At 39.8% G+C, this 72089-nt stretch overlaps 1 protein-coding gene and 2 long non-coding RNA genes across 3 annotated transcripts; 1 reads left to right on the top strand and 2 right to left on the bottom strand.

Annotated features, from left to right (window-relative positions):
• Positions 1–6891: 6891 nt before the first annotated feature.
• Positions 6892–7267, bottom strand: LOC120556581. The gene is made up of 3 exons (XR_005638868.1): positions 7203–7267; positions 7003–7110; positions 6892–6901 (listed from the first exon to the last, which is right to left on the bottom strand). It is a non-coding gene; the product is annotated as an uncharacterized LOC120556581 (long non-coding RNA).
• An 850-nt stretch (positions 7268–8117) lies between these two features.
• On the bottom strand, positions 8118–8700 carry LOC120555187. Its single transcript, XR_005638647.1, has 3 exons — positions 8626–8700; positions 8241–8302; positions 8118–8147 (listed from the first exon to the last, which is right to left on the bottom strand). It is a non-coding gene; the product is annotated as an uncharacterized LOC120555187 (long non-coding RNA).
• A 35443-nt stretch (positions 8701–44143) lies between these two features.
• loxl1 (lysyl oxidase-like 1) lies at positions 44144–62369 on the top strand. Its single transcript, XM_039795914.1, has 7 exons — positions 44144–45684; positions 49607–49715; positions 50802–50939; positions 55751–55907; positions 57147–57242; positions 57627–57742; positions 61130–62369. Exons 1-7 carry the CDS (start codon positions 44565–44567, stop codon positions 61134–61136), a joined length of 1743 nt encoding a protein of 580 aa, XP_039651848.1. The 5' UTR covers positions 44144–44564; the 3' UTR covers positions 61137–62369.
• The last annotated feature ends 9720 nt before the right edge of the window (positions 62370–72089 follow it).

Below are 72089 nucleotides of genomic sequence, written 5' to 3'. Positions count from 1 at the left end.
TCTTGTTTTAAAAGCCTCAATAGAACGGGCGCACTTTGTGTTTGGGATTACGGATATTGGCATCATTTAAACTAGCTAACGTTTTAAAAATATGTTCCACCCTTTGGTCTAGGAGCGGTCTGCAACATTATTATGGGCTGTGACACTTTTCAGCAGATCATACAGATGACTACTACCTGGCACATTCCCCTTATTTCCAACAACTTTTTCCCTTGATCTCGTCCAAGATATCTCGTCATTGTGTCGTGGGATAATGAATCCAATATGTATTCCGTGACTTCTTTGTTTCTCTTATAGGCATATGTTTCAACACTTCTGTTTCTTTTAAACATATTTTCTTCTTCATCTTTGAATCCTTTGAACTCAACTTCAGGCATTGATAATGTAATCTACACGCTTCGCTTCACTCCTGTTTTTATCATGACCAGGTACCTCTGTAGAATACTTGAATATCTTTTGGCTTTTCATATAACATCAATGTCCTGCTGTTCTCAATATATCACTCATGTCTCCCTTCACTTTGTACAGACTGTCGTGAGAGATACATTTGAGGAGTCCGGATGTTTGAGGATGCCGTAATGCTGCTAATTGATTTTGTGGAACCAAAACATTTTCTGAGTGTGTTCCAATCTCAACTCCTGTTGATAAGACTTGCTATGAATGGGATAGCAGCCCCCAGTAGAGGCAGTAGAAACCCTCCTGTTTGATTGATTCTTGTTTTTTAAATGTTTAACTTTTTATCAGCTATCAGTCTAATAACTTTCTTCTCTTTCTTTAACAGCTGTACTGAATACTAGACAACGGTATGACCTTTGTAAGACATTCAAAGATATTTCACAGAAGTCATATAAGTCTGACTAGCGTAGCTCAACAATGACCACCTCTCTCTCCCCGGTGATGCCTTAATGTATACGTCAACAATGTAAAATTCCTCTCCATCTCGGTTTGACATTATTACACCTTTTCTAGGAACGATACAACCTGCTTAGTGGGGATATCAGAGCGGTTCTGAGTCTTAAAATATCGGGGGTTGTGGTTTTATAATCTATCAATAGATAGCCAAAGGTGTAACTAGTTGTATCGTTAAAAGCCTCTAAAAAATATTTACTATTACACCGGGGAACATTTGGCGTAGCCAGTAAGCTTATCTGATGTTGATCTCTAGCATTTTGAAAATAATCATATAGTTTGTATTCAAACTGATTGTACGACTAGCTTTTTACCTTGAATAAACAGATTCTGCAATCTATGATATATACAACTAAACGCTTCTATGATGGACATACTGGGTGAAACTTTTGAACTTCCAAATTATCACTGGCTTGATTCATTAAATCGTCTATAATGAGCAAATTATTCTTAGTAGTAGGCAAGAGTGTTTCGTCGGAGAACGATTCCGGGAGACCTTGTACAAAGTTTATATTCAACGTTTTAAGTAATTGATCGTGATATTGGTTGCCAGCATGAATAGATGTATACAATGTTATCGATTTTTGTGAAATAACGCACCTACATGTTTTCAATAATGTCTTTGACAAAGTATGTTTTTCCACAATTAGAGGGATCCACTGATAACAAGGCTGAAGGGGTGTTGAAGCTACCATCAAATCCTGAAACATCCCTAGTAGCCATAAGGTACAGTTGTATAGTCTTGGAGCACGTGCCGCTTATTGTAAAACGACCTGTACTTTCCTGGTGAGTGTGTCGTTTTTTGAGATGGAACTTCGTTTTTGTCGCTGTTATTGTGAAGGCCGTGTGGTTAGATGGTTAGATGCTTCGCGGTCTTGCTTGGTCAGCTCAAAGGATTGAACAAGCCCAATTAACGATTCATGTGTAACCACTTTGGCATTTGTGGCAATTGAGGGTTACACCCTTGCATTTAACCTGTGTATTTCCTTTGAGCGGTCCTATAAGCTACGCATTTAGGACCCCCGAAACAAACTCCAGTTATATAATCTTCGTAGGAGCCCCACAGACTTGGGCTGCTATTTTAGTTCATCCGTTAAATCGCCAAGGTAAGGACCTAGAGGTGGGATCCACTCGCCGTCTTGCTTGTGAACAGAATGCTGTCGTTGTGTCAACATATAAAATACGTTCCTGCAGTTTATCCAACAAATCATATAGCTCCATGCGAGCATAGGCTGTGGTCATGGCCCCTATAAAACATTCACATCTTTACCTCTGGATGCGACTTCCTGTGTATCGCCATTGGACAATCGCTACTTCTGGTGAGATGAATGAGAACTGGCGAACATCAAAAGTGTCGCTGAACATGAGCTGTGTGAAGCGGGGATGGTTCGGTTATGAGCTCAGCAGTAGTCATGTTGCTACGCATGGCAAATTTGCCGCCAAAGACTATTCAGAAGCAATTTATTTGTATGCCTGACAGCTTTGTTAAAACATATCTTGGTCGGATCAAGACGAATGCCTTCGTGCATAATAGTCATCTATGTACTTTTGTTTTCGGTCTTCGTTTTGATATGCCCAGGGTATCCTGAAGCTTCGCTTACGTTTAAGAAATGTTTTAACATAGGCTTTGCGTTGATCAGTTTTTCTTGGGAAATGCCAAACCTCAGCAATGGAAACAATCTTATACCCCTTTCTCTATGGCTTTCTTGTAATTCAAACGTCACCCAAACGGCAGACAACCACCTCTCTTGATCGCTATGTGTGCATGGTGTTGTTTGATTCATCTGAACGGCACACGCCGCATTAGGGGAAGGTAAGCTTTACCGCTACAGTGGTAGGGCAACACAGGGTATACAGGCCTCTGTGGCGGTGCTACTGTACATTTCACAATGCCAAAGTATTTGTTTATGTCATCAAAAATCCTTGTGTATTATTTGGGGGTGTCCTATTGGATAATCTCTTTTAGACTGAACAGTTGGGTACAAACTTGTGAAATCATAGTATCTGATCTTTTCATCATTTTCTACCTTGTGGTACAGTTTCATTGCATTTGTGCGGCCTCCAAAGAGGGATTCTCGCGGATTGAGACGCCCTGGCTTTTCATATGTTAACATGAACTCCTTAACGTCTGGGTCATTGTCCACAGCCTGTCTCCAATCACATTCCCACATCACCACAACTTTCAGCTGATGCTTATTTTTTAGAGCAGACACTCTGTTATGGAACTCCGATAGCAGTTCACCCTGTGTTTTTTTTTTGTTTTTGGTGAGAGGATTGATTTCACCTGACGCATAGCACTTATCACAGCCGTGAAAGAAGCAGCCATTAAATTCATAACACGTGTTGTGTGTCTTCACAATAGCCATCTACAAAGAACTGACCAAATGACTCTTTCACCTCTGTTCAGAGCGCTGCTGTATGTCAAGGCCCTCTCTGTTCTGCAACATACTCAAGCCACTGTATTGAAACATCAGAACATGTCTTGTTTTGCCTCAAGGTAGGCCCCTTCGTATGTCAGAGCAACAGAATCTTTGGGGAGGAACAACGTTTAAATACACCCATACATGAGGACGCTAATGTAGCGTATGCAAACGTGGTCTAGGCCTGTGCACTCGTAAGGGAAGGCCTCTCTGTATATTTTGCATGCTTTAATCAAAACCGTTACATCGTTAACACAATAGCTGAGCAGCTCTTTTCGAAGTCAAAAGGTGTTGACCGCGGACCGTAACGTACCACTCCATGAAACGTTTTCTTAGAGGCGTCACTCATAGCATCATAAACATATAGAGCTGGTGCAGGATAAGGGACCAATATAATTCTCATTCTCTCTTGCTAAATTCGTGTGAAGAAGCCTTTGAGAAGATCGGAGAACCCCATGGCTGCCGGTGTTTTAGATAGAGCCATAGGGATAAACTGAACGAATCGATCCAACGTTGATTGAAAGTAGAATCGATCATCAGAAGCACCCTAGAACCGCGCAATAGTAATAGTTGGACAAAGTTTCTGACTCACCGGATACTCTAAAACTATATAACTGTCAAAACCTGATGCATTGTGTGCTATAAAAGTATAGCCTCTGTATTCTCTCCTGTCTGTAGTTCTTAATGAATGATGCGACACAGTTTGTTGTTTCGTAGCAGTTTTTTGACCGTCCCATATCCATAACGCATACAAAATTAGCTTCATGGCTTCCACATTGATAACGTGTTTCGAAATCGTAAAGATATACTTATCACTACTTTGCCGTATCGGGCTGTATATAGCAAGAGTGCGTAGTAGCCCCTAAAGGCTCTCTACAATGTAGGCATTTAGGTTTTTACAGCTGTGTGGATTTTTCGACAACCGCTATGTTATGTGCAGGACTACGCCAATATTTGATTTTATTGCAGGGTATAAGCCCGTGTTTCACGCCGGGTTTTTATGGTTTTCAAAACACTGTTGCGATTTTGCATATTATGCGCCCCAGCCTGTGCATTTAATGGTCTTGTCAGGTATACAATCAGTGTAACACACATTACAAAAGCCAACTACAAAGGTGCCCCAGAGGGTTCCTGGAGGTCTTGTAACACCCACTCGCGCAAACGTCGCGCCCCAAAAAGCCGTTTATTTCGATGAGATAATAATGTTCGTCATACAAATACAACCATGCTGTTTTCACATCTGGTTGGTCGCGCCGTAGCGTGAATCGTGGGTTTTTACATCCGCTACATGATGGAATATCACAATTTTCATTTTCAAATGTTTCTGAAATCTGTCAACATCAGAGAACGAAACCTTATGTGTGTAGTCAAAACCCAAATCACTATGCAGATGCTTAGCATAATTCATCTTCTCATCATGCGCCATCTGCTATTCACATAATGTGCCAGGCAGAGAGAAAAGCAGAGATTGTCGTTACCGAAGCGTTATTCTTGGGGTTATACAAAGCATTACCTTTTTCTGACAATATTTGATCGTAACCAATGCTTCCTTAGTTTTGACGTTCCCGACAACTCCCCGACATATTGCTGCGCTATTGTCACAATTAATTCTAAAGAGTCATCGGTCAGTGAATTATCGTTACTCTGCATCGGCTTGTAGCGACTTGCTCCAGAAATGTGTCTGTGTTATAGCCATCGCCTGAGTTCAACATTGTTTGGATAGGGACATCTACGGCTGGCCCCTTTACCTCAAACATTTAAAACGCTTGTCCTGTGTTGCATTGCCCAAAGCCCTCGCTATTAAATCTGTTAAGGTGGCTAACATACACCCTTTCAGGAACACTACCGATATCAGTCAAATCAATATTTCGGAGGTCGACATCTTGACGAAATTCAGCAGCATTAAAAGGGGGTATCTGTCTGGATGCTATTTCGATGTTACCTTAGAACGCCCCCGCCACCACACTCGCACACTACCCTGAGGATTTTCTGTGGGTGATGGAGGGGTACTATAAGCGCTTGTGGACGGTTGGGGACCGGGTCTGTTCATCTGTACAGGATCGCTTTGACGGGCTGAACACTCGGAAAAACATGCAGGTCTCTTATTACTCTGACTTATGTCTGGGGGTCTGTATTTGATGATTGTGTAGCGTCTGTATTGGACGGTGTATTGCTGGAATACACGTCTGAAGGACCATTATGTGACAACTGTTCAGGGACGGACTATCTAATTCTTGTGTTTTCTCACTGTTGTTTCCCAGCTTAGCACTAGGCATAGATTGGGCCCAGGCTTCGAATATTTTGGCATGTATAGCACACAAACGTGCAAAATCCTGAGGATTGCTTACTGCTCTTGTGTAATCGTCCTCGCATGGCCATTCTAGTTCCTCGTCACTACTATCGTCACACACACCTAAGGGTTCAGATTTTTTGGTTTTTTTGGGTGGCGGTGGCATTTTCTTTTTAATTTTTTTTTTTTTTTTATATTGTACACAGACTATAGCCTGTTTTTTTTACTGTGGGGGCATATTCATAGTCTTTTTAAGGCATACTATCATAGGTACAATCAGCGTATTGAGAGAGCTGACCTGATTGGCCAGCGTGGTGCCAAAACCTGTGACCAAATCAACCAAATGCGTGTTAGCTCTGACCTGGCTGGCCAGCGTTGTTCCGAAGTCTGTGACCAAACCAGTCAATTGTGTGTTAGCTGTTTGCAAGACATCTAATTTATTCATAAGAGCATCGTTTTGTTTTCGTAATTCGGCTAATTCTGATTGTATTTGTTTATAATTGCCATCTGACGCAGGTTGTTGAGGTGTAGTGTTGACACAATACTCAAAAAGCTCTTCACCCTGAAGCAATGTCACCTGCTCAGGACCTCCTAGTGCCCCACAGTGTTCAAACTGGTTGTAAGTATTATAATTAGGCACTGCTTGCTTATCAAGGAATGGAACGTTAACCTCTAATACATTTACAGGAGTGGTTACTGATGTATTCCCCTGTTACACCCTTTTTATCTGACACCGTTATGACAGAGGTGTGTGGTATACAGCTGACATGGTCGGATCCTTCCTCTGTGCTATAGATACAGTTAAAGAGGTATGCACCTACATTATATTCAGGGAACACCTGCAAAGATGCCTGACTCGATTGATGGGCTGTAAGTGGTGTCTCTGCTATTCCGGCGTCTTCAGACCCTTCTGCTGTAGCTAGCCGATTTGGTTGAGGGGGTGTAGGAGCTGCCGCTGTTAGTCCTGTGTCTTCAGACCCTTCTCCGGCTTCTACGGCATGGATTGTCTAGAGGTATAACAACATATTTTTCTGGTTAAATAAAGACACGCGCGCACACACACACACACACACACACACACACACACACACACACACACAACACACACGCCACACACAACACAGACACACACCTCATCAGATGTCTTTTGTAAAGGGGTGTCCTTTTGTCCCCCTCTCAATGGAGTCACTTGGGGTAGGGGTAGGGCTTTGGTGTACTATGTGTGAAATCACACTTAGACGCAACAAATGCAACGACTCTAAGTCTTCGGGCTCGTTACTTGCTAAAACAAAAGAAATGCCTTTTAACAATATATACATTTTATTTAAAAGCTTTTATAACACTATGTAAATATATTCTGCTAGATACAAAAGGGTTTCTCACCTCTGCAACTGTGTTAGGATCATAAGATACAGTGGCCGGGTAAGATGAGACCGGAACAAAGGAATGGTTGCGTCTTTTGGGCGGGAAGCCTTTCTGGTATGGCACAGGCTGTAATAAGCATTAGATTAGAAATTTTTTTTATTTATTTTTTTTATTTTTTAAATACAACACTCTATTTTCATGTTTTTCTTTCAATTCACCTCAATAGATCTCTTCTTAGATCCCTTCTTAGGCTTGTGTAGACATCCGTGTCTGCTCCATGGGGTGGCTGTGTGAAATCGTCCTCAGGCGTCAAATACAATGAAACTAAGTCTTCCGTAGCCTTTAGTTGCTAAAACAAAGGAAAGGTCTTTTGAACAACATATACATTTTATTTAAAAGCTTTTATAACACATGTAAATATATTCTGCTAGATACAAAGGGGTTTCTACCTCTGCAACTGTGTTAGGATCATAAGATACAGTGGCCTGGTAAGATGAAACCGGCACAAAGGAATGGTGCGTCTTTGGGCGGGGAGCCTTTCTGGTAATGGCTCAGTCTGTAATAAGCATTAGATTAGATGCATTAGATTATTTTTTTTTATACAACACAGCATTTTACCGTTTTTCTTTTTCAACTCACCTCAATAAATTGCTTCTTAGGCTTACGATGGTGAACGTTTTTAGGGGTAGCAGCTTTCACAGAGAGGTTTAGAGAAGCACACGGCCTTTTATCATGGTTGATTTCAGCCCTATGTGCTATCGGTAGTAGCCATCACCCTTACGGATCCTTTGTTCAGGAACGGATTGTCTAGACACAGAATATATATATATATATATATTAGAGGACTAGAAACACGGTGATAAATTAAATAGTAATAAATATTACAGCCTGAAAGAGATAAATAGCCCCATAAATACCTGTTTCCAACGTTCTTATTCCTTATTAGAAGGACCTTTTGTTTTATGTTCTGGTGTGTTGGGGTCTGTAGGATCGGGCTAGCACAGCTCTTTTTAAAAAAACAAAAATTAATGAAAACACAGTACTAAATCAATTAATGCTGTAGTGTATAATATATTTATAGGTTTTACCTTGTGGTATAAGTGTTTCATCAACTAACACAGCCACATTGTCCCGCTCTTTGTAAAATCACCTAATGACGCAAACTGCATTATACAACAAAAAAAAAACATTTTAAGTCACAAATGACTGAATGAATTAAACACCTTACAATAAGCTTTTTTTTAAAATTTACTCACCAAACGCAGCCATTTCTGTAGAAACGAATCCTCTTTTCTTCAGAGGTCTTTGTTGAGGAAGCCTGAGAAAACGAGGGAAAATTTTATTAGCTAGCACCTTACTACTAAAACTGCAGGTAAAAAGTGAGCGGTCAGCCTTGAAAACAAGGGGTTTTTAAACACCACAAACCATCCCCTTTATGACGATTTAACACCCACAACAATAGACCTCACATTTACAAGCTAACCACTGGGCTAACACGTGTTTTTTACTATCGTCATATGGTACAACCACGCCCGCTTACGAACACACGGTCAAAAGTTTTAGCTAATTCATGAATGACTGAATGAATTAAATATACCTTGAACATCCTTAAACACAAGAGGTGCTTTTAAATTTACTTACCACTAGTAGGTATTGCTGAAAAAACGAAACACCTGCGTTGCTTTCACCAAGAAGAATTAAAAAGTGAAACTCCAGAGTTTTTTTTTTTTTTTGATGAGGAAAAACGTAGTAGCTATCTAGCTAGCTACCAGACTAGCTAAAAAAAAGCATCTAAAAAGAGACAGCTAGCATGAAACAAAAGGCTAAACAGTGCACTGCTGAAAAAGGATCCTCTTTTTTTTCTCACAAAAAAAAAACAAAACTCACTGGTATTGATTGTGGAAAAACGTGGTAGTAAGCGACAGCTAGCTAGCAGAAAAGCTAAAAAATGTGCAGACCCCCAGGTAGTAATGCGACAGAGTGACCTCGCGTTGGTTGGTAGAGGCCTCGCCCATCCCAAGGCCACAAGACCCTTGTTGCAGGGAGGCACGCATCACGACATAACGACGTCATCACATCCGGCTAGATGCGGCGCAGCTCCGCGATTAGATGCACTAACATATTCGGACACTAGATGGCGCCGCGGGGTGCGGTAACCTTCGACCGCGAACGTTCACACATCCGCTAGATGCGTCGCTCGACGATTAGATGCACTAACATATTCGGCCACTAGATGGCGATCGCGAGTAACGACGTTCGACCGCGACGTCATCACGCACGCTCATATCATCAGTTGGCATGGCAGGTTTGCGTGTGCGTGTGAGATGACGTCACACATGCACGCGCAAAACCGCCATCTTTATACTACTCGCATCACATGAGTTAGTCCCCCCGACACAGCGTTTGTTCCTGGGGAGATGGATCTGTGTGTCCCGCCTCCTGTGCGCCATGGATGTCTGAGCCTCAGCAACTACAGACTCACAGACACTACTGCATTTTCCGTGTAACTTTCCGCGAGTAAGATATTTCATCTATGGGAAATACAGAGGATGACTGAAAGTATTTCCTAAGTGGATTTATCAATCATTTTCCGTCCTCATGTTTAACAGAGATTAAGTAGCCTGCGAATTAAACAGTTAACATTATCCACATAAATGATCGAACTTTAATGGAGTATCAGCGGATATAATATTTTTTTTTTTTCATAGACAACGTTACAGACGTATGCCAGTAACTGTAGTGGAAACTTTATTTTGTAATGTTTAGTGATTTTCGGCACTCAACAGTTTGCGTGACGGCCCGCACATTCTCACGTCAAGTAAATTTTTTATACATCACAAAGTGACCGTGAAAACCAGCGTACGCAAGCTTTTCGTGCGTACGCAATGTTTATACATGAGGCCCCTGTTGTTTCGGAGTAGGCTACAGAAATGATAGGTTTGTGTTATCTAAAAGAGTTTCAATGCCATGTCTCAATACTTAAAGGGATACTTCACCGATTTAGCATTCAGCTTTGTATCAGTAGAAACCCGATAGTATTTCTGAATGACCGTGCCTCCCTCCCTCATGTCCCCCTGAGACGAGAGATTTCTGCATTTGGGGCCTGGAAAAAATCTTCCGATGACGTAAAATGACGATTTTTGCGTCATTGGAAGATTTTTGGGCCAGAGGCAAAGGACTACAGCCAGTAGTAGGATCTACTTCCGTATGTTTTCAACACGCCCCACAGGGGTTGGACTGCCGAAGTCTGGCCGAGGTATTCCGAATGAAAACGACTGTCAGCCATCTTGAATCTTCGCTAAACAGGCTCTGGGTTTTCAGCAGAAAACATTTACAACAATTATCTGCATTCAAACTACCGGACGTGTGTACCACCGGGATACATCGGTACAGATCGGAGTATATGGAGGAAACGTTATTTATGTATGCAATACATTTATAATCCTCATATCAACGAAACTCCTGCTGTGTTTTTGTTGTTGTGGAAACATGCCTGAACAACAGTGTACCGGAACCGGGACTATCCAGCTACCAGGCTGCTCTCGTCGGCCCGTGGAGGTGGACTGGTGTAGAAATAAAATCCAACTAGCTACTGCTAACTGCTGGAGGAGCTTGTGACTGTTAAATGCCGACCATTCGACATTCCACGCTAATTCACGCCTGTGTTTATACTCTGTGTTTAGCTACACCAATGCTAGTATGCGTTAGCTGAACTTTACGGATCCTGCTTGCAAGTGTCCGCTCATTTAGACCACAAACTGGACTACATCCAACTTCAACGACACTCCCAACGTGAGTTCAGAGACTTTGTGTTTTTTTGTGGAAACATGCCTGAATAGTGTACCGGACTGTCCAGCTAACAGGCCTGCTAGCCCTCCGAGCTAGAGATGCTCTGTCGCCGGGTAAAAGAGGTGGGCTGTGTTAACACCGAGTGGTGCAGAAATGTGGTGATTTGTATCCATTTAACTGCTAACTGCTGGTGGAGTTTGTGACTGTTAAATGCCGACCATTCTACTTTACACACTAATTCACGGCTGTGTTTATGCTCGGTGTTTACAGCCCACCAAGCGCTAATGCTAGTATGTGTTAGCTGAACTTTACGGAGCCTATAAAGTGTGTGTACTAAATGTAGCCTGTTTCGTATGTCGTTTCTATATAATGTCGTTTTTATATATGTTAAATGTGTAACACCACTTGAGTCACGATGAAACGTTGTTTCGTGTATATGGTTGAAATGACAATAAAACACGCTTGAGTTGAGTTGAATGCCTCTGTCGGTCTGTCTGGGTCTGTCAAGCGGTAGGCGTGGCTTGGGAGTGGACTCAAAGCAACGAAGCAGGTGCATTCTGGGATTTGGTGTTTTTCATCCATATAAGACCAAAACACATTTTCTGGCTTTTCTCGGCCTAGAAGGCACCAATTTCAATTTTTTTTTCACATTTCTACTACATAAGTGACCCAATTTAAAGATATATTCAGCTTTCCAGCGGTGAAATATTCCTTTAAATGATTTCGGAAATGTGGATGAGGTCATTATAATTGGATGGCCGTCCATTTTCATTTGAGCCAGAGTATAGGCTATGGATGAAGTATACGGATAAAGAGTGGACGAGGGGAGGGGGGGGAGAGAGAGAGAGAGAGAGAGAGAGAGAGAGGGAGAGGCTGCAGTTGCGGAGTATTTTGTGCGGTCCATAGGCTAAACATCCATGGTTTTGTGTTATCTAAAAGATTTTCAATAAAAACAATGGTTCGTATTTGCTTATGTCTCACTGGCCTGTTGATTAGAGGGGGAAATCGTCTGACGTGGTGGCACAGCATTGTGTCTGAGGTATATCACTGGATACATCAAGACCACATATATCTAGCAGCAACAGGTCCCACTCCTGACTCCTGATTCTTTGGGCATATAGGGGCCTAGTACTACGGTGGCCGGGAAGTGCAATGCAACATTACAAAGAATGAAACACTTTTACATTTTGGAAAACAAATTTACATTTTGGAAAACAAAATAACATTTTAGAAAACAAATTTACATTTTGGAAAATAAAATAACATTTTAGAAAACAAATTTACATTTTGGAAAACAAAATAACATTTTAGAAAACAAATTTATATTTTGGAAAACAAAATGACATTTTCGAAAACAAATTTACATTTTGGAAAACAAAATAACATTTTAGAAAACAAATTTACATTTTGGAAAACAAAATAACATTTTAGAAAACAAATTTACATTTTGGAAAACAAAATAACATTTTCGAAAACAAATTTACATTTTAGAAAAACAAATTTACATTTTGGAAAACAAAATAACATTTTAGAAAACAAATTTACATTTTAGAAAACAAATTTACATTTTGGAAAACAAATTTACATTTTAGAAAACAAATTAACAAGATGCAAAACACTTTTACCAGTCCCGAAACAAATTTACAAATGACAGATTCTTCACGGAAAGGGAATGTACCACATACCGGAAGTGATGAGGTGTTGTATACATGTCGCCTTGACTACGGCAGTTATGGATCGAATGGCGTCAATAGAGCCGCCATCTTGGAACAGGGGAGGCACTCCCTTATATACTGTCTATGGGCCGTCCTTAATGCATCAGCGTCAATGTAGGCAAAGGTCTAACGGAAATAAAATCACTATAAATCGTCAAAATCTCATGCGATGTTCTAGTTTTTTTAAACAAAAAGACAAAGAGACTAATTAATGTGTTAATACAAAGAATATTTATTATAATCAGTTCACAGATGAGTACAAACGGAAACTTCACCCTTCTGAACTAAGAGGTTCTGCTTCAAAGTGAAGTTTAAACACTAATGATTCATTTATTTCTGCATGTATTTATTTATTTAACGAGACTTTAAGTCGTGGTTTCGTCGTCCACAGTCCGAGTCCCGCCAGACTCCCCTTTAGGAAACCTGTGATTTAAACTTCAGCAGGCTGTGACAGTCCGCCCCGTTCAGTCCTGGATCTGATTCTCCCGGGGCTTCCCTTCCCTCCAGCGGGCCCAGCAATACGGCCTGGGTCTCCAGCTGCGTGGTGTCGGTTTTGGCTCCCAGGAATGGGCAGTGAGCACCAGGTCCTGCAGCTGCAGACGGACTCAGCTGCCCCCCTGTACTGTACGATCCGGCCGCGGGCTGTCGACACGTTCCCTGTTTTTCCAATGTTTCCGTCAGGTCCGCGTCATATAAAAACTCCAAACACCGACCACACGTAAAGTCACCATAAACTTCATTCACGCCATATACTCACTCACAACAACACAAATTGACTGCGCTCACCAACAACACCTCATCACTTCCGGTATGTGGTACATTCCCTTTCCGTGAAGAATCTGTCATTTGTAAATTTGTTTCGGGACTGGTAAAAGTGTTTTGCATCTTGTTAATTTGTTTTCTAAAATGTAAATTTGTTTTCGAAAATGTAAATTTGTTTTCTAAAATGTTATTTTGTTTTCCAAAATGTAAATTTGTTTTCTAAAATGTAAATTTGTTTTCGAAAATGTTATTTTGTTTTCCAAAATGTAAATTTGTTTTCTAAAATGTTATTTTTTTTTCCAAAATGTAAATTTGTTTTCTAAAATGTTATTTTGTTTTCCAAAATGTAAATTTGTTTTCCAAAATGTAAATTTGTTTTCCAAAATGTAAATTTGTTTTCTAAAATGTTATTTTGTTTTCCAAAATGTAAATTTGTTTTCCAAAATGTAAATTTGTTTTCCAAAATGTAAATTTGTTTTCCAAAATGTAATATAAAAACTCCAAACACCGACCACACGTAAAGTCACCATAAACTTCATTCACGCCATATACTCACTCACAACAACACAAATTGACTGCGCTCACCAACAACACCTCATCACTTCCGGTATGTGGTACATTCCCTTTCCGTGAAGAATCTGTCATTTGTAAATTTGTTTCGGGACTGGTAAAAGTGTTTTGCATCTTGTTAATTTGTTTTCTAAAATGTAAATTTGTTTCTAAAAATGTAAATTTGTTTTCTAAAATGTTATTTTGTTTTCCAAAATGTAAATTTGTTTTCTAAAATGTAAATTTGTTTTCGAAAATGTTATTTTGTTTTCCAAAATGTAAATTTGTTTTCTAAAATGTTATTTTTTTTTCCAAAATGTAAATTTGTTTTCTAAAATGTTATTTTGTTTTCCAAAATGTAAATTTGTTTTCCAAAATGTAAATTTGTTTTCCAAAATGTAAATTTGTTTTCTAAAATGTTATTTTGTTTTCCAAAATGTAAATTTGTTTTCCAAAATGTAAATTTGTTTTCCAAAATGTAAATTTGTTTTCCAAAATGTAATATAAAAACTCCAAACACCGACCACACGTAAAGTCACCATAAACTTCATTTACGCCATATACTCACTCACAACAACACAAATTGCTCGCACTCACCAACAACACCTCATCACTTCGAGTATGGTACATTCCCTTTCCGTGAAGAATCTGTCATTTGTAAATTTGTTTCGGGACTGGTAAAAGTGTTTTGCATCTTGTTAATTTGTTTTCTAAAATGTAAATTTGTTTTCGAAAATGTAAATTTGTTTTCTAAAATGTTATTTTGTTTTCCAAAATGTAAATTTGTTTTCTAAAATGTAAATTTGTTTTCGAAAATGTTATTTTGTTTTCCAAAATGTAAATTTGTTTTCGAAAATGTTATTTTGTTTTCCAAAATGTAAATTTGTTTTCCAAAATGTAAATTTGTTTTCCAAAATGTAAATTTGTTTTCTAAAATGTTATTTTGTTTTCCAAAATGTAAATTTGTTTTCCAAAATGTAAATTTGTTTTCCAAAATGTAAATTTGTCTCGAGCTTTGTAAAAGTGTTTCATTCTTTGTAATGTTGCATTGCACTTCCCGGCCACCGTATAGTACCCATGGGAGCACTACCAATATCCCGAGCCTCGTAGCCCTTCAGCCGCTGCTTCACCCTCCTCCACCCGCTGCCTCTCTCTCTCTCTCTCTTTCTCTTCGTCTGTAATGTTGTACTCTGGCTCAAATGAATACAGGTGGTCATCGATCTATTACGACCTCATCCACATTGTTGAAATCATTTAAATATTGAGCCATTGCACTGACCAATCTTTTAGGAGCCTCTCATTTCTGTAGCCTACCCCGAAACAACAGACTCCCAGAATGCCTTTTTCTCAACTTGCGTTCCACTCTCCACACCGCTGTCGATGGTCAAGAAGTCACCTTGTGAGATCAATAATGTTGTCACTTTTAGTAACAATCTGAGCCTATCAGTACCAAAATAAATCACTTTTAGTGGACAATGATCAAGGCTGCACAATTGCCCTATTAGGTTACATTGCAGCTCGGTTCGTGCCAGCTCGTCACTGCGATCTCGCTCAATACTGGACCAATTTCAAAGATTTTTGGTCACATCAGTCAATTAGACACAAATGCATGGGGAAATGGGGTCCAGGTTGAAAAAAAACGGTAGTTACCCTTTAAGCAGTGGGGAAGATACCCATCCATTCAATTCCGAGTGTACAGTTATGGCTGCAGAGCCAGTTCATTTGATGGACAGCAGGTGTCAGTGGCTTTTTTTTAATAAGAGAACCTGAGAGACACAGAGTTTTGCCATGTTGAAGCCCTTTCTTTTTCTGCCATTATCTTGGATCTTAACATTGCTACTGTTATAATTGAAGTGCTAGTTGCATTGATAATAGACTGTCCCACTGCCACAAACAGGAGGATAGGCTTTGTCTCTAATTGATCTTCACAGTATGGAGACCTCCAACGTGACATTGGCCCCTTGAATGCTCCTGATTGATCAATCCCCAATGATAAAAATACAATCCCTTCAGCACTGTAACTTCCAGTAGTCATGGTGTAGATTTAGCGTACATTAAACACTCAGCCATGTTCTTGACAATCTGCATCCTGCTGGGTAGTAGATAATTTAAAGGCAGAAAACGATATGCTATTGATCTGAGGGAAGTCTGTAAGTGTCCTCATCAATACAAGTTGTGCTGCATTCAGGATGGTTTACAATGGTGTTTAGATTATGTTTTAAGCATACAGTATGCTGTAGCCAAATCAGTGCCATTTATCTATCCCTTTCATGCTCTGTGCATCCATTGAGAGCCCCTGATTACCCTGATGCATTATTCATAGTCAGTGGGTCTTGGTTGACTTTGTGAAGAAACAGGGTGTAATTTAAAGGGCGGGGAATAGAGGCTTGGCCTGTCTTGGAGTTCAGCCTGAGCAATATTGAAATGAAACCACCCTTTTTGTGATCTGCCTAGCATTTATCAACAGGATTGCTATAATGGGGATATCATTGGAGGAAGACAAGCACTGTCTCACAGAATAGGCACCATGATAGAGATGAAGAGCCGTGTAAAGATTAGCCATATCTCCAAATGAGACTTCCAGTCATAGTAGAAGAGGGAAATTGTGTTTCTTAATCTGTGTCCTATTTATCATATTACACTAATGGATGTATCCAGGCCATACAGGTTGGTGGCTTGTTGGCCTCACTTAGTAACTAATGCAGGATCAGTCATCCTGAGTGTCCAGTGACTCACTTTAGGATCACAGCTGGTAGGTTGCAGGGTGATAATGATGACAAATTGATTTGTGATAGTGGTACAACCACAGCACACTGACTGATTGGTTGTGAAGAGCAGTGTGACCATTTCTGCTTCCCGGGAACGTTCGTGCTGCCATACAGTGACCTTTTAAAGTGGTTTGTCTATTTATTGCCATCTTGGAACAAGAAAATCTGACTTTGGTCAAAAACGGACCCCTAGGTGGAGCTCAGGAGGGTCACATAGGGGACATCCACCTCAGCTGACAGTGATAGACAGAGACATCTGTCAACCAAGCACAGATGAGCCAAAGCCCAGATTGAATGCAATTTTTCATTTACAAGTGGTGTGAATTCATACCAAGTTAATGGAAAGATGCAAATCACCCTTTGTCACAGCAGAGATTTTAACTCATCCTAGCAAGAAAGGCACAGGTGTGACTAATAACATTAACGATGGTTCTGTTCTACTCAAGTGTCCCAAAAAGCCACGACAGTGTCATTAATTTCATAATTTACACCTGTGCTTTTCCTGTGTCACAATGTCCTCTGTGAAAAGGGCCTTTTGCTGCAAACAGGCACTAGATTGTATGAGATACATCCAGTCAGGTTTAAAATGTCTTAATTCACACAAAATTATTTTCTGGACTTCTGTAACTACATTTTCAAATGCACAAAGACTGGATTAAAAAGTCCAATGAAAAATTACTTGTTATCTAGAAAACCCAGCAGCTAAATTGACATGAATTAATTAATGAAGACCTTCATTTTGCATTCAGCCTGAATACACCTCTAGGCTCTAAAGCAAGGATCTTCAACAGCAGGTCCGGGACCCCTAGGGGGTCCTCAGAGTCACTGCAGGGGGGCCTCCAAATTATTGTAAATGTTTGAAAGTTTAAAAAAGAAAATATAAATGTCTTAACATGAATCCAACATATTAGCAAATATAAATCTGCATTGATTATAGGCTTACTGGCCTATAGGTAAAGTAGTCATTAAGATAGCCACCCATTATACCCTAAGAATTCACTGTGCCACATGTGTGTAACATTAAATAATGATTTATAAAATCATGCCAACAATTATTATTTTAATAGCTTGGTATTCTATGACACAGTAAAGGAAAATAGGCGGAAGAAGAAGATAAAAAAGGTATGTAAAGGCTTTAGGCCACTCTACACTTTATTGTAGGCTCAGTTTAATATGCAACTTCATTTTGTACAATATTGGTAGTAGGGGGTCCCTGCTCCGTCTCTCTTTCAGTTAAGGGGTCCTTGGTTTTAAAAAATGTTGAAGACCCCTGCTCTAAAGCATTAGCTTTACCACTCAGGAATACTGTTTGTTGCTTGATACAGCAAGACACATATACATTAGCATACATACAGTACACACAATCACACTCCCAGATGTACAGTATAAGCCTGCGCACACATAAGTGGATACATCCCTGAGGCAAAAGGTGATCATTGCGTGAAGTGTTTCACAGCATACAAAAAGTGCCTTAAAAACATCCACTGCTACATGGGATTTAGATCTATTTTCGTTGCTTTAGCAGGTGGTTAAATGTGTTTTTACCTAAATAGAGCAATCTCATGTGAATGCCCTGTAAAGACAATGTACAAACGGTGTCACCCTGTTGTGCAGCAGCACCTGTACTCATTAGACAAAACTAGTACTTATTATTCATATCTGGACTTTAAACTATCTAGGTGTTTTTTAAACTGAAATACAGACAAGCATGGTGTTATTAATACAGCAGCTGATATAAAGACTGGCTACTCCGGCTGTAACAAATACAGTCAGTTCAGTAATTGAGGTCACGATGCGATACACTCAAAATACGTTTAGCAAAGTCTGACTGAAAATAATCACACAGTAGAAAATTCATTCTTATTCCTCTTACATACTGTGTGTGCACAACAGTGTTTTCTCTTTTAAAATTCATTGTTTGTATAAATATTCATGTTTTTTCTAGATTCCAGGGCATAATGCAAATAATAGACTCTTAAAAAAAAAATATATATATATATATAAAGAAATAATAGAAACATAGTTGTATCTATAAAACTAATCTGAGTAAAAACAAAACTTGCCTAGCTAACAATGGTTTCATGAAGATAAAGAACATGTGAACTTGCATGCACTAACATTGCACTATCATTATACAAAGGTATAATAAGGTAAATGCCGCCATTCAGTTGCACTTTACAACATGAAGCTATATTTAGAGGTGGAATGCAAAATGAACAAAAGCTGATTTGTATGCACCAAAAAATAAGGTGGAAGACTCGTCTGCCACAGTTGAAAAGGTTTTAATTTGATTGAAATTTTTGTTATCTGGCGCTTCATGACTCCATGAATGTACAGAGATAGAGGAAGAAAGGAGACAGTCTGGAAAGAGAGCCAGCTTTTTTAGTAGGTTTGTAAATCACTTGTTGTCACAGCATACATCAGTCTATGAACTTGCCCACTGAGTGCTTATGGTTAAAAGACAATAAAAATCCAGCGTAAAAATGCTGAAAATATACATCACGGTATACCTAATTGCAAATTGCTGTTTCTCTTAAGTGACAGAAACTCAAATCTTTTACTCCATGGCAAAATAAGTACTTAGTTAGCAATAGGGACACCTCATGTTGTGGGTTAAAATGACGCACCTGATATGTGTGTTAACGTCAACACGAGCATGCTTCGCAGGCGTCAACACTTGGGCTTCAACACCAGTCAACGGACGTTATTGCAGTGTTTATATTTTACATAGTATATTGGTTGCCGATGTTAATAATTTCTCCCCAATTTTGGATCAAACTCCTGTTGGAACATGTTTCGATTGTGTAGTTTTTTGTTTTCGAAGCCTTTATTGGTGATTTTTCATGGTAGAAAGGGCTGCTATGCTACGTTACAGTCAGTCTTCGGCTGCAATGACAGATGTGAAGTGTATTGACACGTGTATCAGGTGTGATCTAGCATCTACCCATAATAGGGGATCTTTAAGGTTAAGGTACCATAACCTCTGTTGTCATAGTTACAATAACAACCAAATAGTTAAGGTATGGGAACGATTATTGGTAAAAACCACCAAAGCTGACTTTCAGTTGGAGACAAGAAACAAACGGTGATGCTATACACCCCGACCTCCTCCCTCTGAGCTGCGCCCTCCTAACGAGACGCAAACTAGTCTCTTTCCTCACTCTGAAAAATATGAATAGAGAAAGTTTAAGGCAACTGTGGAAGAGTGGCTTAACAGTAATTATCTGCTGACAATAATAACATACTGGTCTCTTTTAATTTGACACAGGTTGGTAATGTCACCATCTTTAGTTCGCCTTACAAATGCTTTGACTTGCTTGAACTCCCCAAGTCAGTCAATTAAAAAAAAAGAAATGTAACTCAGGGGCCAGGCTAGTAAAATGGCACACTATATGGAGGGAATTCCCCCCATATAGTGTGCCATTTTATATAAATCAGTTATACCTATGTCATAAAAGTCTGGTAAAGCACATAAAAATGAGAATATTCTGTGGTGTGTTTTTAAATAATCAGGAATGGTGTATTCTTGATGCAGTCAAGGGCAATCTTGCGTAACCAACAGAGGGCTCAGTACCTGGCAAGGGGCAGGTGACAAGACTCTCTACATTGTCGGCTTGCAGCTGAGTCGTGAGCGGGATGAGCCAGGCTGACAGAGAGAATTAATAAAAATCACTCAAAGCAGTAGTCTGGATAGAACAGCAGACAGGCTCTTACTGAGAGGTGCTTCAGCACAGGTGGATGCTCTATGCATACACTTGTTGTATTTTGCTTTATACTCCCACTTTTATTGTCCTTCATATTGTCAGTCAATGGGATTGAGACTATTATGGTAAATAATGAAGACTAATACTCTTAATTTTTTGTTTCAAATCAATAAGTTCTTTGAAGTTTGTTAAGTTATTTTTTATTTGTTATTTTGAACTGCCATCCCCCATTAGAAGTTACAGTAGGATTCATAATTCTAATGCTAAATAATATTAAGAATTTTTAAAGCCGCTAAAAGAATACTCTAGCAAAATGCAGTTGTAGTCCCTTTATGCTACCCTATAAAAAAAATAACAGTAGTGCATTCCTGTGGTGCATTTTTTAATTAGCATCAGGAGGAATGTAAATACAAAAACTGGTGATTTCTCTGGGCAGATAAAATGGCCAATATCTAAATCTAAATGATGATGCACTGCTGTCATATTTATTACTAATATTAATATCTTTATTCATTTTCTATGAGTTAAGAGTTGTATTGAAACTCAGATATATGATATTGCGAGAAGAAAATGAAGCAAGACTCATATGCCAGTTTACTGTAAGACATATATTGTACCAAATTCGGTACATAAATAATACATAATAAACGTATATTTAACTTTTTCATGCAGAGATCTGACTTTACAAACCTGGACTATTTTGCATGAATGTCACAGGATACTACTGTTGTGATAAAAGGTCTCATCTAACTCTTTGCTACTGTACCAGTCATAATTTCTGGGTAAACGCTTCCTTTAAACATTTCAAAACAAAGTAAAGGTTTTGGGTGTAGTCTTTAATTTCATTCCTTGCCATGCCACAACATTTGCTTTCTCCATGTGTGCTTCTATGAATTGGTATATGATATCTCTGAGACTCAGTGAAGCACACCACTGCTGTCCTGCTTCTGACCCCCAGTCACCATCTGTCACAGCATCCCACCTATTCATTCTCTCCTCTGTTCTCCCTGGCATTTTGGAGCATAGCCAGCAGGCTCTGTGGTGACTGTCCTTTACTGTGGCCATAAGTAAATCATGGTACATCAAGAAAAGGATGAGCTGCTCTGCTCCAAAGGCTCATGCCCTGGGCTGACCTGGGCTAGTTGAGGATAAAATAGGCAAATTCCATTTACATACACTTATTGGGCTCTAACACATAGGTGATGATAGCTAACGATTAAATGTGAAACCTGCTTAAATAACTGTGACCACTGTGTTTCACAAGGTCAGTTTCGAAAACTAGAGGTTTGTGGTTGGAATAGGCATTGTAGTTCACTCTTTTTTTTTATATATCATGATGCAAACATGTATAGCAACGCAAATGGAGGCTTCCCAAACACACATTGTTTCTGAAGTGCTGCATATTTAACCCAGCATTGTTTCTCACCTATGGGCCGGATATAGGTTACTTGTAGGTCTGGGCACCGAACGTTGATACTTTTATGGCACCGAAAGAAATACTCCGATCCTATGAGTATCGAAAAAGTATTTATCTTTCGGTGCCAAATTTCGGTTCCAAAAGCGCCTAAGCGCAAGCTTATCTATTCTCTGCATATTGACAGAGAGCGGAGCTCCGACACATACACACGCGCACAGAGGTGCGGACGGAGTAAACTCAGGCAAACTGCAGTTTTGTTGAAGTCACAGTGAGTCACGGCAATGCCGATAGTTATACAGAAGTGGTTTCAAGTGTAGTTACAGTTTTCAAAACTTCACGCAGACAGCGTATGATATTAATGGAGAAGCGAAAGCGGTCGTGGTGCTATTGACGTTACACTTCCTCTGAGACAAGCAGGCACAACAGTGGTTTCTATGCCCTTGTGACTGACTGACAGGCTGAAGATGTAAGGCAAGGCAACTTTATTTCTACAGCACGTTTCAGCAACAAGGCAATTTAATTACATTCCTTTGCACTTAAGTTAGTTCTCCATTAGTTCAATGTTGACAACAGGGCAGTAACCAAGTTTCTTGTTAAAGGTTTGTGTCATTATGCAGTTTGCACTTAAAAGTCTTTGTTGTTTACATTACTTTGCATTTTAGTTAGTTCAATATTTAGTTAGTTCAATATTAGCCTGTACACAATGTCATTGGTTTATTTATATATTATTTATAATATGTTCATGTTGTGGCAAAAAGGATTCTCTTTTTTCACAATTAAGGTGGAAAATAAAAGTTTTGTGTTTAATGTATTTTTGTTGATGTTGAAATGGATTTTAAAACATATGGTATCGAAAAAAGTATCTTTAAAGTACCGGCACCGGTAACCGAGTCGCACATGCGCAGTAGCTAGGTAAGGACTACTAGCCAGTCAGAAGTGGAGTATGAGGGCATGCCATGCTAGCACTTAGGCGAGCATTATAACGTGTGTTACAAAGTGACGCAAGTTCGTCACGGAAGTAAAGGCTGGACTACAATAGAGCTGTTTGGAGCAGTTGGTGAACAGTGTTTTCTGTTGGAGATGGTAAGTCCCTTTGGGGTGGACTTTGGGCTTTTTCACTTTGTAAACCAATAACATGCACAAAAAAGATATATGACACAAAGGAAAGGGAAAAAGCCAAAAAGCATAATATGAGCATTTTAATCTTTTTTTGTGTTCTAAAAACTTGGCAAACAGTAAAACAGATTTGCAGTGCAAATCACTATGAGATGGTGATGGATTATGAAATTATGTTGCAGTCCAGAGCCTGACAATTGCTTCTCAGGTCGGCCAGCCTGACCCCAGAAGCAACTCCTTAACCACTCATCACTGCCAAGCAAGACTCATGGGCTACAAGCACCTGAAGCGTAGAAAATAGCATCTTAACAATGTGGCTTAGCAGAGTGATGGAAACTCTTTCTCATTTCACAAAAACCAACAGCTGTTTGCTAAATCATCTGTTAAAGAAACCAGAGTGCCAAAATTTAGAGAGTGCCAGTTTAAATACCACACGTTAATGCCTCTCATATTTAATCGCTCACTGAACAGATGCCGGCTTCTTTTAATTAAGCAACCTCTGAGTTTTCTTACTACTCTGCGAGGGCTAATGCAATCTGATCACAAACCTGTAACTACAAACGCTGAACATCCCATTTTCCACGTTGCTGAACTGGTTCTAATGATCAGTCGATAATGGCCTATAACCATATAATTAAGTCCTGAGGGGGTGAAGCCAGCAGTCAACAGGTTTAATTCAAGTTGTACTGACAAACTTTAGTGTTTGACTTAAAAAGTTATAATGATAAAGTCTCCAGTCAATAAATTATCCAGTGTTATGCTGCTGCTATGATACATAAGGGAAATACTTTTGAATTAGTTTGATCTCTATTGAATTACATTTTACTTTTAGAAATGTATGATACTAAATGAATACAAAGTACCTAATTAGTGGCCAATACATAGTGCTGATTGTCTGCTCAAGGATCATAGCCAGAAGCAATATTAGTTCCTCTGAGAATTTGTATTCTTTGTAAAGTAACTTGAGGTAATGGCATTTCTCTCACATTTTGAATTTTGGCAAGGAAGCAGTGTCAGCCCCTGTGGTCCGTGACATTGTTTGCAAGGTTTAATTAAGTCTCAGCCCTTCTTGATGGAGTTAGTTAAAGTCATGAGCCCCTGTTGACTTTGGAATGGCTGAGTGAAGCACATTCATTTTGTTGCTTTGATTATTTTTAGTCATTAAAGAATCAGGACACTGAAGAAGTTAAGGAAAGAGTACAGCCAATTCACAGCATCCTGAAAAGAAAACAGTTATCCATGGAGGGCTAAGTAAAACCATTGGATTACTGGAAGCTAGGTCCTAGCCCACTCTTGGGTTACGTGACCAAGTAAGACAGCCCGAGGCATCAGTAGAATACTTTTCAGTAGACGTCCTTTATTGTCTTGTACTGTCAGAAGTAATCAGCAAAAAAAAAAAAAAAAAAAGAGTAATCAGTAAAAAAAAGCGCATTACACAAGGGTCCATGAAAACTTTGAAAACTTAAAAATGCAGCAACACTACACTTGTTAATTAAACTTTATTTTCAAATGTCAATTTTTACTGACGTATTCATTGTAACATAAGAAAGGCACAAAACATCATAAAATCCACAGCCAGTTTGTAGTGACAAGAGTCAGATAACTTGTCACTACAAGGAACCTCTTTTACATTACACATAGTTGTTGGTAGTGGTGGCCTAAAGGTTAAAGAAGGGAGCTTGGGACTGGGAACCACAAAAACGGGTCGCCGATTCAATCCCCATACCAGCAGGATAAAATCTGGGTGGGGAAATTGAAAGAGCATTACCACCACTGAGGTACCCTTACTGGTTGTACTGGGCAGCTTCCAAGTATGAATGTGTAACTGTGTGAATGTGACAGGCCGTTGTTGCAAATGAGAATTTGTTCTCAATCGCCTTACCTAGATAAATAAAGGTTAAATTTGATCCATTGTTTGTTAAACATATTGATGCAACTTGAAAACAAAATCAATATGTGATTTAAAACAATACATGTTTTAGTCACAGACGTAACTTTAGAGAGCATTGGTATCAATTAATAAAGTGGTAACAGATTTTTTATCTCCAGCTCTCTGGTAAAACAAGATGATCACTGCCTCTTGACGACAACAGAAGAGGGCAAATAGGGTGAGGAAGCCTTTAGGCGCTCATGTAGCAGGAGGGTAGACCACTTGTGTCTCAGTTTCCTGGCCTCAGGTCAGATCCTCCTGCACAGCTCCTTAGCTACACAAGAAAGCTACCACACTCACCCATGCAAATCCGCCTAGATAATGGTATTAATGGCTGCACCTCCAGGCACGGCAGTTCCTGTATTACTTTGATAACCCTGGAAACTCTGTACATCGTCATAGGGGGAGTGAGGAGATCTTTACTAAAAGGTTTAAGATGAACATGTTTATACAGAGGTTGGAATGTATTTGTGAAGGAAGCGATCAGGTGGCCATAAGTCTGTGTGTGTTCATACAAGAATTGAAAGTCCTACAGTGGTGACAACGAGCATCATTCTGCCTCTCTCATGCTCTCAGTCTTTCTCTGTCTATATGCTCTGGTAAAGCTGAAGGCCAGTTTGGCTTCATTTGCAGCACAAGTTTCTTAATCCCTGGAGTCTCTAGTGTAGAAAGGGACATGAGGAGCAAATAGAGGGCCTCTGATCCTTATTACATAAGGATGACAGTACATGACACACACACACACACACACACACACACACACACACACACACACACACACACACACATACAGCTGGAATAATTCAGGTAATTTTAGAAAGCTGACCTTTTTTTTTAAGCCTTTCTGGTTTTATCATTATTTCTCCTCACATCATGGCCCATGAGGCTTCCTTTCCTTCTTTTGTAAAAATCTTCCTTCAGTGAACAATTTTGTTCAGATTTTAACAAGAGGGTTAAAGGGAGGGTGTATATATATATATATATATATATATATATATATATATATATACACACTACTTTATGCTCACTGCTCATTCATGTGTTAGAGCTGCCCACTAAGACCACAGTCTTCAACTGCAGGTCTCTAAATAGCTCCACTTAAGCTGTTGGGGTTAGGAAGTAGGGATTATTCATTCACTTTCAAAGCCAAGATTTTAGTGCTGGTGAAGATTTTTGACCCAGCAACCTTCCAGTCACACATTAACTTCCATCCGTTTTGGTCCATAGTTTGACTTCCTCTGGCATATCATGACCTAGCTGTAAAAACCTGAAACAAGAGACCATCCAGCTTAGTGAAGCGTTGTCACAAATCACTCCATCGTCTGGAATAAATCCTTCCACTCTGTTTGAGTGGATGGGATTCAGCAGCCCAAACACTCTCTGTACTGGCAACGTCACATATTTATCTATTAACATTTGTACCAAGAGTGGTTCAACCTTAACTTCACCCCGCTGCTCAAAACAACGAACCATGATTTACCATGCTGGATTTATACACCTCTACTAATCACAGACTGAAAATCTACAATAAGACTACATATTTAAAAAGAATAGCTGTTTGCAATGATCCCAACTAAAACCAGTCCTGTTTTATTAAAATCCCTAAATGCCAACATCTCAGAGTTTTATAGTCAAAACAATTAAATTATCCATTCTTCAACAATTCAAAAGACTTTGAAGTATTTAAGTCCCAGATGTATTTCCAATACATTATTAAGTGGATCCATCCAAATGAGCCCGACATCTTCTGTATAGAAGAATGGTAGACCCACCATTCATGAAACCAGCACACCTGCGGACAGATTTTCCTCAAAGTAATTTATAGTGTTGTACTGAGCTGTACATACAGAAATACAAAAAATAACTCCACACACTTGGCCAGTTGTAAAGTGGGCACAGTTGTTGGATTGTCAGTCCCCAAAAAGTTACCGAACAGTAAAAACACTTGTATATACATAAAGTACTGTACAGTGTGTGCAGCCATTCTTACACTTAGTTGGGCTCAAAAGTCAGCAACACTAACTGTCCAGTCTGTCATGAGTGCCTACAGCACAAACGTTTTTGCCAATAATACAGGGCTGAACATGTCACAGATTGCTTTAACAAAGTGGATTCATTACACAGCTAGAAAAAGGAAGGGAGAGCAAGGGCAAAGCCCCTCATCCTGCATCCTCATGCAGATCACTCTTACCCTAACACCCCTCTGCCACAGACTCTAATCCACAGCTTTATTTATGTTTTTCTGTATTTTTTATTTATCATGAATAAGATCTTGTCTCATGCATTCATAATTTCTGCGCTCTCAGAACTTCCTAACGGGGGCAATGTATTTTTTTTTTCTGTGGTTTGATCATTTGCATAACTAATGTGGTATTTACATTCATCAATTGCTTCATTAATTAGGTCAGTGATCAAAGCAGGATTTCGCTATCACTCTGGAGGGGAGGAAAAATACATTTTGGTGGCTCTCTGCTTTGCGCAGTAACAAAAAGAAATAAAGCAGGGAGTTTGGGTTGAGATCTTACGCATAATTTCTTATGGAGAGCCTGCTGAGAGATACTGCACTCTTATGTAACTCAGCAACATCCTTATAAAGACAGTCAGAGACGGCAAAGGGCCTCCATCTTTAGCCACTACCTCTGGCAGAACAGTAAGATCGCCCACGCCATCTACTGGTGGATAGGTAGAGGGATTTTAACCACCTCTAATGACCACCCAGGGGAATGGGCCGAGGAAAACTAAATGTCCCTACAGGGATTCCAGACTTTTGAACACTAATGACATGTATGATCCACCATCGGCCGGTATCATTAGTTATGTGAGACAAATCCATGCTCTGGGACTCGCAGCGCTGTTCTCCTGCTTCCCTGCTCCTTTGTTAGTGGCGATGTGTAATTTGTCTACCTTCCACATCCATCTGACCTTCCTCTTGACAAGGCATCGTCTAAAAGACATGTTTGTGTGTGCTGGGCATTTGTGGTATCTTGCTGACACACGCAATGTAACCATCGAGCAGTGCTAAGGTCCCTGTTCCACTTCTCCAATCTCTCATCGGCTGGCAGCACTACATCATAATCTGGAAACGCCAAGCATTAGACAGGAAAGGTACACAAATAGAAACTGCTGACCCATCTATTTTATATGTGTGTAAAAAGACTTATATTTTGAAATGTGTTCAAAATAGAAAAGGGCATGATGAATTTGATAGGCATGACTGGATTGAAAAATGAGTGTTGCCTTGCTTTAATTGCACATATTGAAGTTTGCGCGCCTCGCTGAGTTAAGCATTCTATTATTTCATGAGTTCACTCATTCTGTACGACCTTCTTAAAATAAACCTTCTGCAAAGAGAGAGACCGAATTATTGTGTTTAGGATTGTATAAGTAAATGACTGCAGTAACCATTATTCATACATTGCTGTATTTACTGTTATCAACAAAACCAGTAAATTAGCAGCACACAAATAGGTATCATTTTAGTTTTCTTACTCTCATCAATGTGATTTAAACTATACTGCGATGCTCCGAAACACATAAATCATCAGTGTTTGTTTTACAGTAATTTCTTACACAGCTTTATGCACAACCATTACCTAATTTTTTCTTGCTTATCAGAAACAACGAAACTCCCTAAAGGAATGTTTCAGTAATTACAGTGCCCCCCCACACACACACACACACACGCATGCACACAGGACACACAGTACACACACAGTACACAGTACACACATATACACACCCCTTATTCCCTCCTGCCCCTTCACTTTCACCCCACCCTTCAGGGTATGTGGACCCAGATACTAATGCAAGTTTTTCAGCAGGCTGCCAATTAATCCATGTTGACCCTATAGAGTTGCACAGATCTGCCGCTGCTCTTCAAATACCAAGGAGGCATCAGCTGCTTCTTGAGGTCTTAACCTTCATAGAACAGAACCATTTCTGACCACAGATGAATGCAGATACACATATTTGTGGTTTGATGGTCAACTTCCTGTCAGGAATGGGTTACTGACCTGTTCTCCAATAGAACATCAAAATAGGCTTTGAATAAAACTTTGCAGCAAGTGAAAGTTGCCATGGATATAGGTTTTATAGCTAAGCTTTTATTGTACCCATTATGTAAAATGGAACAAAAAAGGGACATCTTTTTTGTGTTATTTACTACGTGCAAAATCACAAATATATAAATGTTCTGTTCCCTCAGTATTGCGGCATCTTTTAGCAACAACAGCCATGACTAATCCAAGATTAATTGAGCTGGAGGGAGGGCACAAGGACTATAGTCACTTCAAATGGAAAGGGAACATGGTGTTCATACATACACACAAACACAAATATTCACTTGCGTTTACACAAGTCCCTCTATGAGGCTTAGAGTATGGAAGATTCAATTCCATTCAATTGAAAAGTGTGCTGATTGCACTTCCAGATTTATCTAGGCATATATATCTATGTGGAATATTTTAATGAAATAAATTGAAGATATAGTAGAAAGTTAGAAATGATAGGATAGAAAGTATGCCCCAGCTAGACTTGAGTATTGGGGTTGCTATGGTGTTTTGGAAACACTGGAGAAAACCAGACCTGTATTTTGAGTTGGGAAAATTTGAAGCAAAAAACAGCAAATCACAAATCGGGCAGAATTGTGTCACCAAAGATTTAGTGATGGCTTTGTCCCAACCACAGGTTAGAGCCTCCAATTCTCTGGTGTGATGCTGAACTGTAATTGCCTGCTGTTGCTCTTATCAAAATACTGCCACTTTCATGTCGCCCTTCCTTTGACTGCCCTACATTAACCCCTGGGAACCTCTTTAGAGTAAACAGAAATGAACAATGCAGTTTCTTTGTCTTTTCTTACCATGGGAAAGAATTTGCGAAGCACCACTGGTGCTACTTTTACAAACCTAGAAACGCTCACATCTTACAGCAGCCTTGTGCAAACATGCCTCTCTTAGTATTGACCACTGACCACCTTTGGTGATGCAAGAGGAGGGTAGATGCCTTGCTTAAAGACAGCTCAACAGGAAAGGGCATAAGTTACTATTTTACATAATGCAGTGTGGTATACCAGTGCAGTTAGACTGAGAGACTGCTTTTGCTACTGATGTTATATGAGTCTTTTTGATATTCAATGACATCACCCCTAACTAACATTGATCTGTGAAACAAAGTGATGTTTCAATAGATTTTGCTCTTTTGGAAATGTGGCTTTGTGCTTATTACTACCAATTTAGTTGTGTGTTCCTCTGACATGGCTTCTTTCTCCAGATAAAGCTTGCCTTATTCTCTCTCTATAGTAAATTGGTTTTGGTATCTGGTGCCAATTTGTTAAGACACTTACACAGCGACTGCACCGTTTTTAATGGCAGCAAATTGTCGTTGGGGTATTGTAGTTATAGGCTTTGCACTTTAGTGGCTGGTGTTTGAAAGTATTTGCTAGATAAGACTTTTTCAAACAGAATATTGTGCTGTGTGTGATTTCAAACAAATGCTTGGGATTATATGTATGTAAGGATTGATACACACCTGCCTTTTGCAATGAATAAGAGAGACACAAAGAGAGGAAAGGTGAGGTAAAAGAACGGGAGAGCAATATAGCAGAAATGGTAGTGTGTTTAGGGGACGTGCACAGGGCCAGGGGAGTAAATAAGAGTGTGGATGACAGCGATGCACCTCACTGTAATAAGTAAACACATCACAACCCCATGTGATTTATTGCAGGGCCAGGATGACATTTTCAGCTGCAAGACAAGGAGCCAGGGTCCTGTTTTTCGTTGTTGTTGTTTTTTACGTAGAGGACAAATCCTGCATTCTTATTCTCGCATTTCCCCAGTGAAGAAAGGGCAGTCTGCTTATCTGGCAAGAAGAGGAGAATCCAGCCGCTTGGGCTGAACGGGATGAGAGGTATGGTATTGGAAAATAGGGGTGGGAGGTTGCAGCTTGATAAAGACCCGAGAAGTGCACCATGACAAGAATAATGAGTCGTTCCTGTCATTGATTCCTTTGTATGTATATTTATTATTTGGTTAAAGCTTCCCATCACCTGCAAAGGGCACACTGAAGATGCAACAAGAATCCTGATTTTGCAACAAACGCTTGCAGTTGGTTGTATTTACTTGAAATGTTCAAGTTTTAATATCTTTTTCTCTTTTAGGAACTGAAATCATGGACCATAAAGCCCACAGTTCTTGTATATCATTAAACCATTGGGCCTTGTCTAGCTGTCCTTGAGCTCTAAAATGCAAATTGCACAATTACGAAAATAATTTATCCTGATGAGAATCATATGAGCTGTTCTTGTTATTTTGATAGAGCTGGCCTAGCTTTAAAAAATAGTACTGAAACTGCTTTTTAATTCAGTCCTGGATTCAACATAGTTAACAAGAGAAGAAAGGTCTGGCAAAGCAGATACCAAGTCAGCATTCCAGGGCTATTATGCCTGCCAAGGGAAGCTCATACACAATAAAACTAGAAACAGAAGGGTGTCGACAAGTGCTAAAGTAGTCGACCGTGCTGAAGTGTTTACATACTGTAATATACTGTAAACTACATTTAGGGGCTATCATAAAATCAGCGAGTGCAGTGACACTAAAAGTGTACAGTCACCCTCACCCTCAAAGGAGCCACAGTAGGCAGCATGCTATCACCTTATCATAGCTATGTGCTTATCTTTTACCAAGAAAAGCAAAATGTGGGCTTATTGTCCTCATACATACAGAGCAATTTGTTATATCTAGCGACAGATAAGACTTTGCATTATCGGGAATTCAAAGTGAGAATAATGCTAGTTATTCTATCGCTTATTTGAGATTAAACAAATAGGATTTTCCTATCCATGACTACAGTTGACACAAACAAGATAAATAAATGTGTGAAAGGATTATGAGGGGATGTGTGTTGACAGGTCTAAGCTAACAATTCTGGGTACCAATAAAAGCTGCTAGACGCCATGTGAAAATGGTTGAAATCATTGTTATTCAGACAACTTTGCTGTGTCAAACATGTATGGAAGACTTGAAGACATTAATATGCCCATAAATAAACCCACAAGGGGGCAGTAATTTGTTGATGTCCTTGTCAGTTTAGATGTGGCTGCAAGGCAAAGATGAGGTACATTCCAATGCACCAGTAATAGGTTGAAACAAGAAACCATGTAAGGCCATTAAACACTGACCATTAGGCCAAGCATGTTATTGACATCCTTTTTCTCCATAATTTTTTTTTAAAGCTATACATACATACATGCATAAAGGAGGTTTTGGCAAGTTATTATATATTTATTATCATGATTAAAAATACCATGAGAAAATTATGTCATACTTAATTGCAATTCACAACTTCTCTGACACTGTTTAGACTACCCCACCTATCTAATTCTGTAAGCTTTTTTTTACTTGAAATCAGTGTTGTAATGTAACGGAGTACAAATACTTCGTTACTGTACTTAAGTAGAAATTTCACGTATCTGTACTTTACTTCGCTATTTAAATTTATGTCAAATTTCACTTTTACTCCACTACATTTCCTAGATAAAATGTATACTTTTACTCCGTTATATTTCCACTAAGAATCTTCGTTACTCGTTACTAAAAAATAAAATTAGAAGAAATGTGTGCGACTGCAATAAGGGACGTTTGGCGAAATCACTGCTCCTAGATTGTATTACGCACGCTCCGCACGCCGCCCACTCTATTTCAGCGCTTGTTTGTTGCAAACCGCCATGGAAGCATGAGCACCTACTGGAGCACCTACTGGAGGACCTCCCGTTATCGTAGACCACCAGGCTCGACATAAGCAATGGCCCGATGGCCCGCCCGGGGCCAGTAAATACGTATGTCGGGCTGGTTGCAGCCACAGTCACTGGTGTGTGCGTTACTTCACGCAGCACATGTAGCCTACTGACTGGAAACGTTACGAGGATTATTTACCGCCGATGGCGCAGATGAACGCTACACTCGTTACTGTAAGTAGGTAGCCTACAATAAAACCTCCATGATTAAAGAGTCAATAATTATCAATAACCCACATACTTGTTCTACAGGCAGAAACACGTAGAAACCCATATCTCAGTCTGATCTGTCTGCGCTGTCCACTCTTGTCCACCGCGCTGTGCAAACACAGCTCTACTCTGCAAACAGCGACTTTACAAACGAGCTAAAATGAAAGATGTCAGTTTGTAGTCTGACTGTTTGTCTTAATTTGCAACCAATCTTGAACTTTGGACAAACTATTGTAAACGTAGCTGATTTCTAAACGAGCCATCCTCTCGCTGGAGCGGTAAACCTATGGATGTATTTTAAGACCAAAACAAATACACGTGGCTACTTAATATGCACGTGAATGACGCGTTCTTCATTGTTGACGATGTTGCCAGTTGTATTATTCAGCAACAGAGTCGTCTTATTTCAAATTAGGCATACAGGACTAATCTGAGATCATTTTCTAGTTAAGTAGCCTATCTAGTTATCATTATGGATTTTCCATGTTTTTAGGGGTTTGCTTACTAATGTAAAAAATATAGCATTAATTTAGTAAGAAAGTGAAAATATCAAGATGACAAGATGATGCGTATTAGGTATAATTTTATTTTCTTTATTTGAATGTAGTTGATGACCCCTGGTCTAGCTTTGCTGCTAATGGCACAACATCCAGTGGCAGTGGCTAGCTTTTTTCCTGCTTTTTTGTCCTTTTCCAATCACACCTATGATATTTCTTTCAGGGCCAGTAAAAATGTAGAAGGGGCCAGCAAAACTCTGATCTACTGGCCCCTGGGGCCAGTGGGGATTTTTTTTTATGTTGAGCCCTGTGACCACCCCGACAATAGTGGTGAACTCGGTGAACAGGGTAGTGGTGAAGATAACGTCATACACCCGTGTTGCAAGAAATGTTTCTGTACATTGATGTCAGCTCTAAACATATGCTGTTTGTTCTTTGAACTTAAGAGAATTGTGTCTGAAAAGTCCCTGAATATGCTTTATGCTTTACTATAAGAAAGCCAGAATAAAAGTTCTAACCGCTTGCTTTTAAAAAAAAACAACTTTTACTTTTACTTTTGATACTTAAGTACATTAAATATCAGAAAATTACTTTTGTTACTTAAGTACAGTATATATCAGATACTTTAAGACTTTTACTTAAGTAATATTCTAAAAGGTAACTTTCACTTCTACCGAAGTCTTTTTCTAGTACGATACTTGTACTTTTACTCAAGTATTGCTTTCTAGTACTTTATACAACACTGCTTGAAATCCATTGATCCAGTTTTAATTTCTGTTAGAGACAATTAATAGATGGGAGTCTTCCTTGGGATCCCACACAGTGGAAGACAAGGGAGGGAAGAGAGAGCATGACATCTCTATCAGATCATGTGCATAGGTTTGTTTGCCTATGTGTATCTGCCTACAGTGTGATCATCAGGAAATGCCTGGGAAGTGTTTTAACCTGCCCATTCAAAATGCCAGAACACTAAATCAAGCAGCCCAGAGCAAATATTCCAGTTGTTTTTTTGGCTTGGCATCTGCAGTGCACAGCACTCTCACTCTTTTTCTTTTCTCTGAAGCACTTTGGCATTGACCCCACATAGCAGCATACATTACAGAAATACTCTGCCATTCCACTGGGCCAAGGTAGCGTAATTGTTTGAAATATTTATTACACACCTTGGTTCAACTATTGTGCTCTGGAGCAAGGCACCAGACACTTCAGTGTAGCTGCACAGGGGCTAACAGTAGAAGACTGTGTTTGGACTGTGCAGCTTTTCAGTATGACTGCATGTGACTGTGAATTAGGGCGTTATTGCAACAGAGCACATGTTCTCAGCACAGCCCTCCCAGGATAAATAAAGGTTTAAAAAGCACACACTTAGGCATTGGCCTCTGATTGCAGTATATGTAACAGGGATATTCTGTCATCCTGTTGGGACTATCCAGCATCTATTGGTTTAAGATTGATTCCACATGTTCTTGTTTTGGGTCTTAAATCAATGTGAAATTGGATTTTCTTATTATGCAGTAATTTCACTGCACATAGTAGATAATCTCAGTAGTGGCTCATATTTGTGGCAAACTTTATCTGTGCCGTAATTATTTTTGAATAATAAACACAAGACGACTTCAACCACTCCGGGGAATGGCAGGATAATAATCTGTGTTCTTCCCAAAGGGTGTGAGGGTGTGATGAAGCTTAAATTCCCACACTTACAGTCCTAACCCCTGACTTCAAACAAGACAAGGAGTGGAATTTCAGGAAGAAGCTCCACATTCAACACCTGACCGAAATGATTAAGATGCTTTACATTTCTGAGGAAATTCTGTCCTAACTTGGTTTCATGTGATATTTTGAATTTTTTCCTTCAGGAAAAAAAGAGACCGATAGTCTTACTGCTGACCGTTGGTGTGAAATTTCAGAGACTATAAAATGTAATAAGTACTGAAGGCCTCGGATCAAAATGAATGATTATATCTGGCCGGGGAGGCCAGTTCTCCTTTAAGGAAACACAGCCTTTTGGAGGAGATAAGAGGAAAGAAAATAGTTGTTTCACTATTCTCTTATCAGTGAGAACTGCATAATGTAATCTGACTCAATGGCGTATCAGATCAATCACTCTGTCAGGGAGAGGAGGCAGGGGAAGAGAGAGAAAGGAGGTCAAGAGACTTAACAGATGTAGGAAAAACTAAACTCCAATAAAAATGTACTTACTGTGATCAATCTGTGATTTTTTTTAGATAAAGATACATTTTCCTGCTCCTTGTTGCTATTTGATATAACAAAGTAATTTATACGTAAGTAGTGAAATCTTTTATACATACATTTACACAGTACACAGGGTTTTGAATGGAATACAATTGGGATGTTAGCATGACCAATGACAACCATTATTATACAGAAACCTAACCGTTATCAACAGAATATTTGAGGAATAAATGATAAAAAACTGAGAAAACATCTTAATGAGGAACTAAATCCATGGCTGGGTTTGTCCCTTAACATTTGGTTTGAGATTTTAGCAAAGAATAACCTTATAGAGCAGAGTAGGTTAATGTGGTGGATTGCACATGATTCAGATTTTACACCTAATACAATGGATGGGAGCTTCAGAAGTTGGGGCGGGGGACCAACAATATTCTGGGAGCTCTTTAAGAAGAAGAAAATTACAAGTTTTCAAGATCTACAGAATCAATTTAGTTTGAAAAATCAGGATTTCTACAGATATTTACAGATGAGGCATTATACGGAGCAAACAATAAATTATATTATTAATAATAAAATTCCAGTTTAGATGAGGTAGAGTTGGGAATTATTAAATTATTAATTTTAGCATATGAATCAGATCTGGGCAAGAAATTAATCTCAACATTTTTGAATCTCAGAATTTTTCAATTTGCACAAAAGCTGCTCGCCGTTGCAGCGCTATCGTCGTCGCCTAAAGCCCGCCTAAACGGTTGTGATTGGTGTAAAGCCCACCTCAGCGGTTGTGATTGGTGCCTCGATTTTGGGGACATTGGAAATGAGTTTGAATGGGCTCTTCGCCAGAATGACTTGCAGAGCAAATCTCAAATTTTCTGGAAGTTAGTCAGGGTTTACCCAGGCTAGCATAATGTAGTGCAGTGCACCAACTACACAATAACCCCACAATTTATTTACAAAAAAGCGCAAACATAGTTTAAATGAATGTTTGCGTTAGATGCACTTGTTAGCATATCCGGCTAACTGTTACCTATATTAGTAACCAAGCGTTAGTTCCAACGCCAAAAGTTAGCATGTCATTTAGTTAAAAGCATCAGTTTGTGGGGTTACAAGGTACTGTGTAGTATTTCCCCACTGTGTGGAAGCTGATACTGCATGATATGAGAGTTTAGGCTAACATTAGCGACTCTGTCCTCATCTTATTGGATTTGGGCACGTTTACACTAAAGCAACCCAAGCTAATGTTACCTGAGATAGATTTACGTTTGTCAAACAAAATTATTAGTCCGTAAAAAGCCCTTTCTCTTGTAACGTTGAAAGTCAAAACAAGTTTAAGTTCAAATTAAAATAAGTCAGCTAGAAATATTAAAAAGTCAGCAGGACACAATGTTTTCACCATGGAGCAAATGATTGCTTTAACTAGCTAGCTAGCGTCACTGTGTCCACGTTCGGACACCACTCGCTGCTATTGGCCATATTCGGACACTTCCGACCTGACGCACCTTCCGGTCTTTTCGCGGTACTTACATTTACGAGCTTCACCAAAAATGTTAGCAGAATTGATCCATACTCATCTAACAATCTACGTATGGATTTTTCTATATGTACATGGACATTTAGTTGTCTAATTAGTATATTAAAGTTACTTTGATGAGGAAAAGAAGAAATAATGCTCGGGCGACGATCTTTTCCACTAAAAAGTTTCTATTTTTTCCGTACTGGAAATTAAGGAGCTTTTATTGCATAGTTCAGAGTTGTTGAAGCGTGTCATTTTATTGTGAAGGACGGAAGTACGATCCGGTAGTTTTGACAGCAATGATGGGACTTAACACCCCAGAAAACCGACCAACGGCCATTGTTTACAGCGAGGAGATAATGGTGTCCGGTTATGGCCAAGGGTAGCACACGCCTAATTCACCGGAGATAGCGTACTTTAGCCGGCTCTTGTAAAGTAAAAACTAAAGTAAACAGTTAAAACTATACACCGTTAGAAAGGTAGGAAGCTACACTTTAGTTTTACACCATTAAAATAACTGAAAACATTAATAGATCTTTTATATTTGTATTTGAACAGATATTTTGATAGAACGTTGGCAAATAAGTGTCCGAACGTGGACACAGTGACGCTACAGCTGAGCAAATCTGAACCAGTTGTCATTTAAGCCAGTGATATCAAATGGTCGCAGGCCAGAAATGAGAAGCTTGAGTGTGTCTACCTCTGTCTGAAATCAAGCACCCATTTAAAAAAAAAGATTTTTCACTGGTTAATCTGCTCTCAGCACAAGTATTGCATCATACTAATGACATGAGAACATTACACTGCCCTCTAAGAGATAATTCACTCCACACCTTCACAAATCCATTGAAAGCAGGCCATACCATTATTTTTGTCCACACTATTCTGAATGTGGGTGTGCACCTGCCTTTGTGTCTGTACAGAGGAGGGCCTTTGATGACTCTTTCTCCTTGAACAATATCAAGCAGAGGTGTGAGATGATTTCAGATTCAGCCTGTTGTCTGTATGCTCTGAATCCTGGCTCAGCCAGCATCTGATTACCAGGACCTTGTTGTGTTGTCTAGAGAATGTAACAAAGAGGGGATGAGAGAGTTCAGAAAAAGAGAGAGAGAGAGAGAGAGAGAACAGAGGAAGGGTAGTTCTCTGGGATGGGGAGACAACGGCATACAACACATCTGTGGAGATGACTCTCTGGGGACCAGCTGTGGATATCTGGGGCTAATTGAATAGGCTGCACTAACAAATTTAAAGGCTCCTCTTTCTTTGTGAAACACATGACAATGGAATTCTCCCTCTTGCATCACTTGCCTCCGCCCACACCACCTTACCCATCTTGACTTTGTTTTCCCTCTTTTCCTTTTTGCTTTCCCTGCATTCATCGTGGTGCATAGCGTATGCTAGAGGTGCCCACAGACAAGCGGTAGGCGCTTACTATGCCAGTCACTTCCCTCCATCTCAATGTCCCTGAGAGATCTAATTGATATTCCAAAGCAGAGTTGAAGCTGCATCTCAGGCTCACCTTAGTCATTAGTGAGCCCCACAGGGCTGTTTGCATTATAATCTCTGATTTAGACTGTGTTGCCTCCGTGTCCTTCCCTCGAGGTTGAGCTGTGAGTGCAAAAGGCCACCGTCGTAGGGGATCCAAGCTCAAATTAGCCCCTGCCTCTGAAGTTTGCAACTGAGGGGAGGGTTACAGGTCGTGGACTCACACTTTAACAGACAGATCAGATGAGCAGATTAATCCCCCCCCACTCCCCGAGTTCTATCACAATGTATGAGGAGTGAACACCACCATCTAAAGGTCCATCTGGACATTTGTATGGTAAAGAGGGAAGTAAAAGTGCTCATAACTCATCAAATCGGGCATATTTATGGAGGGAGCATGAGCGGAATGACAAAGCTTTGGGATCTTCAAATGTACGCTTTCAACTGTAGTATCTGCGTATGGATGCATCAGCCCGCTATATGTGCGTGGGAAGGCACATCTGGTGGATTTTTTGGTGTAACAAACCCATCGGCGCCAAACAAGCACATATATTCCCCACAGCTCCTAGTTCCCTTGGCTAACCTCAACCAGAGTTAAACATCAATCACATCACCCCCCTCCCCAGCCATTGTCAAAGCCATGTACCTGTTTGACAATTATCTCTCTGTGTCCTCCCTCCTCCATGCTTACCCCCTGATTTCCACTATTTTAGGTCAATAGCATCCAGGGACTGAATAATCTCACCGCCTTGGCACACTATATTTTGAAGGTTTTGTGAACTTGATACTTTAATTGCAGATGGAGTAAGTTAATACAGTATGCATTTCTATCAGGCACACAAGCGTATGGACCCACAATGCACAACTCAGGTACGCAGTTACAAAATGTTTATTGCAAAAGTCAGACAAAACTCACAGGCAAAGGTATCCAAAAGTGGCAGGCAAAAGGGTAAATCCAAACACAGGCAAAAGTCGAAATCCAAGGAATACACAAAACGATAAGGACACTAGGGAATACCCACGCGGAGCTGTACCTCAGGGGAAGCAGACAATCTCGCACTGGGGTAAGGGGAAGACTGAACTTAAATACACTAAACAGAAAAGGATAATGAGACACAGGTGCAGAACATTAGGGCGGGGATGAACAATCACTGACAACAGGAAGTAAACAGAAAACACAAGAAACAACAGGGAACCTTCACAATAAAACAGAAATGTGAACATGACCTGAAACAAAAAACAAAACACAAGCGTGACACAGGAGCGGAACGTGACAATTTCTTTAAGCAAATACTGTATGTAGCCTATTTAAGGAGAATAGAAAAGTGTGACCTTTTTTATATGACTTTCTGCTTATTTTTTTAGGCATAAATGTTCCGTAAAAAACACATTCCACACCTTCATGTGTTGTTGCTCCTACATTCACTCCTCCTCGATGATCCAGTTGATTATCAGAACAATCTAAATGATGTAAGCAGCTCTACTGTGTCCAAAATGATCCCACTGGGAACAATCAAGACAATCTTGGCGCTCACATCTTAATAGAAGGGAGGGAGTTACTGTAGAGGCCCAGTTTAATTGACTTAAACATAAGAATATCAAATAAAACACTGGAGAATTTCAGCTTGGCACATGCAAAATAATAAATGTTGCTGTAATGTGTACTATGGAGCAAGTGGTATTGTCGAACAAGATCCTAATCTCCTCAGCTGCAGGTGTATTAGCTTTTACTGTAGATCGTTATATTGAACTTTACATTACACATTATCACAGCAAGCATTTAGGAAATCATAAATGAGTTTATAACTGACATTACAAAAATGCTCCAAGAAAAGAATTGCAGGAAGAATTTGACTTTGCCGCAGTTCACTTAAGGTGAAACAAATAATCCTTCTTTTACTGTCTTTTTAAAAGAAGGTCACAAGGTTCATTTTGATGTTGTGCTAAGAAGGAAACAAATGTTTAAATTATTCTATGATTGAAGGCATTTTAATGGTCCCTGTCTCTTGGTATCTGATACTGAGCCAAGAACAGAGTGCAGGTGTCTGATGACTCTCCTTGAATGAAAATGAAATTAATGGAAAGCAGGTGGGTACTTCAAAGGCTGACTGCTCCACGGTATGACCAAATGTGCTTGCAACCGGCGCCAACCTCAGCTGTTGTCTCTGCCATGGTGAAGAGGAAGTTAGGATTGTAAATGGAAGTAATTAGTTAATATTAGATACAGTGTAGAGTAAAGCAGATGAAAGACAAGGGATCTGATGTGTTCCTCTGGAGTCAACAGTTAGTACATGGCCGGATACAGTTTGTGGTTCAGCGTTGCCACCAGTTTCTCACCAGTTACAATTACAAAGGGCCTACTAGCTTGGGCTCTGTTTTGCCTTTTTCATGCCCATGTTTATCTTTTATAACTTAGCTATACTGCTATAAGTCAGTGAGCTATATGTCTGCTGTATTGTTACACTTACTGCTTTCACTGCACTAATAAACTCCTTTTCTCCAGCCATGTTTGGATAATTTAATTGACCTATTTTAATACTTAAATGACCAATCAAATCAATGCTCTGAAACAACAAAGGCACATTCCTTAATGTTTGGATTTAATAATACAAATACATTAATCCCCATGACCCAAAACATTCTTTGCAAAATAGCTGGAAATGTTCCACAGAAAATGCAGCCACAGCAATCTTTTAATGTTTCTCCAGCAGATTACAGATGGGAAGGAAAGCTTTCAGACACAAAATGCTGAATGTGTCAAATTCCTAACTGACTTCAGGAAGTGGTTTATCATCATGTCTGACATTAGTAACAAACTTAGCCATCACAGAAGTCTCAGTTTTTAACTGCATGTTTGCTGAACCGTGACTGCATTGTTTCATTCTGAATCCTCAAACACAAATGCATGATTCCATGGATGCAGGATATGAGGATGCAGGGAATAAGCAGGATAGGAGCTGTTCTACAGGGGATGCCAATATCACTTTTGCTGCTTCTTTGTGTGTTCTTCATCTATCTTTCATTTTGTATATTAGATAATTTCCTTTTGGAATAAGGAAGGATCAAATAAGTAACGCTTGCAATATCTGACAGCTGCAAAGTTGAAAGATTTCTTTTCTTATAAGAAAAATGTATTTTTTTCAGCAATTATGAGATCTCTTCTTATTTAATGTTGTTGTCAGCTGTCAAATTAGCATGAAATCAGCATCTCATAAAACCTGATTCCATGGAGAACAGACGGGAAGAAAGTGGTATATGGCCTTATTAAAACATTTATCAGTTTAAAACCTTTGTCAGTTTGATCTCAAGACTGTTTGGTCCCTGTTTTCAGGCTTGTTGCTGCTTGTTTTTTTATTTATAGGACACAGAACTAGAACACAATTTGCTTTATACATACTGTATTAGTTTGTTAGCTTTTATTGTATTACATCATTGTAAAAAATACTGTATTCAATAGAATTCTGGACTAAAACACTGATAAGTTTGTTGGAACATTACATATGAGAACTTTGTTCTGCTAGCTTGACTCAGAGGATGAATGTAGTCTAGTACAGTATATAAGAGCATCCCTAGCTCTGATTCTGTACAGCTTAAGGTTGCTCTCAACAGGATACCTACTCCCTGGGCTTTCCTCCTGTGCTGTATAGTCACTCAGATCAATGTGTTCCTACACTGAACTTCACAAAATACATGGTGTTTCCAGCAGTCACACAAAAACAACCAACCTTGTCTTACAACGTAGCCTAATCTCTGTGGAATGTTTTAGTGACAGTATTTTAGTGCATTCAGAGGCTCTTGGTTGGTGTGCCTCTTTAAAGCAGCGTTTTCTGTGTCTGAGGGAAATCTCCTGGGATCAATCTATAATTAAGATTAAAAACCCTCAAGTTTAATATAACGAAAAAAAGTTGAGAGGGATGTTATACAAATGCAGGAGTAAGAGCTGAAAACAAGACTGATCCAAAAGATAGAAACAATCTTGGCTTTAAAAGGCACTAAACAAAGTGGGACAGTGTGAGCCAGGAAGAATCTGACACTGTCCTTCCTCAAGGAATTTCTCCATTTTGTGTCACTTTCAAGTAAAAATCCCCTCACAAGGTAAAAAGATCTACACACACTGGAAAGGGGGTAGTGAAAAATAAATTAATAAAAAAAGAAGATATAGCCAACTATAAACTATATATACTTCACTGTCTTGTGACTTGGCAATACAATATATGCCAGTGGTGATGTACTGATGGTAAAATATGATGCTGCATATAAAGTACAAGCATAAAAATGGCCTTGTTGACCTCTCAGAAATTCTTATTGGTATTTTATCTAATAATTATCCTTCAGCAAATTGGTGTTTTATCTAGTATTTTGAGTGAGTAGGATGCATTTCATAAATAGGCTGACATTTTTTACATATGCTTTTGTCAAAATAGCTGAAAAAATGTAAAGTTAAAAATGTTTGATATTCAGTCATGAAGTCAGCCTTTTATAAATGTGTTTTGAGTCACTGAATGGCAATACGAGAAAACAGCTATAGTCCCATATGTGATAAATATACAGTGTATAGTTAGTAATGATATATCCATAGTGATGCACTCTGCTACACTCTCCATGGCCAACTATTTTCCCTGAAGACTTCTCACTACGTTCCATTGTACAGGAATGATCATGGTGGAGCTTCACTTGTGCATTTGTGGGAGAGGACGTAAATTGAAATCAACATGTGTGCATCTGGTTGTTTTTCTGGATCCTGTTTCAGAGAGGCAATGTTAATGTTCACTGCTACAGCCCTAGAGGAATGTTGTCCTTTCTTTGGTCTGTGGCACATTGTGGCCATTGCTCATGCGAGCCATGCCAAGGAAAATACCTTGCAAACTGATGACTTTGATAATGGGGGGAAATCTGATTCTGTCTGCATGCGCTCACTCTATCAAGGCAAGCAGTAACCAAGCTGTTTCAAATCCCACATATAATGTGTTGACTAATGGCTTGTCTCTCAGAACATTTGTGTAAATGGGGTTCTCTGAGTGCAACAGTTCAGCATTAACAGTGCTAGTATTTGCAGACAGCAGCACACAGTGTTGAGCGCATGCATGCCTTTTGTGCATTCAGAATGCTATTGCTTTGGGGGGGGAGGGTTTTGAACACTTTCCTAATTGACCTCAGTTTGATATTTCTTAGTGTGGAGGATACAGACCACATTTTCTAACATACCCACCACATAAATAGAGGATTGTGTTGTAAAGACTAATGTATTAATATAAAGTCCTATTACAAATTACCAGACAGTATATCCTTACATCAGCATTGCTCTACAAAAAGTTTCTTGGATCAAATGGATCACAATTAAAATAACCCTATTGTTCAGGTGGTTTTCTGTGACAAACTGCCCATTTTCCAATTAAGGAATTTCCAATCTACACATGGTTATTGTAATTTTGAAAGGTTTAAAGGAAAAGCAAAAACAGAACAAGCCTTTGAAACATCTGTGGAAAAATCAAAGGTCATGTTGTCCATATCCAGGCTTGTTCTGCACAGGATGAGAAGAGAAAGCAAAGCCCTTGAAAGTGAGATGTGTTATATGTCTGAATGCCTTTGCAGATGGTAATGTTGACTCTGGAAGCCTCATGGAGCACTGGCTGCTGCAGGCCAGGAAACATCACTAGCACTAGGGCCATGTGGGACCTCCCCTTAAAAAAAGTTTGAGATTTTTTCACAGCCCATTGTAAGCAATCATGCAAATAGAAACTTGCAGTCGTGCAGTGCACAGACACTTCCTTCCAGAAGGCAGAGAGCAATGCTCAGTCTACTGACAGTCGAGCCAGCAGAGAAGTCAGGACATATTCTCATAGCACTAACAGACGATACCACCACCAGTGGGTCTTCTGAAGCCCACTTTCACTCTCCTGGGTGTGATTGCTCCTGAATGCACATTCAACCTCCTCTACTGCTGGCAGTGAAGACCTGCAGATGCACTCAACCACAGGCTTACTTCAACACTGCATCTGTCTCAACACTCGCACCAAAGCTCTATCTGGGGGAAGAGGTAACACATGTTTTATTGACAGAGCAACAGGTGGTTTGAGTTTGAGCTGCTGGTGGACTGGAGGAGATTTTTTCCTGTAGTGAGCTGTGGCATCGTTGGAGCCAGTATGGTGCCTATTGTTGTGGCATGTTTGGTATTCATCCTGCTGGGATTGGGGCAGGCTCAAGTTGCCACACAGACTCAGGAGCAGACCCAGAGTCGGGGCCAGGGGCAGGACAGCTCTGCCACCCCTTGGAGGCAGGTGATTCAGTGGGAGAACAATGGCCGGCTGTTTAGCCTGCTGAACAGTGGAGCTGAATATGTTCCTGCCAGGGCAGGGGCCCAGGACAGAGGTCCCAGCGTGGTTGTGGCAAACACTAGTCCACGCTCTTCGCGTAGACCTCCGGGAGGCAATGTCCGCCGCCAGGCTCCATCAAGAGGATCCTCTGAGACTGTTCGTGGGCAGGCAAGGCATCCTTTTGGCTTTGGGCAAGTGCCTGATAACTGGAGACAAACTGCAGGCAGCACAGGTGGTAGCCAGTTCCAAGGATCCTCCAGCACTCGCTTCAGGCCATCCACAGGCTCTTCGTCTTCATCGTCATCATCGTCCTTTTCTTCATCTTCTTATAGTATACCATCCTACCCACAGAACCCATTTCCTCAACAGCCTCCCTTTCAACCAGGACCTTACGACTCTAGTGTTGTAGAGGGACCAGTCAGGAGCTACGAGCCACCTTTTCAGCCTGTTGCCGGTGGAGGATTTGGCGTTGGAGGCTATGGCGGTGGAGGGTATGGTGCTGGACAGGGGTATACTGGAGCAGGGTTTGGAGGTGGTCTGGCCCCAATGCTCCCAGGCTCTCCCTCTGATTTTACTGACGATGGCTACCGTTACTACCAGTCTTATGGCTATGGGCCCAATCCTGTGGTGCCTGCACGTGCTGCCCAACCACCATTTGCAGATGGTCTGGACCGCAGATACACCCACAGTCTCTTTAACGGGGAGACTGCTCCTGCCATCCCTGCTGTCCCTGCCCCTGATGTCAACCAGGCAGCTCCTGTAATAGTGGACAGGACAGGACCAGCTGGTCAACCACAAGTCAGGAGCCCTCAGTATGAGCAGTTTCCTCCATATGGAAGACCCCAGCCTCCTTTCCTGCAGCCCATTCCTCCAGGCAGATATTCTCCCAACTCTGGCCTTGAGAACCCCGGCATGAATGTTGGGAGTGTGTACCGACCAGAACAGAGAGGTACGGTAAGCTTTTTGTTTTGTGAACACAATGTATCCTTTATTTAAATCTGTATAATATTAGGAGAGGCTTTGACACATGGGTGGGATGGCAGATTTGTAGCAATATCTTTGGTTTTCAAGAAAATTCAAGGGAACTCAAATATTTCACATTTTCAGTGGAAACAGGAAGCATGTTCACTTTTAGGCATTCACCCAAATGTACTTCTGTCTTTGATTTGATTTCTGTTGTTGCTGGACATGAATTTGAAATTTGTAAAACCAAGGGGAGTAGAGAGCTCACCACCCCCTCAATTATGTTGTTTTTTACAATTTTCAAGTTGCAAATATCTGGAGTAGTTAGAATGAAATAGCTGCTTAAAATATAGTATAAAATATAATCTTTTAGTTTACAAACAAAGCAAAGAACACAAGGACAAGGACACAAGGTTCATCTTTTTCCACTTGTATGGTTATTGAAACCAGGTGTTGAGCAAGCCCTGCCAATATACGGAGAGCACACACAAGAACCACTGTGTTTTTGTGTGAGGGGTTCTGTGGTATACGAAAGTATACGCGGCGTGTGGAATTAGGTAATAGTGGTGGTGACCTCATAGGGGGTCTTGTGACAGGGGGTGTTGGTGGGCCGTGGCTGCCTTCTGGGCTTGAGGACAGGAGAGAGGAAACAAGGGTGGGGGATACTGTACTTCACCACTCCCCGAGGGGGATGGAGTGCATGGAAAGTCCCTGTAACACATTGGGTCCATTGCTTCAGCTACAGGAAATCAAAGAAATATTTAGTCAGAGTTTTTAGGGGAAGATTGAGTGTCAAAAAGTGCAATACCCTGGCCTAAAAATATATATTTTCATAACATATCACTGTACTATGGAGGAAGAGGTTTCACTTGAGCGTATTGTTAACGCTAAGGAAAACATAACTTAGCTAAATGCAAACAACGTGAAGTTTTTCTATGTTCTGACCACCAGAGGCTGTGTCTGGTCTGAGCTGAGAGGAGATGAAGACCTCCAACGAAATTCTGGCTCTTAATAATGCAGATTTACCTTTGTTTTACTCAATGATGTGCCTTACTGTGCAGCTGTCTCTTTAGTGTGCTGTATGCCTTGCATTCATCATTCATTAGCCAGTCTAGTGCTGGGAGCCATATCTACAGCACAAAAAGCCAACATGTGTGCAGATGCCTTAGTGCTCCCAGTAATCATCATGATAAAGATTCAGCCATTGGGGGCTGTTGAAAATCTGACATTTTTATTGCACTGCTTCATGGCACGGCATTAGGCTGTTAAAGTACTGTAATAACTATTGTGATCTACTAGTTTAAAATGTACTTAAAACTAAAGTCCGCAGACATGCATATTTATTAACCATATGTATTTATTATTTAACACCATTTTTAAAGGCAATGTTGTGTCGTAACAGAGGCTGTAAAGTACATAAGATACACTGATATATAAAAATAAACATATATTTCAATGAGCAGGCTGCAGATTGAAAAATATAAATACATTATTAAAATTAAAATATATATTATCGTATGTGGTCAGTAAAAATATAACTAAATACAAATAGGTTTAGGGTAGAGTTAGCGTGGGTGGACAATCTGGCGAGCATTACCATTAAGCAACCAAAGTGTATAATGGCAATGAATAAGTATAAGGCCATGATACAAGTTTCAGTGCAGAACCACTTTCCAGTCATTTCTTTTAACTGTCAAATGGTTCAACAGACAAGTTGTTCCCAGAATCACATACACTGAATAGGGCTTGACCCGCAGCCAAAGCTACAAGGGGTTGGCAGTAGAAGCAAAGTGTAGTATAAAGAGAGCAATAATATTACACAGCACACTGTATATACTGTGTTCAAAGAGATGAGTCAATAAAGTTTGCATATTGTCCCCACTATAACCATTGCCATTTAATCTCACTCTTCCTTGCTCTCATATTCCCTGACAAAGCCACAAGCAGTCATATGTAAGAATAATTAGACTGTAATTAATTCATTAAGGCAGCTGCAAGGCAGAGCTGCAGTTATTTCACTCATTAGCTTAAACATGATATCTTCAAATTAAGAGAACCGGTTTTAGCATCTCACTTTTGCTGAAATAAATCCGTAATATACTGACCACCAGAAGTAAAATGGTTGATTATCATGAAAATAGATAAGATGTAATAACAAGAGAAAACAGAGAATAATAAACAACCTGGCAAAATAAGCTGTAATAAACTTTATACTCAATACAATCATCAAATGATGTTGTGATTTTCATTTTAAAATGACCTCAATAAATTTCAAGTATTCTAATCTGCAGTTCCCCTGCAGCTACCAGTCTAGCCCTCATGTCTTTTATTATGCTATATTAGATGGTATAAAAAGCATGGCAAGATTCAGTTTCTTTTCTCCGTGGCCCACTTAGAGTGTAATGTGTGGCTTTGTCACATGCTGTTGAGAGCTGATCAGCTTTGGCTTTTCAATACACTTTATCCCTCTGAAAGGGACCCAATTTCATATTTCAAAAGATTAGGAGGCAGAAAACAAAGCTTTCCTTGGGTGAGGAGGAAAATGGGGTTGAGAGTGCTGTTGGAAAACCTCTGCGTCTCATAATGGTCTTACACTATTAACATGGTCTGCCCCAGGAAGCTTCCCCCTGTCCTTCATGTCTGCCTCGGAGAGAGCTGTCATATAGGATGTTTACACAATGCCCTCAAAGGCAAAGCCCTTACTTAAACTTGCAGCTGGGGAGGGAGGACTCACCGGGATGTTAAACTGGACAAATAGAAAACTTCCTATCTGGTTCCCATAAACAGACCATAACTGAAGCCATTCATGTTAAGAAATTAAAAGACATTATTTTATTGTCTATTTTTCTTTTTGTGGCTTAAGCTTGCTGCAACAGAAATGATAGGCTGTGCATCATTTTTGTTATTTTATTAACACTTACCAGGCTTGGAGGTCAGATAGTTTGACTTTCAGTTGCTTAAACAAGCTCACATTTAAGCGTGTCTGGCCTTTGTGATCTAAACAGAGAGGGGTGATAAGCTATGCCAGAGACTCTTGCTGGCATGGCCTTTACTGGGAACAGGATGAAGTCAAGCCTGCTTATTTATTTGTTTACTTGTTCCTCAGGTTTTCTGACAGACATGGCCAGTGGCCCACTTTAAAAACAGCAGTGGTGTGAGATCACTGTTGTTCTTGCCCTGGCATTCACGTTCTCCCTCTCTGTGTCTCTGTCTGGCTCTCTTGCTGTATCTCTGTGCACATATGCCTTCCCTCATCTCTTCATCTCTGTCACTTGTTTGCAGAATCTAAAGTATGAAAAACACAGGCTGCATTGCAACAAGCTCTCCTGTGATACTGTAGCTCAGATATTTCCAAGAAGGCAAGACATTATTGGTATAAAAAAGTTCCCTTTTGCAACTCTGTGCTCCCTCACCCTAAAGTCAACCTTGTGTGACAGGCCTATGGAGCAAAAGTATCTCATTAGAAAACCATGATAACAATCTGGAATGCACAGTAATTAGTGGCCGAAGGCTCTCTCTAGAGAGACCCAGTCTTGAACTGTGGGCCCTGTCGCTGCATGTTTGCCCATCATATCCTCCGATCAGCAACACCATAATTACCAGGTAATAAAAAGTTGATGACAAATATGCTAAAGAGTTCCTCTGTTTCTGTGGTGTACGCTGGCACTGATGGGAAGGGAATACATGTGTAGGTGACTACACTTAATAACATTGTAAATGCTGTGTATTATCATGTTTAAATCTAAAACCTCCCTTTGACTAACCCTATAAGTAATTACTCTACACTTTTGTTTTCAGTATTCTGAGCACATCTGAGTGATTTGTGAGCAAATTACTTTTACTTACTGAAACAAGGTTGTGTGTTGTTGAATGACAATATAGGGTGAGCAGTTTGTCTATTATTTCAGGTTTGCCTGACCTGGTTCCTGATCCCAACTATGTCCAGGCTTCCACATATATCCAGAGAGCCCACATGTATTCGCTCCGCTGTGCTGCGGAAGAAAAATGTCTGTCAAGGTAAACCCAATTGTGGATGTCCTTTGCTGGGTTGTGTTTATTTATGTATTTATTCACCTTTTCAGTGGGTGCATTCTAATGTCGCAGTATCAAACATGTCCTTGCCCGATGGGTTCTGTTTTCATGTTAATGTTTTTATGTTAATGACAAATGTTCTCATTTTAATGGTTTCTATGATATCTTAAATGGTAGCTTGTTGCCTCAATGGTTAGCACATTTCAAAGACATTCAATTGTGGTATATTAGAAACAATAAATGATTTCCTGACTTAATGTATCCTTCTTATATTCTGTCCAGGTTGAACTCTGCTTTGAATCATACATTAAAGGAAAACACTAATTTGTGTAAAAGAATACCATTCTTTTTAAGCTGCTTCACCTTTAGGTAGCATTAACCAGCGAGTGAACCTTCCACAATTCTAACGTAGCCTTCAGGATTAGCAATAGTATCTAGAAATAATGTAAAAAGATCACCAACAGCACAACATAAGTGAACCGAATCCTGGTCACCCTCAGGGATACAGACTGTTGTTAGTTTCATTTTTTTGTGTTGGTGGATAGCATCCCCCAAGCCCCAGGCCTGGGCCCTCTGACTGCCTTTGCACTAAAGACACTATTGAAATGATGGAAGTGTGCTGTCCCCTTGGCTGCTCTATTTGCCCTCTTCCCATCACAAGCACAGCCATCCCTCAAAGCCCTTTCATATCCTGTCTGAGTTTGCTGCAATCACCGACAGATGGGCTGTTGTAATTTGCCATACACTCCAATGTCAACAACAGTCACAAGATGAATGATTTAGATCTTCAGTGGTATTGTGAACTCGAGGTTGTTCCTCCTTTTTCACACAAAAAAGTGAATCGTGCAACAGAATGTTCTCCCCATGTGGAAACTGTGTTTGGAGAGATGGTTGTAATCTGTAGAATGAATTATTTAGTAGATATGCTTCTGCCTCCAAGCCTTTCCAGTCCGGCTCTTTTTTGCTTTCTTTGTCTTAGTTATGAGAAACAGACATTCTGACATTCTTTTTGCAGGGTTAGTGCAGTTTCCCTTACTGTTTTTTGTCTTGATGTATGTGTCCGCCATTCAGCTCCGCCTATGGCCCAGAGATCACCGACTATGATGTAAGGGTCCTGCTGCGGTTCCCACAGAGGGTGAAGAACAAGGGGACTGCCGACTTCATGCCTAACAGGCCACGTCATACCTGGGAGTGGCATAGCTGTCATCAGTAAGTACTTAATACAAAACAGATTTCACCTAATCAGATAAGTATGCTTTACTGGCCACAATATTAGCTGTTGCGGTAACCAGGGAGCTAGTGAGCAAGCATATTTATGTAAATCTGATTTTATTCTTACTAAGTGTATTGATTTATTTACATAACTAATGTCTGTACACATAGACTGGTATATGATCACATTACCCATAAAAAGGTTATTGCAATTTTACAAAATAGATAGATCTATTAGTTTTGCTTGTAAGATTCTGAAGGTTGTACAATTCCTGAGCTAGCTGTATTTGTGAATCATAATATTACATTAATAATATTGAATTAATGTACGGAACCATGATGGATGATGGTTTGTATTTCTTGGGCCCTAGCCTAGACACAAAGTCCTTATAACCTAGATTCGGATAAGGAAAAACTCCCCCCAAAAACCCTTAAAATAGGGAAATATAGAAAAAATGGAAAAATAGAAGATACTATTGCAACTGAAAAGGGAGCCTGCTCCCTTGACGAACACACGTGCAATAGATGTTGTGTGTAACGAATAGACCAACAAACCACTAAGTTCATGTTGAGTAAGTTGATCTGGCATATGTCACTGCCATTTGACTAAAGATAAATGTAGATTGGGTGTCATAGCGCCCTATAAAATCCATGTTGTGCCCTACATGGTCATACTACAACAAAAGACCCTGGTTGGCCAAGAAAGTACACATTTGGTTTCCTGGTTTAAAGAGGAGATGGGAGTCAAACCTATGGAGTCCATTAGAGAGCCAACCCTGTGTGAAATAAGAAGAAATACTCTAAATTTCATGAAAAATAATTGTATATGTGGGTTTGATCAATTTATCAAGCACATATCTTACTGTGTTTCTCAGTGGGCATATTTTAGTTGATTTAGCAAGTCAGTGGTGGCTCTGGGGGACTGCTGATGAGGTGATTTTGGGGGTATCGTCAGGATTTTATGACATAGACTGGCTTTTATCTCACTTTTAGCAAGTCCGCCCACTGAAGCTAGTGCCAGGCTCTGCTGCTCTGCTTTACTATCCTCATCTTAGAGGAATGTTGACTAGCCGTTAGGAGATTAGCATTGTTGTTGCGGTCTGACATCAGTCTGCATTTACACAGTGGTTCCCAGGAGGCAGAAAGCCAAGACAATAATTCCACTGGCTGTGTGATCAGAATGACAAATCCATCAATTTTTCTTGTCAATCTGTGACACCAGATCACACAGCTGCTAAAGTATGATGGCATGGATATGGGTTACTGGGACAGAGTGTTTCTTAACAAAGAAATCTCTGTAGGGTAAGAACATCTCTAGGCCAGATTCTCACAATAAACTTTGCTGCCCTACATTTCTGTTCTGTTGAATAAGCTGTGTAGTTGACAGTTCTGTTTTTCATTACATTCACCCCTATCTTTCTCACTGGAGTATTAGAAGAAGGGAAAGGAACAGCATCCTCTTGAGTATCATGGTGTTGTAAAAATGTTGGAATTCTGTATGTTATTTTTTTTTTTTTAGCAATCGAGGACACAGAATTCTTATTTGGTAGATAAAGTTAATAATAGAGTTCTTCAACTTGTGCTTTATTTGTCACAGTCCCTTATGCTACAACTTTATTTAAGTGTGTGACCTTTGTGGTCAGAGATCATAGCTGCTGTTTATGCAGGTGCTTGGATGTATGTCTTCATATCCTGTTTGCACTTTGTGGAAGGCAAATGTCAGGCCACTGCTAAATAGTTCTCAAAGAACCTACTGTAGTTCTCTGTGTTTTACAACCCAAGCTGTGATCTGAGGAACCCTCAAAGTCTTGTTTGTTGCAACACAAGTGGAAAGTGACTCATGACTTCGAAGAAGGATTGGAATGTTTTGTAAATTATGATTTCAAATTATTCTACTTAAATCCTCTATCTGTCCTTCCAACTCTGCATTCTCTATAGTTGACATAGTCAGTGAGGTGATCCAGGAATCCGAGGAGGCAGGGGACCCTTCCAGGCAGCTCCCACTCTCAATCTTTTTCTCTGCTTCCCGCACTCTTTCTTTCTATTTCACACGCACGCATATACACACACACACACACACACACACACACACACACACACACACACACACACACATGCACACACACACATACACACCAGATAATCATCTCAAGACTGCCACTGAAATGAATGGCAGTTTCTGGAACACAAACAAAGACTGTGCTTCAACCTTCCAACACCCCCCAGCCACACCCACCACCACCCTGGTTTATACACGTCAAACATTGTACAAAAATACCTGCCTGTGTGTCCCACATACAATAAGCCTGTAAACACACTCAGCCATAAAGATTTGCATGTCAACGGAGTAACTTATAGTATAGAGTAATTTATGCCAATAATCACAAAAGATAGTGTTCAGCAGCAGATAATAACTGACAGGTTTCTACCTGAGAACAGCTCATAATTGGGTGCCTCTCTATGGAAAGAATGAGTCCTTGAATGGTCAGTTGCTTCGTTAGTGGAAAGTAACCATGTTCCCTTCCAAGTCATCCTTCAATCTTTAATGAATGTTCCAGTAAAAGCTGTTGCTATGTTGAAACATGGACGATGAAGTAAGGCGAAAGGAAAATATTTATATAGTCTGATTTTGTCTGACTGTAGGAGATCCAGTGCTTACCTCACCTGCTGCAGCAACTAAAGTCAACACCAATTAAATATATTGTGTGGCACAATTTAAGAATCAAAGGATAATGGAAATAAATACTTGCAATAACGGCTGGTGATTTCAGGTGGGTGTTCCCTTTAGGATCATAGTCATTTTTATGTAGGCCATTTTGTATCTAAAAGACTCAAAGTGCAGCTATTGGGATAACAGTTTGAAAGGTTTTGCTTTAGTAGTGTGATGGATTGAAAGCAGTTATACCTCGCCAGCTCTCAAGTATTATCTGAATTTTAGGAATAGTTATTAGGCTAATATTTGTGTGATTTTATCATAAGGACCTTTGGTAACATGAAATTAAAAATAGCTCTCATGTGAGCTCTTATGTGCAACATAAGAGCTCAAAAAGGCAGGTAGAGCAATTATACAGTGCACAAAAATAGGTTACTAACGTAACGCATACACATGATCCTACATGTCTTGTCGCCACACTGAATGAAACATGTATTTAGGTCCACACAAACAACAGGACATATTTTTGTTGTTGTTTTTCATGACTGACTGTATTCCTTATAATATAAAAAAGTTATTTGAGTACACTTGCTTATACTGGCTTATCATGCTCAGCTTTTTTTGAGATTTTGTCAAAGTTGATTCAATGCATTTTGGACAGTGTACTGTAGTTTGTGGTGGTATTCAATTTTGTTTTATTATAGTTGTTATATAATCATATGTGTTGTAGACAAAAATAATACGTATTTTGTCAGTATGGGTTTAACAAAATCTAAAACATGTATATGAGACTATACAATGCAATACAATAGCACAACCCACATTTTCCAAAATGGGTTAGATAAACACCTCTCTGAGCTTTATTAAGGTAGAGTTAATCGTGAAGCTGCTGCATTAGATTGCAATAGATTTAGCTACTTGTGCATAGAAATGTGTACCCACTGTGGGAACTTTGCTATCTTAGTTATACAGACTAGAATGCTTGCTGCTAACATACTGTATTTGTTGTGCCTGTGACAAATGATGTCATGTCTGAAAACGTTCATGTTTAGCAGTGCTCCACGGCCTCTGCCATAGTCAAGTTCTGCTCATATTTATGCCACCACCAGCATACCAGTCAAAGTTGATTGTCAGCACTTTCTATGTGCTATGGAAAAGCATAGTTTTCTCATGAAAGAGTATTTTCTGCTGTATGTTGACTTCTGCACTTTGTAACCACACAATATGGTTCTCCTTTGGCTTTCTAACATGTGCCCCCAAGTTTACAGGGAACTCATGACATCATTGTGACACTGAATATATATATATATATATATATATATATATATATATATATATATATATATATATATATATATATATATATATATATATGATATTCTTATAATGTGACAAAATTCAGCAGGCTTGTGATAAGTAAATAGCATCCCAGGTCACTTTGATATTTGGGATAAGTCCAAGTCATACAACAGTTAATATTACAGATGATTTCAAATGGACCAGCATTTTGACAGAGTCCCTTGGTTCATATTCCGGTTCAGTTGAGATGATCAGTGGCCATGTGCATCCAGGCATTTCTAAGCTGCTAAAGCTGTGCAAAGAATCACACTGCAACCAGCACACAAATACACACATACTGTGATACACACACGCAAATATGTGCACATACACATGAAAATAATCACACACACACACACACACACATAGGTGTTGTCTTCACACACACAAACACCTCTGATCTTGCTGACTGATACAAGCTAATTAACAACATTCATACTTCATTAGGGTGTTAATGTCGTGCTTCAGAAATACTTTATTGATCCCATTAATTAGTATCCGTTGTCCTTTGATACTTTATGATGTGTCAAGTCAAGGTGCAACATCACTTGTTAGCAGATGAGGTCAGCGGGTCTATGAATTCACTGTTTGTCTTTAAAGTCACACTTTAACTTGGATAAACTAAATTGAAACAACATGGCAATGTAATTAACAAACGTAATAAACTGAAAATAATTGCTGCTTAGATGCTGGTTCTTAGGCAAACATGGCATTACAGATAATACTAAAATAAACTTAAACTCTTTGATTGCCCACCTTAACTAAGATGTTTGTTTCACTTTTCACTACATTCACAGTCTTTTGCTTGTTCTGACAGACACTACCACAGCATGGATGAGTTCAGCCACTATGATTTACTGGAGGTCAGCACTGGCCGTAAAGTGGCAGAGGGACACAAGGCTAGCTTCTGTCTGGAGGACACCACCTGTGACTTTGGTCACCTGAAGCGATATGCATGCACCACTCACACTCAGGTAACACAGCAAACCAAAACATGAAATATTATTTTCACCTTCATTTGGTGGTCCAGCAATACACTTAGTCCACTTCCTTACACCACATGCTTTATCGATCACAAAGCCAATATCCATCTACTGTAGTTACACTATCTGTTACTAGTGCAACTGCAAAAAGACACTCAGCTGATCAGTATTGTACACAAATATTGTTGTGGTAAAAGTTCTGAATGAAAAAATATACATGTATATATACAGTACATATATATACATATATATGTATATATATATACACATAATATATTATATTATATATATTTATATTAATGTTTATTGCAACATCTTAACTTTTTGACCGCTGAGTTAAGGCAGCTACACACCGGGCTGATAATCGGACCGTTGGACAGTCTGGCGAGGTTGGTGACTCGAGTCTGTTCAGTGTGTTCCGCGCCGTCGTCCGTCTGAGGAGCTGTTGGCCTTCATTTTGGCCGACGTGACGTGTTCAGTCGGAGGCAGGGCAGTCGGGACTCACCCGGAAATGGCGAGCGGAATGAGCGTGACTAGAGTCTCTCAAAATCTGACGAAAATCTTTTAAACTGACCGTTGTTGATCTGAAATGAAGACAGATTCAGCAACTGCACGGCCTATTTCTCGCTTAAAATGTTTTCAGAAACATGTTTCAGTGAACTATTTTAGTACAATATGAGATCGTATTCTGAACATGCTGCCATGCCAACCCACATGACACGTTCGTCCAATCAGCTGCCAGTTTTCATTTTTTGGGCAACAATACAGATTAGCGCCGCCTGCTGTTATGGAGACGTATTACGTCTCGTCTCTTCAGTGTGTTCTGATGCACTTTTTTGACCAACTCGGGGAGACTGATCAATCCGACTGGCTTTTCTGCCGACGGTTGGCTGTCTGGTTGGTGTGTAACTGCCTTTAAAGGGGTGGTTCAGAATTTTGGACATAGGACCTCATTTCCAAGTTAGCCAGTGTGTTATTTATCAGTGGAGACAGTTTTCAACACTTTTCATCCAGTCCTTCCAGTTGCAGAGTTCGCTGGTGCTAGGCTAGCGCAAGTCAACAGTATCTGCTAGCCTGCCATTAAAAACAGTCTTACACACTCCACAGTACACCCGAGGCAAATAAATTATAACGAAAAATTCTGAACCACCCCTTTAAAATTGCAAGTTATTTTTTTTATCTTAGATTAGTATTCCTCACGAGCGTCTCTCCTCCCTTCTGTTTCTTCAGGGTCTAAGCCCCGGCTGCTACGATACATACAATGCGGATATTGACTGCCAGTGGATCGATATCACCGACATTCAGCCTGGAAACTACATACTAAAGGTAGGAGTCAAGTGAGAATATGTGGCAAGTTTGTGGACAGAGCAAGGTCACATTTCATGGAAGAGAGTGAAGGTCTAGGTCACCAAAACAAATTGATCTGGGTTATAAAAGAGTTATAAAGTTACTGAAGTTTTCTATTTTTTTTGGGGTTGTGTGAGCACTTCATGTCTCAGTGGCACTGGTTTCCCATCCATCTCATTTTCTACTTTCCATGCATATTTTATTTGGTCAGTATGGCTGCAAGATGTGCACACAAAAAATCTATACATGATTGTGTTCAGTGTTATCCATCCCAAATACCTTCTTTCTTGACCCATTAGCTGTATCATTTTAATTTCATGATTATGGTGAGTTGTAATGTGCCATCTGTCTTTTTTCTCTCAGCTCCAGGTTAATCCTAAATTCTTGGTGCTGGAATCAGACTTCACCAACAATGTGGTCAGATGTAATATACACTACACAGGACGGTTTGTTACAACAACCAACTGCAAGATAGCACAGTAAGTAAGAGAGAATGTACACACTTTTATCACATAGTTGGTAATTGATTAGTAATAATTTACTGGGAGAGTGTTACATTTATTTGCAATGTCCTCATAATCTGCTGCTTGTTTGTGCAAGTAAAACCTGGGCAATTTTCAGATATTGTGTTTTTGTAGAATGGGAACTGAAAGGCAAACCGTAAATCAGGGTTTGTGTCATGTTCTCACCGCTGAGTTACACTGAACCACATAACAGGGTGGAAGCTAAATGCAGTTTTATGAAGAGCCTCACAGTGTTTTGAATTACTTAGCCGACTTAATGGGTTCCTGGCTGAAATATTTGATGATTTAATGAATTATGTTCTCATTCTCCAGTTAAGATTAATAGCCTCTAAATCTTTCATAGTCTATCTCAAAGGGAGATGTAGGGGTGTTGAACTTTTGAATATCGCTATTAGGAAGTACATCATTGTACTCAGAATTGCTATCATATCCTCTTGAAAAGACTTTATATAGAGAGTGGCTATAGATGAGGAAAGCATCATTCAAGTGCTCAAGTCAGTTTCCTTTCCTTTGCGTCTGCGCTGCGTTCCTGAGCCGCCATGGGCCCCGCGAGCAATCACTGCCATTCAAGTCAATGCTTGATATTCCACCAGCTGTGCCCCGGTGCGTCCCAGAAGTGTGCGTGACGCGGCTCTCTGCTCCGCTCGCGATATTAGGAATCCCACTATGGCCATGCCATTCAATAGCATTTATTGGCCAGGCGTCCATGCTTACGCAAGGTAACGATACGCCACGTCTATTTTCACGCAAGCTGTGGGCCGCTCGGACAGCCGAGCAGGAAGTGAAACAGCGAGACTATCCAGTGAATTCACCAAAAGACACCCCTCAATATCATTTATGTCTCCTACAAGACCACGGACAACAATCTTCGAGATTGATAAACCTAATAGATATCGAAGATGTTTATTTCAGGACAACACACAGAAAAAAGAAGGCATGGAGTTTAATTGCAGGAGTGCTTGGAGTGGAAGGTAGATACTAGCTTAAATTGTGATTGTTCTGTAAAGTATTTGTAAAGACAATACAATCTGGGACTTGGGCAGCAAGACGCTCTGCTTCTGAGATGCTCCCAATGTGGTATGGCGCATGGCAGAGGATAGAACAAAACCGGAACCCACCCGGAACATAGCACAGACATGCCCAGTGGAGAATCAGAGTAATAGTTAGGTACTAATGCAAATAAAAGAATTACGATAGCAGATTCACTTTATGAGGTTTTTTAACATTAATATGCGTTCCCCCAGCCTGCCTATGGCCCCCCAGTGGCTAGAAATAGCGATAGGTGTAAACCGAGCCCTGGGTATCCTGCTCTGCCTTTGAGAAAATGAAAGCTCAGATGGGCCGATCTGGAACCTTTTCTCTGCTTTGCCCGCACAGAGAATTTGGCCCACCTATGAGAGAGAGACATCATGGCTTTCAAACGAGCAAAGTGGCAGTTGGTCAAGGCCACACCCCCACCCTCCACCTTGCCCCCCCCCCCTCTCCTCTCTCCTCCTCAATAGCTACAGACACAGAAATGGCACATCCTAAGGAAAGCTCATTGTGGGACTGGCTCTAGTGGCTGTAATTCTGCACCAAGGCTGAATTTCTGGAAAGAGACTTCAGATACAGTATTAGGGGACCACTAAGGTCTATATAAAAGCATCCAAAGAGCACCATGTCATGGGACCTTTAAAAAGAAATAAATCCACTCACATCATGTTAATGTAGCCTATGTAATTATTTCCACACTAACATGGTTGCAGTTTAACGAACATTTTCTGCCGAATGTGGTATGAGGGGTGAATGTTAAAAATGTGGTATCAAATACCGGTAGGTGTTCCAGAATACTACAGTTTATTTTTATGGTATTTACAGTAAATACCAGAATGTGTTCATTTACAAATGTGATTACATTGACTTTAAATGTAGCAGTTATATCTGAAAGATATTGAAAACATGATTTTATTTAAAAGATGTTAAAAACAACCACCTATCTTGGTACCTCAGTTGATTCAATGTAGTTTTATGATCATTATTTTCAAATAAAATTATTTTCTTTTTCTTTTCTTCAAAAAGTATTTTCCCAAAAATTTGTCTAGGAAAAAAAGGGGGTCGTCTTATAATCAGGGTCGTGTTATATGCGTCCAGTATGGTATATACACTTGAAATTAGGTTTTTTATTGTATTATGTGGTCATGTAGCTGATTACAAAACATCATACAAACATCTTTTTTGTTTTCTGTGCTAAAATTATTGCACAAGTATGAAACAGTCATTTGATTGAAGGTCTCAATGCAGCAGGCCAAGGATTAACTGTTATTTTTGGATGCCGAATCCCTCCTCCCAACAGTGATTGCCCAATTAGCAACAGCTGATCCTAGAAGGCAGAAGCTATCAGAGTTATGTTAGCAACTCTGTCCTGCTCTTTATTAGATTTGGGAAAGGTGACACTCCAGCAACCCCCAGCAAACACATCGGTTAGTCCTCATCCTAAAAGCTTTTTCCCTTGTAACGTTAAAAGTGAGACATACTGTTTGAAAATACAAACAAGCATGTACATATTAACGGTCGGATTTTACGTTTTTACTTATCATACTGGCTGTATACAAGAACAATGCTTTTTACTTTATGTAGTGTTACATGTCTTCTGCATAATCATCATTGTTGAGGATGCTGACTTTTTGCCACTTTTATGTTTTCAACCAATGCATGAAGCTGCTATTAGCTTAATTAGCTAGCTAGAAATCTGCCAGCGACAGGTTGTCATTTTAGCCAGGAAAATGGATGTACACCAGCTACAAAAAGAAGCCGACTTTTTGTCTACCTCTGTCTGAAATCTAGGAGCTATTGTTTTTCATATTTCATTTAAGAATTTCAGTGGTAAATCTGCCACTGTTATCGCTGTAAACTGCAATATATGTAGTGCAAGAATGTAAAGAATGACATAAAATAGCATAAAAACAGTAGGTAAGGGCGGCGGAGTTTAGCGAACAGCCAAACTTCTTATCAGATGGTGGTAATATACAGTTTGATTGTTTTGTAACCAAAATGAAATTATAAGAAAAAAAGGTCTTGCATAGTTTTGGCATTACAGTGTGAATACAATTGTATAAAATGGTCTAAAAATTAATGTGAACAGAAAACATCTCTGTGATCGGTATTTTGGATTGGCAATAATCATTTTTGTAATTCATGGGGTCAAAGATAGTACATAACTTTATCTGAGCAGTTATTTAGTTTGAGCCCAGTCAAATTGTTCATTATGTGCAGTATCTCATATTGCAATGAAATGCTCCACTGAGTCTGGACTATTAACGTTCCTCTAACAAAAGTGTTATTTGTTGTCTGTTTATTTTACAGGTCTTGATCCAGCACTGGAAGGCTGCCATGCTAGAGTGACCCTGATTGCTATTCCATTGAAATGTGACTGGAATACATTAGTTGTTGGTTCATTGTTGATGCTGTTTGTCTCTACTATTTTGTGCTGTTTTGGTATACTGAGTCCATGGCCAACAAGGGTTCCACTGGCACTGAACACAATGTGGGGGTTTAAAGTAGACATGCACACACACACACACACACACACACACATGCATATTGCACGTTGATATCCCAATAATGAATCATGAGTCCACATCCCTGCTATCTACATTATAATATTGTCCTACCAACTACATTTCTCATATTGCATTTCTACCAGTCTAGTTTGGTTAATGCTAGGACACATCATTGCCTTCCAAAAGAGGTGTTTACTGTATTTGCACACAAACATCTATGCACACCCCCGGCAGAGTGGCTCTGTTTGAATTATAAATAAAGCGTGAAACGGTGCCGGTGCTGAAATGAGATGAGTCAGGGTTCAACTGTGATCCAACAAATAAAATTAGGGGACAAAGTCTTCCCAGGTGCATTCATCCATGGTATGTGGGGACAGACAGAGAGGCCCAGTGACTCAGAAGAACTATAATGTTAGTTGTTTGTTGCTTTTTTTCTCTTTACTGCCTCAGTGGGTCAGGCTGAGATACTGTGATTCTCTGGGCACACCCTGTTTAATGTTGTGTTGACAGCAAGAGGTAGACAGCAGGTCATATTTGCATTTGTCAACTCCATGAAATTGTAAGTCAACATAAAAACAAACTGTCAGTACTTGCGCTGTACTCCTCTAAATCCTTGCATATTCGTGTTGTGTCCCCATTCGTCCTTTCTTATTTCAGTAAAACAGGAACAGGAAGCTCAACTAGCAGAAAAGGGTGCTTTCCAGAAAACTAGACTCACAGTATGTAAGCTGTATATTTACACTGTCTTGGGGTCTCTTCTTCAACTACCAACACTGGTCAGATGGCACATAGGTCATCTATACCTTTTGAAGAATGTTTATACAAATATTCCACTGATGCATGACTTTAATGATGGAAATTATTTTGTTGTAACTGATTGTACTTTGTTTATCTAGTTTGACCTGTTACTGTAATTCGTGGAATTCTTGATTTTTCTTGATAATCTGAATTATTCAAATAGTTGTTGGAAAGAAAACACTACTGCTACAGACTTAGTATTATAATGCAGAGCGTAAGCAAAACGTCTCTACCTACCTCTCTAATTGAGTGAGCTGTTGTTTCCTGTTAATGGTTCATTTCACCTCCTACCAATGTGTTGCAGCACACAGCTAAAACCCACAATTATGTTGAATATATCAAAGATCACATGATATAGGACCCATACTATGACTTAGATATATTCCAAAAGACTTAAAGTGATGGTTCGGAGTAATTTCACCCTAGGGTCCTTTGCACCATGACCTCGAGCCAAACACCGCAAGCTTTTTCACCTGGGTCGAACATTGGACGAGTTAGCGTTATCAGCTGAATAGCTTAGCGCAGGGGCTAATGGATCCGAGAGTGTATCTTGTACATTACCCCACTAATAATGCCCAAAATGATACCAAACGTCTACAGTAGAACAAATGCATGAAATGAAACGATGGATTGTAAAGTTTGTAGGTACACCAGAAGTTTATGTAAATAACACTTGCCTGCTGGCTTCTGCTCTCTGGTTGTTGTTGCTGCTGTAAGACGAGTGCTTAGGGATGTCTACAAATTACAACACCGAAAAGAGATGCAACAAAAATATTTATTAATTTAACTTATTTTTTAAAGTAAGTGCTGTAGTATAACTAACAGGAGACAAGTTATAATTGAGGTAAGTTTGGAGACATTACCTTATTTAATCATTAAATTAATAAATATTTTTGTTGCATCTCTTTTTGGTGTTGTTATTCGTAGACGGCCCTAAGCACTCTTACTGCCCGGTAGTAACAGCAGCAGCAGCAGCAGCAGCAGCAGAGACGAGAAGCCAACAGGCAAGTGTTATTTACATAAACTTCTGGTGTACTTACAAACTTTACAATCCATAATTTTATGAGTGCATAACCTATTTGTACTAGTGTAGAAGTTTGAAATCATTTTGGGCATTATTAGTGGGGTAATGTACAAGAGACACTCTCGGATCCATTAGCCCCTGCGCTAAGCTATTCAGCTGATAACGCTAACTCTCCCAATGTTCGACCCAGGTGAAAAAAGCTTCTGGGGGGGTGTTTGGCACAAGGTCATCGTGCAAAGGACCCTAGGGTAAAATTACTCCGAACCATCACTTTAAAGTTAGAATCCTTAAGATTTCCGTCCTGGTTGGTTTGGCGACACTTGTGGTTACTGATGGTAACAGCAAGTGCAATTTGATACTACATCAAACACTCCTCGAGCAGCTACTTTGTCAGTAGCAGTACAGCAGAAGAGTAACTGTTTACAGTGGAACCAACCAACAAACTCAAGTTTTAATAAAGAAGTCAGTCAATAAGTGGCCTTCCACCATCATGCCATAAGCAACTGTGATGTGATTTCAGAGTGCACACTGGGCCAGTAGTTTTCCACACAACAGCAGGGCACAGTACCAAGAGTTGGTTACCTTGTTGAGAAGTTATAGTTGTGCAGCCTGCAGCTGACTGTGGCTTAAGAATTTTAACTTTAATATCTATAAATGTGATTACTGAACTTTAGCTTCTTTTTTTTTAGGAACAATCTGGTCTCTATGTATTGAATAAGAAATGGCAAAGCACCAAAAATAGTTTGTTAGTGTTTGTAACAAATTAGTTTATTACTCTGTTTTTATTCTGCAATTTCAAAGTTTTTGCTTTAAATGCAAAATAGACCTTGTTTTTGGTATCCAATGTATTGCCCTTTTTACAGTAAATAGACAATTCTTTAATTTGATGTGCATTTTCCTACGTGGCTCATGATCATACTGTGCGCTCTCTGAGGAGATGTAACAACATGACATTCAGTGGAATAACAGCACAAGAGTTGGTGACAGTTATACAGCATCTTTGACATGTGGTGATGACATTTGTATTTTTCTAACAGTAAACACCTGTCAAAAATGTCATATACAATAAAAACAATTACATATCTGCTGTGCACACTGAATGAAATATGAATGCTATGCACCACATTGGATCCCTGTGCTTCGTATGAAGTTTATACAGAATACGCATCAGTAGATTCTAAGGAAATGCTATGTGGCAGGTGTGACAAGTTACTGAAATCATCCCCTTCATAAGAGATTAGGTGTAATATGTTTAATTTATTAAGGTATTTTCCTGGGTACTGTATGCAATTTTGTCATGCATGATTCAGGCAGGGATGCAAAGCTGACCTTTATGAATACAGAAAATACACACTGCATATATGATGGGTGGTGGCACCGGTGCTGTGCATACATGTATCAGTCACACTAGTTGTTATATTGTAGTCCATTTTACAAAATCTGCCATGTTGAGATGTGTGTAGACATCCTTTAAAATAATCTGCTTTGGTCAGACACTATCATAACACAGCCAAAGATCCATTTATTTGTTCAACTTAACTTTCTTCAGAATGTTTTTTTGTTGCCAGTTAACATCTGACATTTCATCTGATTTCTTTTTCAGCAGCAAGCATAGCCCAATCGCAGCATGAAGAGTCATTACATGGAACGCAGCCCTGTGTTGCAATAGTAAGAGAGGATCTTATAATGTTATTAAAACAAAATATAGAACTACACAAAAAAGTATGGGAAGTGGTTAGTTGACTATCTTCTGTTTTGTTTCCCTCCAACATTGTTGCCAATTTCTCATAACCAAATGACTGGAAAAGAGTAAGGGGCAATGTTGTACCACATTGTCATTTGGAAATGGAAATGTAGACTAATAAGCAATACTTGTTGAGTGATTACAAGCTTCATTAAACTTCTATGACTAAAGGTCAAGATAATCTGACATCTCTTTTTACCAGAAAATCATTCAAGTAGGAACAAAAATCACAAGCTCTAAAGAAATAATCTAGAAATATGAGGATTTGCCTTCTAAAACATTGATTCAGTCTTTGAAAAACAAGATGGAAGGAGCAGAAGGAAAGAAAACAAAGGAGAGGACCTTACAGCAACACAAAGCACAAAGTCGATCAGAGAAAAGGCAGGTTGAAAGTTGGAAGTTTGTTTTCGGTCCAGCTGTTTTCCCAAATGCTAATTTAGCTTTTAATTTCATTGAATCAACATAAAACAAAACTCAGTGTTCACTCCTCCACATTTTTATTTTCAGTTTTGACAAGATGAGATAAACAGATAAGAACATGAGAATAAGACAAAATAATAAGATAAAACAAAAATTTGAATTTTCAGCTTGTAAATCGTTTTGCCTAGAACCTGAATATTTTTTTATGATTAATGACTTTTTTTAATTTTAACAAAACCGTAAAACAACAATTTGCAGCAGGAACACCCTCCCGCCCCGCCCCGCCCGTTCATCATCACCACCCACCCAGACAAAAATCAAGAAAAGATGACACAGTAACTACAATATTCAAGACCATACAACAAAATATTAACAAAACAGACAATAACTTATGAAGCAAATATATATAAATGACAACACCATAAGCCCATCATACATGTCTCCCCAGCACAAAGCTTCTTAGGAGCCCTCCAGAAGCTCAAGTACCTTCCCCATTGTTCTTAGGATTGATCCATCTCCCAGAACAAATAATCTTTGGCTGAATGGAACCTGGGCCTTTGCAGTCCGACATAGCTTATCATGTATCCCAGTTCTAAATTCCTAGACCTTAACACAGGACCATAGGACATGACGTAATTGGCTGTCCTCTGTCTTACATTTCCATCAATTTGGTGTGTCTTTCAAACCAATTCTAAACAATCTGGAGGGAGTCCAATTGTAGAACCTGAAAATAAAGGTGAATCCATTCTCTGAAAAAGTCTTGGCATAAAATCTGGAAATGAAAAGCTTCACAAAGTTAACATTTATTGCAGGCCTGTTGTATTTGATTGCATTCAATTGTGCGGTGTACCTAAAAAACTTGAAACGGTGTAGTTATAGTTGTGAAATATGATATTTGAAAAACACATACTGTAGACATTCCTCGTACAAGTATTTCCTGTCCACCCAGAGGAGTGAGAATCCATTACCTGGTTGTTTTGAAACGCTGTTCTCACTCTCATATTTGGTCTGTCCTAACAAAACCCTGACCCCCGTGATGGGACTTCCTCTTGGTATGGGCTGTTTGTTCAGGCTGTTCACACGAAATCACCCCATTCCAGCTCTCTTTGCCACATTATGTTGTTTTGTCAAAGTGCTGCAGTACGTGCCATGTACTCGACTTTGACCGTGTGTGTTTACGTTAATGTGTTTGTGTGTGTCTGTGTATATTTTTGTGTGTTTGTATAAGAGAGAGAAAGACAGATGGGTAACTCCTAGTAAGGGAGAGAGAAGCCAAATGATGCTATGAATTGTTTAACTTAGGGGTATTACTTTTCCAAAAAGAATGGACAGTCTTTGCCTGTCCTGTTGAAAAGTCTCACTGGTATATATCCATTTTTCATAACCTTGCCTATGTTTTTGCTCCTATGTATTTTCATTAAGCTGCTGGTTAAGCAGCTTAAATGAAGCCGTATATTCCTCTGTGGGGTATAGGCAATAATGCCCAATGTCCACCAGGAGCCTCTTTTACAAGAACACTGGCTTCGTGTTCTTGTTATTGGTAATGAAAGGGACATACTGCAGCACATTCCCAACAGCAGTGTCAGCAATGGCTGTTAAAGCATTTGAGTTTGTTAAATGATTTAGGACCATTTCTTGTGACAAATGAATATGCAATTGTATTTATCAGAAATGTGCTAGAGGGTATTTCCCAAGTGAATCCAAACAGTGTGCGATTCTGAGTGGAGCACATAAAAATACCCCAAGGGGCGTACAGAAGGAAATCCCACACATACTATATCGCTGAGATATGGACTATACATGATGCACAATGCCAGAGATACCAACGCAAGCATGGTGCTAATAAACTAGAACAGGAGGAGACTGTATAAATGGTCAGAACAGTTTGTTAGATTATGAGGTGATTGTAAGAGACGATTCTGATCAGCTGACAGGATGTGCAACGCCACCGCTCTTCCTGAGCCAAGAGTTAAACCATGGTAAGGTACTCTATGTAGCATCAAATATTCTGCACTTGGGGCTCCATCCCAAGGGAAAAGCAGAAAAGATCTTGAAACTACCTTCCTAATAATACATTTTCTGACTATATCTGAAGCAACAGGCATGTTGTAATTCCCCTTGAATGTTGGAGGCCCCTTCTCATTCAGTGTGTGAGCACTGCAAGCAGGCTGGCACCTGATCAAAGGAACATGTGGCAAGATATTGCAAGATTGTGTAGTAGTATCCTGAGAAAAGGGAAAGACTCATAAGAGGTTGCAACATGATAAGAGCAAATATATTATGTAAATACTCCGCTTTGGGCAGCAAAATGTTATGTCTGATCATCGATAAGCCAAATATCTGTAGGGAGGGCTATAAAGAACCTCGAGACAAATATTTCCCCTTACAACAAGCCGCGTTTACTTTACCAGCAAACCTATGTAAAGCAACAACCGTTTTGCAGCTGCAAGCTTGCAACCTAATTGAGGAAACAGATCAAGTGAAGTGAAGCAGGACTGATTAGATCTTCCAGCGTTCTCCGTGGAGAGACGTCATTGAATACACAAAACCCCAACGGGAACAGGAGCCATGGGTGTAATGCTGCTGATGCTGAAAATGGAAAACACACAGGAAACACCTTTTTTCTGGGTTTGAAGTTGTTAGTCACAACCAGATGAGGGCTGGATATTGTGAATGACATTTGGCTTACATTTCTGGCATTACAAGGAAAGCAGGATGATAGTGGGCCATTACAGTTGCACTGACTGCACAGTGATTAAGCTGAAAGAGGTCAGACCTTTGGGATCTGTGATTACTACAGGCAGATTGTGGAGGTTGTTATGCCTGTCATCACAACTTTGACCTATTATCATCTACTGAGTCTGTGCTGTCCCTCTAAAACATCCATCACATCTTTGCCAAGCCATGATCACAGTGTGGTCTAAGTGGCACCCTAGGCAGGTTGTGAATATGATAATAAATACAAAATAATTAATTGAATAGAATAAAACTGATCCCTTAACCTTTTCCATCACTTAGAAAAATATGATTACAAAATTGCATCTCCTATCTGCTTTAACTTCTTTTTTCCGCCCGTGCACCAGATAGTTTAGTTGATCTGACATTTATTTCACTCATGCAGCGCATAATCATAAGGTTGTGGTGACACTGATGACAAGGTGACAACATTCAGCTTCAGTAATTTGCTCACCCTCCCCAGCCCTGTCCCATTTTAGCCGCAGTGTGTGTATTAGTTCATGGCGAGGTCAGGTCATGAGAGTGTTTGTGCTCAAATTTTAATTATTTGTGTTTAATCAGACTTTTTGGCTGGGGCGCTTTGCCTAGATAATCTTCATGTAGCATGTAAAAGAGCTTCATTAAGCTTTTACTAAATGCATACATCTTTTTTTAATAGGTTGGACTATCTCTGCGGCAGTTTAGTATTTTTTATGGTAATTTGCAAGATGTAGATGTAGAAGATGTAATTTTAAAAACATAAGTCCTTCTAGAGCAGAGAACTCAAGTTACTAACACTCGCTTTGTCCAGCATAGTTACAAAGTTTCCTTATACATTTCTTAGACGTTTTCCCGTATCAATGAAAAGACTATTGACTCAAACCCCTCCACCCTAATTTACCTGCCAGCTTACGAGTAGACAGGACTTGAGACCTTCCTTCTTCACTCCAGCAGGTTTATGTGAGGATAATTGAATTTAGTACAAAGAGAGAATAGGGACTAGTCTGTGAGCCGGCATTGCCAAAAAGCCCACCTCCAGTCTTGAGGTCTCATTTCTGCAGAGCCTACTGTGTAGAAAATTCTGTGGCACAATATCAAGGCCACAGGTAATTCATCTTCTGGCTCTAGCTTTGCTTTGCGACCTAATTAAATGAATAAAGATGTGAAGAAATCTTTATTTCCGTAGGGATAAACACATTGCTGCATGGGAAAGGTAAGAGGAAAGGCTGGCTTTGTAAATGAAGAAAAGAGGCAGATGAGAAACCACTGCCTGGAAGATAGTGAATGGCTAAAGACATTTGAATAGTGATGGGGGGGAATGTTCAGATTTACATGCAGCTGCAGTTGCTGGCTCATTTGTTTTGAAAATACCTCATCCTGCGCACACTTTGCAGAGCTGACTCCACCATATATCTGAGTTAACAAATATTTCACTTCTTGTGTTAACACTCCACATGGAAAGCGATGGGCGTTATACGAGACAAAGAAGCAGCTTGTGTCATAGACACAAGACACACTCGAGTGCACTGCATGACAGTTTAAATACCGCCTGCTTCATCACTGAAACATCTGGCTTGTATTTAACGTCGGTTGCTCCCTCTCTTACAATTTAGTTTCCTCACTTTCCACACTCATCAATTTTAAGGAGTATGCAAATGGTCAATTCCTCCAGCATCTCTAGGAGTCCACACGGTTACAAAAACAGGGCAATACATTCTCATTAAGGCTTTCCTTCCATGAAAGGCAAAAATTGAAGTTGGGGTATTCATGTTTATAGTCCCCGGCAATTGGAACAAATGAGGAGATCTTGTGGAGGGAAGATAGGCTTCCTGGCTTAATCGGGTCTCAGCAAAATACCTGCTGTCGCACCCACCCACCCACTCCTCCACTGGCTCCATTGGGAGTGTCAATGATGAAGTCAGTCACGAGGCGCGACGGCCCTGCACCACTGTGCTCAGGCCCCTCTGACAGGCCCATATTTCACCAGACTCATTCTCCAACCTCCACTGTCACCATTTCCTGTGCTGTCAGGGGGATGACTCCCATCATCAGATCAGTGATTTCACAGGCTGGTGGCAGCAGCAGCGCTTCCTCGTTGTAGCTGACTAACATGGCCCCGCTTCAGACAGCTGGGTGACCCCTCCTTAGTAGCTGCCTGAATGCTCTGATTCCTTTCATCATGCACATGTAAAGATGATCTTTTTTTTTTGCTGCATTATGCCAATAGCTTTTGGGTGCTGATTGTTGTAGGCTTTTTGATTGAGTTTGTGTCAACAAAAAAATCAAAGTCAGCTGGTACTACACCCTTGTTGTATTTCAGAAGCTGCAACCATCAGACACTCCAGGAAGTCACCTGTGTCGGGCAAGAAATAGTCCGACATTCAGTGAGCCCCCTGTAAAATCACAACTTGTCGTTTTTAACATTTAATTGTGCTCATCTCTTTAAACAGAAAGCTGCATAACAATGCAGAATCTGTAGGAAACGGGACAAGATTTTGGTATCGGAAGCGTTGTAGTCGTTGTAGTCTGAGTAGTATTGACCAATCACGTTTGAGCGAGTCTGTGTGGCGAGCAAAAGAGGCAAAATCAATGCATTGGACGAAATGCAATCTCTGAACCTATGCACTCAACAATTTAGCTTTTTATTGGCTTTTCTTACTCATTTGCATTTATGCAGATATATGTGTGTAGAGATTAGACGAAACCTACAAAAAGTATCAAATCGGACAGTAAACAATGATCAACGCACTAAAGAGGAAGTATTGAGCTGGATCTGCGCTATTCTTTATCCGAATATCATATATTGGCCGATGACCCCAAAGGCTTTATTGTCGTCAGACTGATAGCCGATGGGTTCCGAGATTGATATTGTGTTTATTAGTAAGCTTTAGAGGTACTGGTAGATGGGGTTTGAAACCTTTGGACAGAGCCAGGCTAGCTGATTCTACCTGCTAACCGGCAACTTGCTGTAGCCACATTTAGAGAGTGGACAGAAATGACAGTGGCATTGATCTTCTCATGCTGTAAGTATCACACTTCTCAAAATATCAAACTTTTCCTTGGAGTGACATAAACATCTTCCATTACCACATTTAAACTTTTCAACATACTATTTCAAGTCACAGCAAACTTTGGATGATCTTAGTGAAATTATTTGATTTTAACTGCTTTACTGTTACTAATGACATCTTGCAGTGTGATCAGAGATCGTACAAAGGCAGAGTTTTATTTGGGTCACTAGCTTTAAGGCCCATAATTAACAGAAACCACTTTATAGAGATGCAATAGATGATTTTGCAAACAATTATGAACATAATTATTTTTTGCTCCCTCTGAGTTTTTATTCTATTTTAAGCCAGCTTGATCATTAACTGCCCAATTTGCAAAACCTCAGGCTGCAGATGCACATTCACGGAGGCAGTGGTAAATGACTCACTCCCAGACATTGATTACAGTCTGTGTCTTGAGGTCATTTGGGAAACTCAATCCAAACATTTGTTTCAGATTCTTGTCATGTGCTCATCATTAGTCTTAGTCAACTTTGTCTCCTCTAGACCAAAGAAGGAAAGTCTAACCAGGTAGCCTATAGTAAATGGCAAATGACCAATGTGTTAGCTACATTTCCAACCCTGTGTAAATTACCTTGTTTAAGAGTCAACACTTCCTACCTAGCCTTCTTGCTCATCTCAGCTGTGTCACCCATAGAATGGTTCGGATATGGCCTCCTTTTTTTTTTTTTTTGGGGCCCTGTGTGATACACAACACAAGCATAAATGCATGCCTGTGTGAGTGCATGGCTCCACATCTGTACGCCTTTGTCCAGACGGTAATGTGTGTGTGTTTAACAGCATGAAAGGGCACTCTATCTCCATTTCTCCTGAGAAATTAAACAAAAAGGCCCTCTGTGCTCCGTCAACTTTAGGCCACACTGTGCCCTTTATGTGGACCTCACATTCTCCTTCCTTCCTCCAACCTCTCTGTTCACTCCTGGTGGTAAGACTGATAATGAGGAAGAGCTGCGTATCAGAGAAATATTCTTGGTGTAAATGTAGCATTAAGAGG

This window comes from Perca fluviatilis, chromosome 3, assembly GCF_010015445.1.
Source record: "Perca fluviatilis chromosome 3, GENO_Pfluv_1.0, whole genome shotgun sequence".
Lineage (NCBI taxonomy): Eukaryota > Metazoa > Chordata > Actinopteri > Perciformes > Percidae > Perca > Perca fluviatilis.
The sequence above is the reverse complement of the archived record's forward strand: the minus strand, read 5'-3'. Positions and strand labels throughout refer to the sequence as shown.

What these genes read in the sequence shown, in the direction of transcription:
- loxl1 (XM_039795914.1), top strand. Translation starts at nt 44,565, where the DNA reads ATGGTGCCTATTGTTGTGGCATGTTTGGTATTCATCCTGCTGGGATTG. An exon ending in GTACCGACCAGAACAGAGAG is followed by an intron (nt 45,685 to 49,606) that starts GTACGGTAAGCT and finishes CTATTATTTCAG; the next exon opens with GTTTGCCTGACCTGGTTCCT. An exon ending in GAAGAAAAATGTCTGTCAAG is followed by an intron (nt 49,716 to 50,801) that starts GTAAACCCAATT and finishes TCCGCCATTCAG; the next exon opens with CTCCGCCTATGGCCCAGAGA.